This window comes from Eleutherodactylus coqui, chromosome 3 (assembly GCF_035609145.1).
Source record: "Eleutherodactylus coqui strain aEleCoq1 chromosome 3, aEleCoq1.hap1, whole genome shotgun sequence".
NCBI lineage: Eukaryota > Metazoa > Chordata > Amphibia > Anura > Eleutherodactylidae > Eleutherodactylus > Eleutherodactylus coqui.
In genome coordinates this window covers 17,914,156-17,986,072 of record NC_089839.1, presented here as the reverse complement: position 1 = coordinate 17,986,072, position 71,917 = coordinate 17,914,156, and the positions used below count along the sequence as shown (strand labels likewise).

General features: G+C 48.6%; 3 protein-coding genes across 6 annotated transcripts in view; 1 reads left to right on the top strand and 2 right to left on the bottom strand.

Moving 5' to 3' along the window:
- TMEM151B (transmembrane protein 151B) overlaps positions 1-20,540 on the top strand; it is a 23,809-nt gene extending 3,269 nt beyond the window's left edge. The window contains exon 2 of the mRNA XM_066594474.1: positions 18,213-20,540. Within this exon, the coding sequence (XP_066450571.1) occupies positions 18,213-19,646 (1,434 nt within the window). The 3' untranslated portion in view covers positions 19,647-20,540. The remainder of the gene's footprint in view (positions 1-18,212) is intronic.
- A 6,690-nt stretch (positions 20,541-27,230) lies between these two features.
- Positions 27,231-40,322, bottom strand: TCTE1 (t-complex-associated-testis-expressed 1). Of its 3 annotated transcripts, none has more exons than XM_066595212.1 (5): positions 40,020-40,322; positions 35,559-36,133; positions 32,221-32,670; positions 30,038-30,213; positions 27,231-28,112 (listed from the first exon to the last, which is right to left on the bottom strand). In XM_066595212.1, the coding sequence occupies exons 1-4, from the start codon at positions 40,201-40,203 to the stop codon at positions 30,049-30,051; spliced, it is 1,374 nt and encodes a 457-aa protein (XP_066451309.1). In that variant the 5' UTR covers positions 40,204-40,322; the 3' UTR covers positions 27,231-28,112; positions 30,038-30,048. The 3 variants fall into 3 exon arrangements, with proteins under 3 accessions (XP_066451309.1, XP_066451311.1, XP_066451308.1); XM_066595214.1 differs by lacking the exon at positions 27,231-28,112 and adding an exon at positions 28,209-28,420; XM_066595211.1 differs by lacking the exon at positions 27,231-28,112 and having other exon boundaries at positions 28,617-30,213.
- Positions 40,323-53,568: 13,246 nt separating this feature from the next.
- MAD2L1BP (MAD2L1 binding protein) lies at positions 53,569-67,555 on the bottom strand. 2 transcript variants are annotated; one of them, XM_066595209.1, is made up of 3 exons: positions 67,284-67,555; positions 54,565-54,800; positions 53,569-54,439 (listed from the first exon to the last, which is right to left on the bottom strand). In XM_066595209.1, the coding sequence occupies exons 2-3, from the start codon at positions 54,790-54,792 to the stop codon at positions 53,930-53,932; spliced, it is 738 nt and encodes a 245-aa protein (XP_066451306.1). In that variant the 5' UTR covers positions 54,793-54,800; positions 67,284-67,555; the 3' UTR covers positions 53,569-53,929. The 2 variants fall into 2 exon arrangements, with proteins under 2 accessions (XP_066451306.1, XP_066451307.1); XM_066595210.1 differs by lacking the exon at positions 67,284-67,555 and adding an exon at positions 56,433-56,924.
- Between the last annotated feature and the right edge of the window lie 4,362 nt (positions 67,556-71,917).

Genomic DNA, 71,917 nt, shown 5'->3' with positions numbered 1-71,917 from the left:
GCCTTTCTACAACACACTGCTGTCACCCAATTATAACTGACAGTCATCACTCCTCTACAATACACGGTTGTCACCTGCACATAACAGACGACTGTCACCCCTCTGTAATACACTGCTGTCACCCAATTATAACTGACAGTCATCACTCCTCTACAATACACGGTTGTCACCTGCACATAACAGACGACTGTCACCCCTCTGTAATGTAGAGAGAAGGAACTAGGCAGCATTCATTGAAGTCTTCTTTATTAAATAGCCATGAGAAAGCAAGCAGCCACGTATCGACCCTGTGCTCGGGTCTTTATCAAGCTTGATAAAGACCCGAGCACAGGGTCGATACGTGGCTGCTTGCTTTCTCATGGCTATTTAATAAAGAAGACTTCAATGAATGCTGCCTAGTTCCTTCTCTCTACATTGCTGATCAACAGTGGACCCAGGGAGTCGGGACCCTAACTGGGCTATTGCATTGTACCTTGCACCAGCGGTGTGGCTGAACCCTTGGAGTGCTGCTGTGTTTCTTTTTGTCACCCCTCTGTAATACACTGCTGTCACCCAATTATAACTGACAGTCATCACTCCTCTACAATACACTGTTGTCACCTGCACATAACAGACGACTGTCACCCCTCTACAATACACTGTTGTCACCCAATTATAACTGACAGTCATCACTCCTCTACAATACACTGTTGTCACCTGCACATAACAGACGACTGTCACCCCTCTATAATACACTGTTGTCACTCAGACATAATGCAGCCATCACACCTATACACAAGCTACAGCCATCCCTCTACATTGCACAGCCGTCACCCCACTACAACGCACAACATTCAGCTCACACCCGAATATAAAGCACAGCAGCCACCCCACATAACACATATAGGACACCCAACTACAACACACAGCTTTTGCTGGAAAATAGCTGTCTCACTCGTAAAAACGTGCAGCCACTACAATCAGCCACATGGTTTTGTGACTGAAATGACTGCTTCGTGGTAAAATCGTGGCCACTTAAAGGGGTTGTACCATGATTGAAGTTAACCCCTATTCACAGGATAGAGGACAGCTTTGTGATTGGTGGGGGTCCAACCGATGGTGTTCTAGCACGTCCTGAGGTGAAGGCAGTGGTGCACACACATGCACACTATCGCTCCATTCATTCCAATGGGACTGCCGAAGATAGTGGTTATGTGACTGCCACTGCTCTCACTTCAAGAGCCCTGATTTGGGGATTAATGGGGGTCTGAGCAGTGAGCCCTCCACCAATTTGAAAGTTTTCCTCTATCCAATGGAAAGGGCATAACTTTCAATCATGGCACAACTCCTTCAACAATCAATTCAAAAACCACAGTTGCCGTATGCCAATGCGTCCGACTCCGTGGCGCTCAGTACTATAATATAGCAAAAGGTTGTTACCCCGCTTCCCCCAAAATAAGGTGTGATCTTGATGTTAATAATTAATGTTTACATTCACTGAAAGCAAGTAGTGATCTTGAAAATGGTGAGGAATTGAACCACGTTAGTCTATTAAAAAGTAACAAAACCAGCACTTAGAGTTGCCACCTTCATTATTGAAAAATAATGGCCAAGGTAAAAGTGGACATGGCTTATCACAACTTATGTTTTTACCTTTGTTATTCCAGTAGCCCCAGTAGTAATAGTGGCCCCCTTTAATGTCGCTAGCAGTAATAGTGGCCCCAGAAGCAATAGTGTCACCATTTTGTTGCCCCAGAAGTAATTGCGGCCTTTTTTAGTGGCCCTATTAGTAACAGTGTCCCCCTCTAGTGGCCGAAACAGAAAACAAAAACCAGTAGTAAAAGTGGCCCACTTTAGTTGCCCCAGCAGTAATAGTGACCTCCTTTAGTTGCCCCAGCAGTAATAGTGCCATTCTTTAGTGGCCCTAGTAGTAACAGTGTCCCTCTTTAGTGGCCCCAGTAGTAATAATGTCCCCCTTTAGTGAAATGAAATAATAGCGTCACCCTTTTGTCGCTCCAGTAGTAATACTGATCCCAAAAGTAATACTGGCACCCTTTAGTGGCCCCAGCAGTAATAGTACCCCCCTTTCATGGCCACAATAGAAAAAGTGTGTCCATTAGTGGCCCCAGCAGTAATAATTGCCCCAGTAGTAGTATTGGCCGCCTTTAGTGGCGCCATAAGTAATAGTGTCACCTTTTTGTCGCTCCAGTAGTAATAGTGGCCCCAGCAGTATTAATGGCACCCTTTAGTGGACGCAGCAGTAATAGTGGCACCCTTTAGTGGCCCCAGTAGTAATATTGTCCTTTAGTGACCCCCGAAGTAATAGCGTCACCCTTTTGTCGCTCCAGTAGTAATACTGATCTCAGAAGTAATAGTGGCACCCTTTGGTGGCCCTAGCAGTAATAGTGCCCCCCTTTCATGGCCCCAATAGAAAAAGTGTGTCCATTAGTGGCCCCAGCAGTAATAGTTGCCCCAGTAGTAATAATAGTCGCCTTTAGTGGCCCCAGAAATAATAGCATCACCCTTTTGTCTCTCCAGTAGTAATAGTGGCCCAGGAAGTAATAGTGGCACACTTTAGTTGCCCCAGCAGTAATAGTGACCTCCTTTAGTTGCCCCAGCAGTAATAGTGCCATTCTTTAGTGGCCCTAGTAGTAACAGTGTCCCTCTTTAGTGGCCCCAGTAGTAATAATGTTCCCCTTTAGTGAAATGAAATAATAGCATCACCCTTTTGTCGCTACAGTAGTAATACTGATCCCAGAAGTAATACTGGCACCCTTTAGTGGCCCCAGCAGTAATAGTGCCCCCTTTCATGGCCACAATAGAAAAAGTGTGTCCATTAGTGGCCCCAGCAGTAATAGTGGCCCCAGTAGTAATAATGTCCCCCTTTCGTGACCCATGAAATAATAGCATTACCCTTTTGTTACTCCAGTAGTAATACTGACCCCAGAAGTAATAATGGCACCCTTTAGTGGCCCCAGCAGTAATAATTGCCCCAGTAGTAATAATGGCCACCTTTAGTAGCCCCAGAAGTAATAGTGTCACCTTTTTGTCGCTCCAGTAGTAATAATAGCCGCAGCAGTATTAATGGCACCCTTTAGTGGACGCAGCAGTAATAGTGGCCCCCTTTAGTGGCCCCAGTAGTAATATTGTCCTTTAGTGACTCCCGAAGTAATAGCTTCACCTTTTTGTTGCTTCAGTAGTAATACTGATCCCACAAGTAATAGTGGCACCCTTTGGTGGCCCTAGCAGTAATAGTGCCCCCCTTTCATGGCCCCAATAGAAAAAGTGTGTCCATTAGTGGCCCCAGCAGTCATAGTTGCCCTAGTAGTAATAATGGTCGCCTTTAGTGGCCCCAGAAGTAATAGCATCACCCTTTTGTCTCTCCAGTAGTAATAATGGCCCAGGAAGTAATAGTGGCACACTTTAGTGGCCCCATCAGTAATAGTGGCTCCCTTTTATGGCCCCAATAGAAAAAAGTGTGTCCATTAGTGGCCCCAGTAGTAATAATGACCGCCTTTAGTGGCCCAAAAAGTAATAGCATCACCCTTTTGTCGCTCCAGTAGTAAAACGGATCCCAGAAGTAATAGTGGCACGCTTTAGTGGCCCCAATAGAAAAAGTGTGCTCATTAGTGGCCCCAGCAGTAATAGTTGCCCTAGTAACAATAATAGCCGCCATTAGTGGCCCAAAAAGTAATAGCATCACCCTTTTGTCGCTCCAGTAGTAAAACTGATCCCAGAAGTAATAGTGGCACGCTTTAGTGGCCCCAGCAGTAATGGTGGCTCCCTTTTGTGGCCCAAATAAAAAAAAGTCTCTCCATTAGTGGCCCCAGCAGTAATAATTGCCCCAGTAGTAATAATGTCTGCCTTTAGTGGCCCCAGAAGTAACAGTGTCACCCTTCTGTCACTCCAGCAGTAATAGTGGCCCCCTTTCGTGGCCTCAATAGAAAAAGTGTTTCCATTAGTGGCCCCAGCAGTAATAGTTGCCCCAGTAATAATAATGGCCACCTTTTGTGGCCCCAGAAGTAATAGCATCACCGTTTTGTTGCTCCAGTAGTAAAACTGATCCCAGAAGTAATAGTGGCACCCTTTAGTGGCCCCAGCAGTAATAGTGGCTCCCTTTTGCAGCCCCAATAGAAAAAGTGTGTCCATTAGTGGCCCCAGCAGTAATAGTTGCCCCAGTAATAATAATGGCCGCCTTTAGTGGCCCCAGCAGTAATAGTGGCTCCCTTTTGTGGCCCCAATAAAAAAGTGTGTCCATTAGTGGCTCCAGCAGTAATAGTTGCCCCAGTAGTAATAATGGCCGTCTTTAGTGGCCCTGTAAGTAATAGTGTCACCTTTTTGTGGCTCCAGTAGTAATAGTGACCCCAGCAGTATTGGTGGCCTTTTTAGCGACCCTAGTAATAAGAGTGGACCCCCTTTTATGGCCCAATAGAAAAAGTGTTTTTATTAGTGGCCCCAGTAGTAATAATGGCCGCCTTTAGTGGCCCCAGAAGTGACAGTGTCACCCTTTTGTCACTCCAGTAGTAATAGTGGCCCAGCAGTATTAGTGGCCTCCTTTAGTGGCCCCAGCAGTAATAGTGGCCCCCTTTCGTGGCCCCAATAGAAAAAGTGTTTCTATTAGTGGCCCTAGCAGTAATAGTGGCCCCAGTAATAATAATGGCCGCCTTTAGTAGCCCCAAAAGTAATAGCATCACCCTTTTGTCGCTCCAGTAGTAAAACTGATCCTAGAAGTAATAATGGCACCCTTTAGTGGCCCCAACAGTAATAGTGGCTCCCTTTTGTGGCCCCAATAGAAAAAGAGTGTCCACTAGTGTCCCCAGCAGTAATACTTACCCCAGTAGTAATAATGGCCACCTTTAGTGGCCCTAGAAGTAACAGTGTCATCCTTTGTTCACTCCAGTAGTAATAGTGGCCCAGCAGTATTAGTGGCCCCCTTTAGTGGCTCCAGCAGTAATAGTTGCCCCAGTAATAATAATTGCCGCCTTTAGTGGCCCCAGAAGTAATAGCATTACCCTTTTGTCCAGTAGTAAAACTGATCCCAGAAGTAATAGTGGCACCCTTTAGTGGCCCCAGCAGTAATAGTGGCACCCTTTAGTGGTCCCAATAAAAAAGTGTGTCCATTAGTGGCCCCAGCAGTAATAGTTGCCCCAGTAGTAATAATGGCCGTCTTTAGTGGCCCCAAGAAGTAATAGTGTCACCTTTTTGTGGCTCCAGTAGTAATAGTGGCCCCAGCAGTATTACTGGCCTTTTTTAGTGACCCTAGTAATAATAGTGGACCCCCTTTCATGGCCCCAATAGAAAACGTGCTTTCATTAGTGACCCAAGTAGTAATAGGGCCCCCTCTAAGCACCCTCCTCACACCTTAACCACAGGCTGGGCAGCAACTACAGCAGTAAGCCTTATTACTCACTCTGAAGTTCCTGTTGGGATCCCGCTTCTGCGCTCAGATCTCACTCCTTCCCTGCGATCTGTGCTGCGTACTCATTCATATGGCCTGTATAAAATAAACACTAACACTGGCCTCTGGAGTACCGACCATGCTGGTGGCTTACTATCCGGGTGGCAACCTACCAGTAGTGTTTGTATAAGGGCTCATTCACATATTGTCACCACATGTTACACACACGCTTTTCCCATGCGTAACACGCAGTGAATGGAGGCAATGAAAGTCTATGGAATTTCACTCTTCCATGCACACCTCTCGGCAGAGCAAAAGGGCTGCAATGCGTACAACACCACGGGATACTCGCAGAGTGGTACACGTACGCCCGTGTGAACGAGCCCTAACACTTATTGGTCAGTAATATCACACCATGATTTTACGTACGGCGCCCGTTCCGTCTCAGATAGCCCCATAGAGATGGAAACCTAAATGGAGCCAGGTCGGAACCTTAGTGTTTAATGTGTGAGATGGAGACCTCTTTGGTCTCCGCTTCACATGGTTTTCTTCCTTGTTAGTCTCTGCCTCCACAGAAATGCGTTGTTCTTGTCAGGGGACCCGCAACCAATCAGAAATGTATGGCATTTTCTCTGGATGATACCTCTGTAATGAGGTCACCATATGTCCATCCTAAGGGCGGCTATAGATGAGCTCACAACTTCTATACTTCACAGGTATATCACACCCTCCCGAAAGCTGTGTACTACCCCCACACCGATAGAAACCTCTCAGTGTCCCAATTATCACCCCGATCACTGGAAGCAATAACACCCCTACATGGCCCTAAAAATTACTCAAAACCCCTCCACATCACCCCTAGTAAACACCTAGAATCCAAAATTCACCCCATATCGGCCAACTGTAAATACTGAATATCAGCCTAGTTGCTGGAATCACTTAATTTATCCCAATACAATCCGATTCCAGACAATGCACGATATTGACCAAAAACGCCCACATTTATGCTTTAACTCTTTCCGATCCACTGCCTGACATCTTCATACATTCTGATTGAAGGATGTACAGATCCAATGTCGGAAGACGTCCGGCAGGGTATTCTTACTGTATATTACTGGCCGCTCTGTTGTCGGGGGCTTCTCCAGCATGTCCCATACCATAGTACTGGCTCTAGCCAGCAGATGGCGCCATTCTATAATGGCAGAAAGAGAAAGCCCCATAGGAAAACCCTGAATCCAAAATTGGATTGCAAAGGGTTAAATCTGTTATCCCTGAAGAAACTTTTGAAAGACCACTTACACCTTTGGTCTTCATACTTATGAGTTGTCACCTACTCGTCTGAAGATTGCTGTAATTGGGAAGGGATTGGTCCTTTAAAGGGAATGTGTCATCAGAAAATAACTTCTTGTTTAAAAGGGAGGCGGGATTGGCCTGACAATCATTTTTGCAATAGGGTTTAAATCAAAATGTTACACCGTGTCTGCAGCTTCTACATATTACTGTATGTAGAGACCGCAGTCTCAATAGAAGATCCATCAGTGAGGCGGGACTGATGGCTTGATTTTCAGCTCTGATCTCTCCTCTCCTGCACCTTCTTCATCATCTTCTGCTCATGTGTTTTGAGGGTCCCGACTTGACGGTTCCTTCGATTTGTGATCACCAGTTCTTTGGTTTTCGGGTGAGGATGTGGTCATTGCTGTAGCAGATGATGTCTTCAGCCCTATGTTAGTAATGTCATATGGAAATCTAAAGATGAGCTGGACGTCCTTTAAAACCGCTGATCCATCTGTCGTCAGTGGTGGAAGGGAAAAGACTCCAGTGGTTTTTATGCTCTTGGCAAATAGTCCAGTCTACACTTTCTTGCAGATATCTGCTGGCCTTGCTAGTGAAAGCTGATGGTTAGTAGACTCATCTGCAATACTTGGGTTCTGCTGAGACCATATATAATCTGGTGTTCAGCCTGCAGTAGAGGCCATCCATATTGTTATCCTAGGATTCGGGCATTGCTATGAGGATTAACCCTTTGCAATCCAATTTTGGATTCAGGGTTTCCTAGGGTGTTTTCTCTTTCTGCTATTATGCAATGGCACCATCTGCTGGTCAGAGCCAGTACTGCAGTTTGGGACATGCTGGAGAGGCCCCTGACAACAGAGCAGCCAGTAATATAGAGTAAAAATACCCTGCCGGACGTCTTTCGACATCAGAGTTGTATAGCCCAATGTCCTTGGGTGGACCTGATTTGTGAAATCTGTTCAGATGATCCACAAATTAAGCTGCCCGTAGGGATACATGGGCGTCCGCAAATGAAATAAAGCATGCGGATTTGATTTGCTGACCTTTTGGCCAGTGCAGATCCCAAGTCAATGGATGCAGTCCGATCCGTGGCCTGTCCACAATTGAATTGAGGACGGCCCACGTATTTCGCGGGAAAGCAGGAGTTTTAAAAAAGGGCTGCGCATGCGCGCTGGCGGCGTTTCCGCATGCATACGCAAACCCAGAAATAGAAGACTCAGACAGCACACAGAAGACCCAGACAGGTACCCGCAGTGTCCTCGGTCCGGGCAGGGTTGGACTCCGCCGCGGGTTCCTGCATGCGGAATCCAATCAGCCCGTGGACATGAGGCCTTGGAGTCCCTCATCTACCGCTAGTAGCGCGTTGGACCTTCTTTGGCTTTCAGAACCTCAGCAATTCGTTGTGGTGTAGATTCCTCTAGGTGATAACATCGCTCTACAGGAATATCGGCCCCTGCGGACAGGAAGCTTATGTAGTTGTAGCAGACTATATGTAGGTGTTAATATGTTCTGATCAGCTGACAGGAAGGGGTCATCGATGCATGCTGCTTGTGCCAAATTCTGTCCTCCCATCAGCACGGTACAACAGAAATCTGGATTCACCTGATCAAGCACATGAAATCCCAGCCCCGACTAGTTAGCACTGATGATCGGGCTTCGTTGGGGGTCGCTCCGATCGCTGGATTTTCCCATCTAATGTGAATTCCCGACAAACTTAATACATGGAAAACTCCTCAAGTGACTTTATGCTGCTCTCCGGGGGCCCGGCTCTAATTTCCATACAGGGAAGCTACAATTGTGGAAGGGTCTGAGGTGCTATTAGAAGGGCCGTTCAGTGTATCTCTAATGTCATTGGGGTGTAAGCTGTTGGGGTGCAGGAATAAGCGCTCTGGGGGTGCATAAGTTAGTTCGAGTTCCTCTGGGCCCCTGAAAGAAAGGTAACCCCTTAAATGAATGTGTTCTTTTAGACAGCTCAGCAACAGCAAGGCCGCCCCCGAGAGAACCAAGGTGTATGGAGGCAAGTGACACGGATTGCCTCTTCTTTAATTTAGGGTGTTATTGTAGGTATGTAGTGCCAAAACGGTGGCCGACAGACGTGAGCCGCTCTGCCGAACCTATGGAGACAGAACTTTCTAGAGCTGTAAGAAAGTGCAGCATGTGAGCCTTTACAAGTCATTGTATGTATAACCCCACCTACATAATTCTATATAATCACACATGCATAATCCGATATACAGTATAAGCCTATATATATATGTGTGATCTTCACATGTATAACCCCACATATATATCTATATACATAATTCCATATGTATAACCAATATTGAGTATAGCACTAGCATGTATTTTTACCATATATGTATAACCCCATATACACCTACATATAGTCCCATATGTACAGTATATATCTCGCATGATTTGCTGCTGCAGTACACACTGACAGTGCTGCCATTCCCCCCAACCACCTCCGCTATCTATTCATGATTAACGATCCTATTCCATATTTATGAGTCCGGGTAATCAGTGAGGATTCTGTGATGGAAGTAACTAAGGAACAGGGATAATAATCTCAGCATTGTCCTCACCTCGTATGAGCTGCATACTATGTCACTGAATAGGGACCCAAGAGGTTATTATACCCCACCAATAATACCCCTGCCAAATTTTCGAGAAGTCATACATGCCGTTTCCTCATTTCTCTGACCACTTAAACCCTCCCTATATCCTGTCCAGACTACTGCAACACCCTCCCTATATCCCGTCCAGACCACTGCAACACCCTCCCTATATTTCGTCCAGACTACTGCAACACCCTCCCTATATCCCGTCCAGACTACTGCAACACCCTCCCTATATCCCGTTCAGACTATTGCAACACCCTCCCTATATCCCGTCCAGACTACTGCAACACCCTCCCTATATCTCGTCCAGACTACTGAACACCCTCCCTATATCCCATCCAGACTACTGCAACACCCTCCCTATATCCCGTCCAGACTACTGCAACACCCTCCCTATATCCCGTCCAGACTACTGCAACACCCTCCCTATATTCCGTCTAGACTACTGCAACACCCTCCCTATATTCCATCCAGACTACTGCAACACCCTCCCTATATTCCGTCCAGACTACTGCAACACCCTCCCTATATCCCGTTCAGACTACTGCAACACCCTCCCTATATCCCGTTCAGACTACTGCAACACCCTCCCTATATCCCGTCCAGACTACTGCAACACCCTCCCTATATCCCATCCAGACTACTGCAACGCCCTCCCTATATCCCGTCCAGACTACTGCAACACCCTCCCTATATCCCATCCAGACTACTGCAACACCCTCCCTATATCCCGTCCAGACTACTGCAACACCCTCCCTATATCTCGTCCAGACTACTGAACACCCTCCCTATATCCCATCCAGACTACTGCAACACCCTCCCTATATCCCGTCCAGACTACTGCAACACCCTCCCTATATCCCGTCCAGACTACTGCAACACCCTCCCTATATTCCGTCTAGACTACTGCAACACCCTCCCTATATTCCATCCAGACTACTGCAACACCCTCTCTATATTCCGTCCAGACTACTGCAACACCCTCCCTATATCCCGTCCATGCTACTGCAACACTCTTCCTATATCCTGTCCAGACTACTGCAACACCCTTCCTATATCCCGTCCAGACTACTGCAACACTATCCCTATATCCCATCCAGACTGCTGCAACACCCTTCCTTTATCCCATCCAGACTACTGCAACACCCACCCTAAACCCCATCTAGACTACTGCAATACCCTCCCTGAAGCCCATTCAGACTACTCCAACACCCTTCCTATATCCTGTCCAGACTACTGCAACACCCTCCTCGAAGCCTGTCCATACTAATGCAACACTATCCCTATATCCTATCCAGACTACTGCAACAACCTCCCTATATCTCATCCAGACTGCTGCAACACCTTTCCTATATCCCATCCAGACTACTGCAACACCCTTCCTATATCCTGTCCAGACTACTGCAACACCATTCCTATATCCCATTTAGACTACTGAAACACCCTTCCTATATCCTGTGCAGACTACTGCAACACCCTCTCTATATCCCGTCCAGACTACTGCAACACTCTCCCTATTATCCGTCCAGACTACTGCAACATCCTTCCTATATCCCGTCCAGACTACTGCAACACCCACCCTAAACCCCCGTCTGGACTACGGCAATACCTTCCCTGAAGCCCGTCCAGACTACTGCAACACCCTCCTTATATTCCGTCCAGACAACTTCAACACTCTCCCTATATCCCATCCAGACTACTGCAACACTCTCCCTATATCCTGTCCAGACTACTGCAACACTCTCCCTATATCCCGTCCAGATTACTGCAACACCCTCCCTATATCCCGTCCAGACTACTGCAACACTCTCCCTATATCCCTTCCAGACTACTGCAACACTCTCCTAATATCCCGCCCAGACTACTGCAACACCCTCCCAATATCCTGTTCAACCTACTGCAACACCCTCCTCCAAGTCTGTCCAGACTACTGCAACACCCTCCTTATATTCCGTCCAGACTACTTCAACACTCTCCCTATATCCCGTCCAGACTACTGCAACACTTTCCCTATATCCCATCCAGACTACTGCAACACCCTTCCTATATCTTGTCCAGACTACTGCAACACCATTCCTATATCCCATTTAGACTACTGAAACACCCTTCCTATATCCTGTGCAGACTACTGCAACACCCTCTCTATATCCCGTCCAGACTACTGCAACACTCTCCCTATTATCCGTCCAGACTACTGCAACATCCTTCCTATATCCCGTCCAGACTACTGCAACACCCACCCTAAACCCCCGTCTGAACTACGGCAATACCTTCCCTGAAGCCCGTCCAGACTACTGCAACACCCTCCTTATATTCCGTCCAGACAACTTCAACACTCTCCCTATATCCCATCCAGACTACTGCAACACTCTCCCTATATCCCGTCCAGATTACTGCAACACCCTCCCTATATCCCGTCCAGACTACTGCAACACTCTCCCTATATCCCTTCCAGACTACTGCAACACTCTCCTAATATCCCGCCCAGACTACTGCAACACCCTCCCAATATCCTGTTCAACCTACTGCAACACCCTCCTCCAAGTCTGTCCAGACTACTGCAACACCCTCCTTATATTCCGTCCAGACTACTTCAACACTCTCCCTATATCCCGTCCAGACTACTGCAACACTCTCCCTATATCCTGTCCAGACTACTGCAACACTCTCCCTATATCCTGTCCAGACTACTGCAACACTCTCCCTATATCCCGTCCAGACTACTGCAACACTCTCCCTATATCCCGTTCATACTACTGCAACACCCTCCCAGAAACCCGTCCAGACTACTGCAACACCCTCCCTATATCCTGTTCATACTACTGCAACACCCTCCCAGAAACCCGTCCAGACTACTGCAACACCCTCCCTATATCCTGTTCATACTACTGCAACACCCTCCCAGAAACCCGTCCAGACTACTGCAATACTCTACTTACAACCTGTCCAGACTACTGCAACATTCTCCCTATATCTCGTCCAAAATATTGCAACACTCTCCCTATATCCTGTCCAGGCTACTGCAACACCCTTCCTATATCCCGTCCAGACTACTGCAACACCCTCCCTGAAGCCCGTCCAGGCTACTGCAACACCCTTACTATATCCCGTCCAGACACTGCAACACCCTCCCTGAAGCCCGTCCAGACTACTGCAACACTCTCCTTATATCCCGTCCAGACTACTTCAACACTCTCCCTATATCCTGTCCAAACTACTGCAACACCCTTCCTATATCCCGTCCAGACTACTGCAACACTCACCCTATATCCCGTCCAGACTACTGCAACACCCTTCCTATATCCACTCCGAACTATTGCAACACCCTTCCTACATCTCGTTCAGACTACTGCAACTTCCTTCCTATATCCTGTCCGAACTACTGCAACACCCACCTTATATACCATCCAGACTACTGCAATACCCTCCCTATATGCCGTCCAGACTAGTACAACACGCTCCATGTAGCATATCCAGACTACTGCAACAGTCTCCTCATATCCCGTCCATGCTACTGCAACACCCTTCCTATATCCTGTCCAGACTACTGCAACACCCTTCCTATATCCTATCCAGACTACTGCAACACCCTTCCTATATCCCATCCAGACTACTGCAACACCCTCACTCCTCCACTATATACTATCCAGATTACTGCAACATCCTCCCTATATGCTGTCCAGACTACTGCAACACCCTCACTATATACCATGCAGACCAATGCAACATCCTCCCTGCATCCTGTCCAGACTACTGCAACATCTCCTTTGTGGTTACCAGAAGGACCCCTCCAATATGCCCTCGTTCCGCTGTTTCATAACATCTACTTCTCCTCTCTTACATGGGTGTAATCACATTTTGGCCACGTAAATAAATCATATATTTGCGTGAACACGCTTTTTCCTCTGTATTTCGATTTCCTCTGTATTTATTTGATTTACTGCTGATCACACAGAGAAGACCATTCATAATCACAGGAGGTTCTCTCCATCTGGACTCCTCCATTCATGACTTCACTGATGTCCAGATACCTCCCCAAGCACCAACCTCCCTCAGAACGTCAGACATAATATAGTGTAGCGGCAGGGGTGACCTAAGACTTTAAGCTGTCCGAGCCAAAGTGTGAAATGGTGCCCCCCAACCCCACCCTGGCAAAAAAAATCCACTCATTTTACACAAGATGCCCAACATTGCGACTTGTCTGAAGTACCTCCAGTAGTGGTCCCAATAGAAAGTGACCCCAGTAGTAATAGTAAACCCAGTAGTGGCCCCAGTTGTAATAGTGACCCCTATAGTGACCCCAGTAGTAATAGTGACCCCTATATTAGCCCCAGTAATAAAAGTGAACCCTATAGTGGCACCAGTAGTAATAGTGAACCTTATAGTGGCCCCAGTAGTAATAGTGACCTACATAGTGGCCCCAGTAGTAATAGTGAGAGCCATAGGGGCCCCAGTAGTAATAGTAACCCCTATATTAGCCCCAGTAATAAAAGTGAACCCTATAGTGGCACCAGTAGTAATAGTAAACCTTATAGTGGCCCCAGTAGTAATAGTGACCTACATAGTGGCCCCAGTATTAATAGTGAGAGCCATAGTGGCCCCAGTATTAATAGTAAGAACCATAGTGGCCCCAGTAGTAATAGTAACCCCCCGCCCCATAGTGGCCCCAGTAGTAAAAGTGACCACCATAATGGCTCCAGGAGTAATAGTTACTCCTGTAGTGAACTTCCAGCCAGGCAGGACCGCAGACACTGGGGGGAGAGGTCAGGAGTCAGCGGTCGGGGCATCAGACTGAGTGAAATGCTTGTTGGGTTGCTGTCGGCAGCCGGCTCAGGTCGCCTTCTGGCGGTGGCGCCCCTGAGTGCCAATGCCTTCATTTCATCACTAGTCCCCCTGTAAATACCCTAATATACCAAAACACCTTCCCCACTATCCCAGCACTGCCTGCTCACCATTACCCGCCTCCATCTCGAAATAATACACCAACTACCCCAACCCCACAGCTCCACCACCCCCCTAACCTAACGCTGTCACCCCCACTATCCCAGCACTGCAGCTCTCCCCATCTTGGCACTCCCACTTCATTATGGAGACACTACCACCCCCTCTACCCCATCATTTCCACTCCAATTCCAAGACCCCAAGACCTCTGCTATCCCAGTGACACAACTCCAACACCCCGGCACTATCCCACCAACCCGCCCCACTATTTTGGTAAGTGCGTAGCAGGCTGCCGTGATTGTGGGACTCCTGGAAGAGAGGTTGTATTGAGAAAAGCCACGGAGCGAGCCGCAGAGGCTGCTGGGTAATGGGCTGCGATGTTAGCGAGGAGATGCAGCCGCTCAATGCATTATTAAAGTGTTTATAAAGCAGCACTTAACCCCGTATGATCCAGGCACTGAGCGACGCTCCGTTCACCGTCATCGGCTGGGTGTCAAACGCAGCAGCTCACTTCACCAGTTAATCCTAAACCATTTGTGGGATTACATGTGGGATTACCGGCCGCCGTTAAGCAGAGCAATTAAGGAATTTAACGAGGATCAGTTGGGTATTTACCTCCTCTCTGGTTGGGCCGCAGCCTGATAGGTGGAGGACACAGAGGGTACTGGGCAAGAACGGGCAGAGTGGGCGCAGTGCCAACCCAACAACTCATTACTACAGTGACGTACTCTGAACTTTATTTTATGGAATTGCATTCTGAGCAATTCCCTTTTACATGTCAGGGATCACTTTAGATGATGGAACATCCTCCTCTCCGCTGCTACAAGCCGCTTAGATCCCAGTTCTGTTCATCCTGAGCTTCCTGATTGGATGCCAGAATTATCTTAAAGACTGACAGGCAGAGCAGTAGGAGGAAAGGGTCATGGGCAGACGGGTAATTTGTAGTTTATGGGCCCTAATGCAAAATCTATAACAGGCCCCATTGATAATCCAGTATGGGTCTCCTCATATGGGGAAGTGGGACCTTATAGACCCCTTTAAAGCAACCCTGTGGTTTAGGAACAAAAACCTGTCCTGGCACCGGCGGAGGGGGGTAGGTTACCTGCAGCTGTTCTTTTTTGCCATCCCTCCGACCCACCAGTTCCAGGTCCTGCTTTTGCCGTTCAAGATGGCTGACACAATCCTCCGACTAGCTAGTCCCCACAGTGCATTGGTAGTGGTAGACTACTAATGCATTGTACCTGCTCTCTGATTGGCCAGCACTGCTCATGTGATCAGCAATGGCCAATCAGAGAGCAGTTTACAATGTGCATTAGGTGGATTGCCAAAAAAAGGGACTGACTCTGGTAGATCGGAGGAGAAGAACAACTGCAAGTAATATTCCCCCCCCCCTCCCCCCGGGTGCTGGACCCCCTATAGTTACACCCCTGGTCAAGGGGGTTACATGCTGCCCTCCATGGCTGTTATCTGAGCATCTATTAACTGGGTCGGAGATGAGGATAAGTCAGATTTCAGCCAACTCATGAATGGATATTTCTAGACCTCGAGGCCCCGAGGGGTTTGATATAGAGGAGCGGTGTGAGCCGACAGAGAAGGACTAAATGTAGAGATTCCACTTTTAGTCGCCGGCCGTATGTAGGCTACGGTCACACGTGGCAGACTTGGTGCAGTCCTTTACAGTCTACATGTGAATGAGGCCGTTTCTGCAGGCGCTGCTGGGATTTTTGCAAGCCTCATTCAGATGAATGGGACAGTCGCAGAAATGTTGGCTGCGTGTCAATACGGTTCCCATATAAACTTCGCAGAAATATTTCAGGAACACTTAACCCTTTCCAATCCACTGTCTGATTGTAGCCTGTACAGCTTCTGATGTCGGAGCTTCTCCGGCATGTCACATACTGCAGTACTGGCTCTAGCCAGCAGATGGCGCCATTGTGTAATGGCAGAAAGAGAAAGCCCCCTAGGAAACCCTGAATTCAAAATTGAATTGCAAAGGGTTAAATGTTTAGTACCAGGATCACAAGTTATCCCCACGACAGGGGATAACTTGCTGATCGTGGGGGTCTTACTACTGAGACCCCTGCTGATCTTGAGAACGTGAATCGTGTGTCCCCCCTCTACCTGTCACTGTGGATCACTTAACCCCTCGTAGTGACATAAGCACTGGCTGAGCATGCGCTGCCACCACTCCATTCATTCCAATGCTATGACCAACCGCTTGCTGCTCAGATCTCAGCAGTCCCATCATCACACTTGTGCAACCAGCACTGCATTCAGTCTTCTGCTCACTGCAGGGAGTTGCAGTAAACCTGCAGTGAGGAAGACGAGGACATGGGAGACTGATCTCGGGATCGGTGTGGGTCTCAGCGGTGAGATCCTGTCCGGTCAGCAAGTTATCCTCTACCCTGTGGATATCCTGTGGATAGGGGATAACTTGCAATTCTGGTCCAACTCCTTTAAGCATCGCAGTATAACCCCAAGTCTCCTACACTTCAGGGATATCAGTCTGTCCACTTAGGAAGCAGAAGAGAAATGAATGTTACATCAGGGACGGGAGACTATTCCTCTCTCCTTCCTGGTTCCTCTCTAGGTCTGCTGGTGTCACTACTAGTACATGAGGAGTACCTGCAGGACGCTCAGCTTGTACAGGTAGTCCTGCTCCTCCAGGATGGCACATCCATACGTGCCGAAGAAAGGAGGTTTACTGCATCTCCCAGTAGGCTCAGGAGCATGGAGAAGATAGCACTGGCGTCATCATAGGGGATGCGGTTGCACTCGGGCCCAGGAGAATTAGGGGCCCCATACAGGGAGCCCAGTACTATGAATTAGACATTATAGTTGGGGGCCCTGTTACTGGTTTCCCATTGGGGCCTCTCTTCCCCATACAGGGAGCCCAGTACTATGAATAAGACATTATAGTTGGGGGCCCTGTTACAGGTTTTCCATTGGGGCCCAGGAGCTTCAAGTTACGCATCTGGATAGCAGGACATGGGCTGTTACATGAGGAGAGCTGGATGGGGCTGTAGAAGGGCATGAACCCGACATCTGGGCCGGAGGAACAGGAGGGCGCTGCCAGAGCCCTACACAATGACTACTAGCCAAACTGTTAGAAATGGACTCTATGAGGGTGGCATGAGGACCCAATGTCCTGTAGGGGGACCTGTGGTCCCACCACTGTGCAACTCGATTGCCATTCGCCAGAGGACACCAGAATTTGCAAGTCTGCCATTGGCACCCCTTTCTCCCCCCAGATGTGAGCAGGTTCACACTGAGCACGTAAGGCTACATTCACACGAGCGAGAGGGATGTGTTGTTTCTCATTGAGATCAATGGGAAACACTTGCCGATCGTCCAACGTGCGTGAAAAAACGCAATTTCCCAGAAGTGATGCGAGGAGTTTTTGCATGAAAAAACGTCTTGCATCGGTGGGTAAAACGCATGTTGACTAGCGTGATATCGGCCATGTTTCTTGGCCCAATATCGCACTCGCCCGTGTGAAGCTGTCAGACGTGAATGAGTGAAGTTAAATCTTTCATTCATCAAGATCTGATGTGTGATTTGAGTGTTCGCTTCTTGAGCGGTGTAGTTGAGTGGTGTAGTCGCAGGGCGGCTCTTCCGGAACGACCTTCCGTCCTTGATGATTTCCAGAGACAGGTCGGAAAAGGAATCTTATCCGGCTGCAGGCATATCTATTTCTTCCTAATGCAGGTCTTAATCAGGTCAGGGTCATACGATTTTTGGTGACTTCATAGTCGATGGGTCATTTAAGACTGCTTAATTAGGGTGATAGCCCCTTGGAGAACTTCCAGATGTCTATCAGACAACTCGCTTTTTCATACTGATCAGCTAAAAACGTACCCATTTCCCTTGTCATGGCCGCCTCTCCTCTAATGTTATGGGGCAACTTTCTGATACGTAATTCTGGTTGGTTGATGTATTTTACCCAAATACTTTAACTTTTCTTCTCTCCTAATTTGCAGCAAAGGCCAGTGAAGCAGTCCCTCAGCAAGTCCCTATGCCGTGAATCCCATTGGAAATGTCTCCTGCTGTCCCTCCTCATCTACGGCTGTATGGGTGCTATGACCTGGTGCCACGTTACCAAAGTCACTCGCTTGACCTTCGACAGCGCTTATAAAGGCAACTCCATGATGTACCACGACAGTCCTTGTTCCAACGGCTATGTCTACATCCCCTTGGCCTTCCTTGTAATGCTGTACGTGGTCTATCTGGTGGAATGCTGGCATTGTTACACGCGGAACGAGTTGCAATATAAAGTGGATGTTGAGAGCGTTCAGGAACGGGTGCAGAGGATGCAGCAAGCGACGCCATGCATCTGGTGGAAGGCTATCAGCTATCATTATGTCCGTAGGACTCGTCAGGTGACTCGGTATCGCAATGGAGATGCTTACACCACGACCCAAGTCTACCACGAGCGTGTCAATACTCACGTGGCAGAATCAGAGTTTGACTACAGCAACTGTGGAGTGAAAGACGTCTCCAAGGACCTGACTGACCTCGACAGCTATCCGGTCACTCGGCTGAGGTTTACGAAATGTTTCAGTTTTGCGAATGTGGAATCGGAAAACTCGTACTTGACGCAGAGGGCTCGGTTTTTCACGGAGAACGAGGGTCTGGATGACTACATGGAGGCTCGCGAAGGCATGCATCTAAAGAATGTGGACTTCAAAGAATACATGGTTGCTTTTTCTGATCCGGATAACCTTCCGTGGTACGTGTCCCATTATGTCTTCTGGGTGGCTGCTCTCCTAACGCTGTCCTGGCCGTTGAGGGTCCTCAATGAGTACCGCACTTCCTGCGTTCATTATCATGTAGAAAAGCTCTTCGGCTTCGACTTTACACCGGTGACGCCGGCCGACGATCGAACCATATGCCGGAGAATGCCACGTGTTAATACCATCGACAGCACAGAGTTGGAGTGGCACATACGGTCCAATCAGCAATTGGTGCCCAGCTACTCTGAAGCTGTTCTGATGGATCTAGTAGGCATTTCTTCAGGTTACACCGCCTGCCGGTACACCCGTGGTTATCGCCAGAACTGTGAGCGGTGCCACCGCACTATGAGCAGCTCCTCTATCTTTTCCCGTAGTGCCCTCAGCATCTGCAACGGCAGTCCGAGGATCCCCTTCAGCAGCAGTCGCTTCTCTCTGGGACGTTTATATGGATCCCGCCGGAGTTGTCTGTGGCAGAGTCGTAGCGAAAGCCTCAACGAGCAGAGCTGTCCCAACGAACAGACGCGGCTGTCCAGCCAGGTGACGGTGGAGGAGGAGGAACCTCCGCCGTACCAGGATGCCCTCTACTTCCCCATCCTCATTGTCCATCGTAACGAAGGCTGTACAAACCATGACCACCGACGTCTCCACCGTAACGGTTCTTGTGTAGAAACCTCACTGTGATAGACTATGTTCCAGGATCCAGGATATTTCTATGTCGTCACAACAGTTGATACGTTTAGTGTTGATGATCTTGGACTGCCCAGTACCATGCAAAAACACAACCCAGGTGGGAACCTCATAAATACTATCAGGTCTTTTGCATCCGTGAAGCACACGACGACGGTAGATGCCGAAGGATCCTTAGAGGAGGCTTCATTCTTCAAAGACTAAATACGTAGAAACGCAAGGACTATTGAGCACATTTTTACGTCAAGACCTAGATGTGGATTGAGCCATAGCGGCCCTGTACAATGTCCTAATGGGACTTCTGGGCAGCAAACACTAAGAGATGTGACCAAAACGCTGGAGAATCCAGTAACTGTTCGTCCTCATCTTTACTACAAGCCTGATCGGGATGTCAGAAGGTCAGGTGCCAAGTGGACCAGTACAGGACTAAGTATTTCATATTCAATAGCAATCAGTTCAGCATTCTCCATTCATCCGCAGATCATCTTCCATGGTGTTTCTCACTGGTCCATGGTGGAGATATCCCACCGCCGGGCTGCAAGGTCAAGGACTGTGTATATGCGAGGAAGAAGTGGACTTTACATACCACTATCTACTTAAGGGACTATGCAAGGCCGTGTGCAGGTGCGATGACGATGGACTCTTCACTCTCACTTCTCTCTTCTTTTCTCACTACCGCCAAACATAAAATGCATTGAATATTTATGTCCACGCAGTGTAAGGAGGACGCATCCGCTCTACGTATATTCAGCATGAAGGACTTCAGGTTGTATATACACAAGTATAGTTCTCATCTCTCTTAAATAAGCTTTTACTGCATGTCATGATGCTTCCGAGTTCTGGATGTAACACACGTTTGGGCACACATATGTAGTATGATCCCCGAGGCTGCAGTGTGCACTCACATATCATGCGTGCTGCCGGCCACGGGGGTCATCAGGGTTGTACACTCGTGTCTATGGGTGGCTTTAGTCCCCCTCATGTGATGATGGTCAGTGGATGAGATAGGAGACTAATGTGAATACTCTCATAATACCTCATAAGCTGCCGGACTCCTCCCTTCGGTCTTTAGGTTTGGGCAACATGAAAACTTCTGAGTCATTTGTGAGTCTCTGGGAAGTTGTGGTCCCAATTCAAGGGACTTCATGACTATTAAACAATTTTCATCAGGAAATCTGTGATATTCACAAAGTGTTGTGTGCAGCTGTTCCCTCATATGAAAAATAATTGACGTTCCAACTGTGGATTTTCCTGTGACTTTTGGTCATCATGTAGCCCGAGCCTAACTACTAAGTCTCATTTACAGAAATATCTGGGAGCTACTGAAATAGTGAAGTTGCAGACAGTTTCACGCTGTTACATTCAGTTACCGACGGTCCATATCGTTACGTTGTTACCGACAGTCCATATTGTTACATTCAGTGACCAATGGTCCATATCGTTACGTTGTTACCAACAGTCCATTATTGTTACATTCAGTTACTGATGGTTCATACTGTTACGTTGTTACCGACGGTCCATATCCTTACGTTGTTACCGACAGTCCATTATTGTTACATTCAGTTACTGATGGTTCATACTGTTACGTTGTTACCGACAGTCCATATTGTTACATTCAGTTACTGATGGTTCATACTGTTACGTTTAGGTACCAACGGTCTCATATTGTTACATTCAGTTACCAAGGGTCTATACTGTTACGGTCAATTACCGACGGTTCACATGGTTACGTTCGGTGACCGATGGTCCATATCATTATGTTCAGTGACCGACGATTACTGTTATGTTCAGTTATTGACAGTTTATACTATTACGCTCAGTTACCGACGGTTCCTTACTGTTATTTTTAGGTACCAACGGTTTATACTGTTACGTTCAGTTACTGACAGTCTCATATCGTTACGTTCAGTGACCGACAGTCCATACTGTTATGTTTAGGTACCAACAGTTCACACTGTTACGTTTAGTTACCGACGGTCCAGTTACTGACGGTCTATACTGTTACAGTCAATTACCGACGGTTCGCATCGTTACGTTCGGTGACCGACGGTCCATATCGTTACGTTCGGTGACCGATGGTCCATATCATTATGTTCAGTGACAGACGGTCCATTCTGTTACATTCAGTTATTGACAGTTCATACTATTACGCTCAGTTACCGCCGGTCCATACTGTTATGTTTAGGTACCAACAGTTCACACTGTTACGTTTAGTTACCGCCGGTCCATATTGTTACATTCAGTTACTTGCAGTCTCATTTTGTTAGATGTCTCAGGGATCGTTCACAGAAGTCCCGTTCTGAACCTCTGTGGGTGTAATAGTGCTGCATGTAGCGCTGTTTCATCCTGTGAAATCTGGTAAAATGCCGTCAGATGGCAGGAAACCGCCTGGACCGCACTGTAGTCAATGGTGTCTGCTCGTCATACGACAGTTCAGGCAAGCGGTGTGATGATCCTGCATCCTGAACGGAGCAGAAAAGCGAAAACCTCTAGCGCTGATATGAATGAGCAATTCTATTGTAACCACTCAACTACCGACAGTCCAAACTGTTCGATTCAGTTCCTGTCCGCCCCATATTGTTGCACTAACGGTCTCCTATTGCTATATCCGGTTACCAATGGTCATAGGGCGGTTTCACACCTGTGTTGGCACATCCGGTTGGAGAGATAGGGTCAAAAGGGTCCGTTTGGCGCTGTTCGGTTCCATCCCAAGATGGAGCTGTTCGGCTAGAGGGATTCCCCTTTCCTGCTCCCCGAATGCAGCAGGAACGCTGAACCCCCGACGCAGCTGTGAAACCTCCCTTATATTGTTACATTCAGTTAATTACAGTCTCATATTATCACATAAAGGGGCAGATTTATTCAACTGTCTTATTGCCCGAAGCAGCCAATCACAGCTCAGCTTTCATTCTGTATTGTGCTCTGATAAAATGAAAACTAAGCTGTGATTGGTTGCTAGGGGCAAGAAGATATTTCTTTAAGATAGTTGCTTAAATCTGTCCCATATTTCTTTATAGTCCCATATTGCATTCTGTTACCAGCAGTCTTGTATTGTTATATTCGGTTACCGACGGTCCATATTGTTACATTCTGTTACGGACGGTCCATATTGTTACATTCGGTTACTGTCAGTCCCATATTGTTACATTCGGTTACCGACGGTCCATATTGTTACATTCGGTTACTGTCGGTCCATATTGTTATATTCGGTTACCGTCGGTCCATATTGTTACATTCGGTTACTGTCGGTCCATATTGTTATATTCGGTTACCGTCGGTCCATATTGTTACATTCGGTTACTGTCAGTCCCATATTGTTACATTCGGTTACTGTCAGTCCCATATTGTTACATTCGGTTACCGTTGGTCCATATTGTTACATTCGGTTACTGTCAGTCCCATATTGTTACATTCGGTTACTGACAGTCCATATTGTTACATTCGGTTACTGACGGTCCATATTGTTACATTCGGTTACTGACGGTCCATATTGTTACATTCGGTTACTGACGGTCCCATATTGTTACATTTGGTTACTGACGGTCCATATTGTTACATTCGGTTATTGCCGGTCCATATTGTTACATTCGGTTACTGACGGTCCATATTGTTACATTCGGTTACTGACGGTCCATATTGTTACATTCGGTTACCGTCGGTTCATATTGTTACATTCGGTTACCGACGGTCCATATTGTTACATTCGGTTACTGTCAGTCCCATATTGTTACATTCGGTTACTGACAGTCCCATATTGTTACATTCGGTTACTGACGGTCCATATTGTTACATTCGGTTACTGACGGTCCATATTGTTACATTCGGTTACTGACGGTCCATATTGTTACATTCGGTTACTGACGGTCCATATTGTTACATTCGGTTACTGACAGTCCCATATTGTTACATTCAGTTACCGTCGGTCCATATTGTTACATTCGGTTACCGACGGTCCATATTGTTACATTCAGTCCATATTGTTACATTCGGTTACCATCGGTCCATATTGTTACATTCGGTTACCGACGGTCCATATTGTTACATTCGGTCCATATTGTTACATTCGGTTACTGACGGTCCATATTGTTACATTCGGTTACTGACGGTCCATATTGTTACATTCGGTTACTGACGGTCCATATTGTTACATTCGGTTACTGACAGTCCCATATTGTTACATTTGGTTACGGACGGTCCATATTGTTACATTCGGTTACTGTCAGTCCCATATTGTTACATTCGGTTACCGTCGGTCCATATTGTTACATTCGGTTACCGACGGTCCATATTGTTACATTCGGTCCATATTGTTACATTCGGTTACTGTCAGTCCCATATTATTAGGGTGCACTTACAAAGGCAATTTTCCCGCACAATTTATGTACATTATGAGATGCACAGAAATCGCACTGGAAAAGAACCCATTGTTTTTAATGGGGGCATTAACCTATGCGATTTTTCTCTTGCAGCCTGCCCTACTTTTGGGCAATTCTGTTGAAGAATGATCCGTTCTTCCCTACGGGAGCAGAAATAAAATCGTATGGCACTTGCATGTAGATGCGAGTTTCGTGTTCTGCAGTTTTGCTCCAACAGAAAATAATGGGTGATTTTCACGCACATGAAATTCACAAGTGCAGCGATGCAATCGTATCACCAAAGGCATCGCACTCGCATTAAAAAAAAAAAAAAAAAAAAATCGCAAGTTTGTAAGTGCGATATCAGTTTCTTGGACTGCTCTGCACTGGCCCGTGTAAATGCACCCTAAGGGCTCCTTCAGACAGGCGTATGTGCAAATGCACACGCTTCAGCGCAACATATTTGCGCTCTGGGTAAAGTTGATTTGCACTTATCTGTGTAAATCACCGCACCTTTTGCGCCCGCAGGGCATGTTCGTACGCACGGAACACACCCTCGCCCTTATTTAAATGGCCTTTAGCCTAAAGAGATCCAGATGTGTTCCCCTTTTCCACAAAATGCTGTGAAAAATAGAAATATGCGCAAAAAAAGGAAATATATACGAACCCATTGATATCAATACGTTCTATTTTCTGCGTATTGCCCGCAAATTTTGTGCGCAAAAATACACCCGTGTGACGGAGCCCTTCCACTCAATTACGTATTTCTCAGAGGGGTCATACACACAAATAAGCCCCCTACACATGAGACGCGAGGGTGTACAGGTAGGAGCGTCACCTCCAGGTGTCACATAAAGCCTGCATTCCGCATCTGTTCATCCCGCTGAGGGATAGATTACTGTGATGTTTTTTTCTGTAGTTGGGGGGGATTTGTATATAGACAGATGGCGATCGATGATCTGATGGGATCACACACCACCGGCACAATTTCTTCCTGTACGGAGGATAATGCCACATTTTTCAGGAATGATTGTAATTCCCGTGAAAGACCAACCTCATAATCCCAGATGGGGGAGAGATTCACCAACTGCAGGAACGGCTTTCCGTATGGTAAGCAATGCCCAAATAGGTGGCCCTGCGACTCATTAGCATATCACAAGGGGTTTCTGGGAATGATTTGCACTGCAATTAGTACGCCTGACGACAATGATACAAAGAGGACCGGCATCAAGAGCAGACGAGAAAATCTATCCTGTACTCCTTCAGATATCTAGGAAAAGCTGCATCCGAGAAATTACCTCCACGCGGTTATACATAATTACCGCGGCGGGAGCAGGAAACGGACACTTGTTCTTCCAACGCTTCAAGGTGTTGGCAAGATAAAATCCAGTAGAGGACATATGGCAGGTGATACATATGATGGGGAGTCATTGATCGCTGGTGCGCAAAAGCTGCTACCACAAAATGACTTTAAGAAGAAGGATGCGAGCCGGAGGCGAATACAAGTGAAGAGTAGGAGGCATCAGCGAATGCAGCCGGACAATAATAGGCTGGGGCTACTACAGGCAGACAGTGAGAGGTAGGAGCTGCTGTAGCTGGATATGGAGGAGCAGGCACTAATACAGGCAAATAGTAAGGGCGTATTCACACAAATGCATGTGCGCTGTGTATTACGTGCCCAGTGAATAGAACCCATTTATTTCAGTGGGTTCAGTCACATGTGCGTTTTTGCAAGCGCACTTCAGTCCCACAAATAAAAAAACACAGCATGCTCTATTTCCGAGCGTATTGGGCAGGAAAATAGCACATATTAAACTTACTTGACCATTGATATTAACGGGAGCATGCTTGCGTGTTTATTTGCACACAGGTCATGTGCGCAAAAAATAAAGCAAAAGACGCACAGAGGTGCGCAAAAACGTAACGCCGATTGCGCAAATACGCAGCACAAATGTGCTCATAAATATGTGTGTGCCCGTGTGAAGCCAGCCCAACAGGCAGAAAGTAGTACGGGTGTACGCAGAGAGCCAAAAGCTACCACAGGAGGACAATAAGCTGGAACTACTACAGACGGACATTGAGAGGCAGAAGCTAATAATGGTGAAGAGCAGAAGGCAGAAGCTAGTACAGGCGGAAAATCACAAGCTGGGGCCACTACAGGCAGACAGTGAAAGGTAGAAGCTACTACAGCAGGATATGGAGGATTAGGAGCTAATACAATCAGACAGTAAGAGGTAGATAGTTCTGCGGGTGTACATTGTGAAGTAGGAGCTACTACAGGTGGAAACAGACATAAACGCTACTACAGGCGGACACTGAGAAGCAGGAGCTGATACAGGTAGAAACTACTGTAGATGTACAATGAGAGGCGCAAGCTACTACAGGTGGACATAGAAGCTACTGCAGGTGGACACTGAAAATCAGGAGCTGATACAGGCAGAACTAGAAGATACTACAGGTGTACAATGAGAGGTAGGAGCTACTACAGGTGGACATAGAAGCTACTACAGACACTGAGAAGCAGGAGCTAATACAACCGACAGTAAGAGGTAGAAAGTACTGCGGGTGTACATTGTGAGGTAGGAGCTACTACAGGCGGACATTGAGAAGCAGGAGCTGATACAGGCAGAAACTACTACAGGTGTACAATGAGAGGTGCAAGCTACTACAGACGGGCTTAGACACTACTACAGCTGGATATGGAGGATCGGGAGCCAATACAATCAGACAGTAAAAGGTAGATAGTACTGTGAGGTAGAAGCTACTACAGGTGAACACTGAGAAGCAGGAGCTGATACAGGCAGACAGAGCTAGAAGCTAATACAGGTGTACAATGAGAGATAGGAGCTACTACAGGCGGACACTGAGACATAGCTACTACAGGCGGACACTGAGACATAGCTACTACAGGCGAACACTGAGAAGCAGGAGCTGCTACAGGTAGAAACTACTGTAGGTGTACAATGAGAGGCGCAAGCTACTACAGGCGGACATAGAAGCTACAGGAGCTGATACAGGCAGACAGTAAAAGACAATCTACTGCAGGTGTATAATGTGAGGTAGGAGCTACTACAGGCAGACAGTAAGATGTAGAAGCTACTACAGTCAGACAACGACTTGTAGGAGACAATACAGGCGGACAGTAAGAGGCAGAAACTAGCAGGAGTTATTACAGACAGACTAAGTCCTTTATATCATAGGGAGTCAGACGGTGTTACACTTGTATAGTGAGAAGCAAAAGGTGTTACAGGAGTAGATGGTATCTGTGAAGGTGGTATATTGGGATTAGATATTACAGGCGGACACTTAGTACAAAAATTTATAGGAAGTGGGGACTGCTGAATGTAGAGCAGGTACAGGCAGACAGGTGGTAGACAACCCCGTAATCTACAGACACAGGGAGGGGTACTCCGTACCACATATGCCATGTAGTCCTTCCCTCTGGCCGGCTACAGTCATACGCAGACCATTACATAGGCTTTAGCTGTGTGTTTAAGGTTCTCCTTCGATGCTCAGAAATACTTAGCGAGGATGAAGCAGCGTCAGACATTCTGTGTAGTGATGACACTTTGTTCTAGTCAGACCAGAAGTGTTTCCACGTTGACTTGCCAGCGTGCGCCTGAACCGCACGACCTGACGGCATCCCTGGCCTTTATGGCAATAATCTCATTATCACTCACCCCTACCACCCTCAGTACCACGTATCCCCCCCACCCGGCGCGGCGGCGGCAGGCTGCCAGGGTCACCACTCCAGTATCTGCACTGCACATCCACTTTTACAATCTGTTTTGTGAAGATTTTTTATGTCTTTTGTTACGTATCTGATATTATGAGGTATATATATGTATATAGCTTTTACCACAATGTTGCCTTTTGGCTGCAATATTGATGATTGTAAATGACATCTGTGTAATAAAGTCGCAGACGGATCACGGACAATTTCATGTCGGCTTCGGGTGGCTTCAGTAACTCTCCTGTCTGTTGGTGTGAACCGTACGCCCTTCCTTCCAGGCTCGTCTTCTGCGCCGCCTCCAATGACCGAGGCTTGAAGAAACTCTGCAGACGTCACAACGCATCGTACCCCCCTGGGGTGAAACCATCAGGGCTGGAAAGTGTAGAATGAGTATATACACTGAATGGCCACTTTATTAACCCCTTAACAACATGGCCCTTCCCCCCCCCCCCCCCATTTTCGTTTTTTCCTCCCCCCTTTTAAAAAATCGTAACTCTTTCATTTCCCCATCGACGTCGCTGTCTGAGGGCTGGTTGGTTTTTGCGGGACGAGTTGTATTTTCTTAATGGTGCTATTTAATGTACTGAAAAACTTTTAAAAAATTCTAAGTGGAGCGAAATGGAAGAAAAAAAACTAACTTCCGCCATCTTTGGGTGCGTCTTGTTTCTACGCCGCACACACTGCAACAAGAATGACATGATAGGTTTAGTCTATGGGTTTGTACGAGTAACCCAATACCCAATTTGTAGGTTTTTTTTCTGTACTGCTTCTAACTTTGCCGTAACTTTCTTATTTTTGGGTCAACATAGTTGTGTGGGGGCTCATTTTTTTGCAGGGCGTCCTGTAGTTCCTATTGGTACCATTTTGGAGTACATATGACTTTTTGATCGCTTTTTATTACATTTTGCCTTGGAAACGTGGCAAAAAGCGCAATTCTGACAATCAACGATCTCATCGCGGGGCCCCATATGGGACCCTCAAACATTGGTCGGGACATTTAAATGCTGTTTTCGAAATTGACGGCAGCATTTAAAGGGTTAACAGCTAGGATGAGCGGTGTGGCTTATCAGAGCTGTTGCGTGAGGGTGTCGGCTGTTAGAATACCGCATTGTATGTAGTGGAATCGACCCACGATCCCCATCCATACATACCCTGAAGCTGCAGGACATAACTGTATGTCCTGTCTTGTTAAGGGGTTAAAGACCCCAATCTAGTAGCACGTTGAACCTCCGCTTGCCTTCAGAACCACAGCAACTCTTTGTGGCATAGATGCTACTAGGTGTTAAGATCATTTTGCAGGAATATCGGCCCCTGTGGACAGGAAGCTGCTTGTAGTTGCTGCAGATTAGATGGCGGTGCTGACATGTTCTGACCAGCTGACAGGAAGGGATCATCGATTCAGGCTGCTTGCACCAAATTCTGACCTCCCATCAGCACGGGGCAACAGGAATCTGGACCCATCTGACCAGGAGATGTTTTTCCGCTTCTCAGTGATACAAGTTTTGTGCTCTTTTGCCCGCTGGAGTCTCGTATTTCTATTTCTCTCAGATACAATGGAGCTGGAACTGGTCGTCTGCTGTTACAGGTCATGCGTGTTAAATAATAGTGAGTTGTGTGGACACGTTAGTTGGAGCACCAGTATTGCATTCGGCTACTCTTGATTGTGCAGCACCTGTTAGTCAGAACGATTCCTGACATCCTCCTCTGACCCCTTTTAGTGGCGAATTGTTTCCGTTCACAGGATCCCGTTTCGCGGGACGTTTTTCTTTGATCACGTCATTCTTGGTAGACTTTTCACACCATTACATGAGTGAAGCCCACAAGGCTGGCAGTGACATCCCGGCCCTGACTAGTCCCGCACCGATGACCCGGCCTCGTTGGAAGTCGCTCCGATCGCTGGATTTTCCCATCTAATGTGGATTCACACTGAAACTGATCCGCGGAAAACTTGTCACGTGATTTTACTCTGCAGTCCGCGGTCACGGCTCCAATGCCACACAGGAACGCGCTAATCATGAGAGGGCCGGCTGTCTAATAAAGTGACCGGTCAGTGTAGGAAGCACACTGCAGCAATGATTGGGAATGACGTAACACTGACGGATAATGGAGTGGATTATTCTTCCTCTATTACCGTCCTCGTCAGTCTTCCCGCTCTCTTCCCTGTGTTCCCGGTCTCTGCTCCCTGCTATGACTGGATCACGCCGTCAGTGAACAATGTAAGAATATAGTGTTTATTATAGTGATGGAGGAGACGGGGGGAGGAAGGGGGTCAGCATCCGAAATGATCTCCGGCTTACCGATCCAGCCCTCATGTGGACAACTGCTTCTGCTGGACCCGGGCGCTCTCCTGATTACCACGTAGAACCTGATTTATGTAGAACTCGCTCTCCTGCCCCACGTCTGTCAGACGGAGATCCAACTCCAGCATCGTCTTGTTCTCCGTCATTCCTTCCAGAAGCTGCTTTCCTCCATCCTGTGGGCAAGATATGCAAATAAGAAGACATGGCAGGTGGATGATCACATGACGGATAGGAGCACATGACTTGACAGGGCAAAGATCACATGACAGCACACAGGACTCAAGAGGGTGCAGATCACATGACAAGCAGGCAGCAAATCACATCATATATTAGGCATGACTTAAAGAAGGCAGATCACATGACTTGTGAGGTCACATGACACAAAATAAATGCATGACCAGGGAGGGGAGAGATCACATGGCAAATAAGAACACATGACCAAGAGGGAGGCAAATCAAATGACAAATAACATATGACCTGAGAAGATATAGATAATATGATGAGTAAGCACACCATACTGGGAAGGAGGCAGATCACATGACAAGGAAGGAGGCAGATCACATGACAAGGACGGAGGCAGATCACATGACAAGAAAGGAGGCAGATCACATGACAAGAAAGGAGGCAGATCACATGACAAGGAAGGAGGCAGATCACATGACTAGGAAGGAGGCAGATCACATGACTAGGAAGGAGGCAGATCACATGACAAGGACGGAGGCAGATCACATGACAAGAAAGGAGGCAGATCACATGACAAGGAAGGAGGCAGATCACATGACTAGGAAGGAGGCAGATCACATGACAAGAAAGTAGGCAGATCACATGACTAGGAAGGAGGCAGATCACATGACAAGAAAGGAGGCAGATCACATGACAAATAACAAATTACCAGGCAAGAGGTTGATCACATGACAAATATGACATGAAAGAACATAAATTACATGAAAAATAAGAACACATGGTCAGGTAGTAGACATGCCAAATTACAGTTATTCTAAGGTGCTCAGATTTTCCCTGGGTCAAGGTGGGACAGAGGGGTGTGGTCAGGGGGCGGGGCTTATCACAACGTAAGATTTTGCCTCCATCAATAAAAAAGTAATGGGCCACTTCAAAAAAGACAGGGAGCAAATACTGCGGCATTTCTGCATCCACAAAACTGTCAAAATCCACAGTATTGGTGGGGATTTTGACTGGAAATCAGCCGCATATCCGCAGCTGATTTCATACTATGTGGCGCTCTCTCCCCACCTCCTCCGAAGGCTTCCTGCTGTCAGCGCTCCCCGGCTTCCATTCGCAGCAGCATATAGTGGCCTCACTTGACCAGCGGTGCTGCACCTGAAGAGGCCGCTGGGGAGCGCTGATAGTGGGAAGCCTTCGGAGGAGGTGAGGGGGAGCGCCGCATAGTATGAAATCACCTGTGGATATGCGGCTGATTTCTAGTCAAAATCTGCACCATGCAAAAATGCTGCGGAATTTGCCACAGAAATTTCCACTGCAGACATTCCACAGCATTTCTGCCACAAGTAAACATACCCTAAGTTGGCTTGAGGTACGCTGCCAATGCACAGTGGTCTCAATATCGGCCCAGTAATACTGTCCCTTATATCGACCCCAGTAGTAATAGTGTTGCCCCCACAGTAAACTCAGTAGTAATAGTGATGCCCCACAGTGGCCCCACTAGTAATAGTGACCCCCACAGTGGCCCCAGTAGTAATAGAGCCTCCTTTGCAACTGATATACTTACCTTCTCCTGGTCTTCAGAGCGCTGCTGTTCTTCTGCTCGGCGCTGCTGTGGGCAGAGGTGTTGCATACAGACTTCTACTCCCTTCTCCTTTCCTCTAGCGGAACCAAGGAGGAGAGATCAGTGAAGGAGGATCCCGGGTGCCCACATTGCCATCAGTGTATGCATCCAGCAGCAGCGCTCCAGATTGATTACCAGCTGGGGAGCCCCGGCATCTGGGCTGGTAATCACCTTCATGAGGACCCCGTGTTCCAAAAGCAGGGCAGACGTTCCGAAAGCGGGACAAATGGCTATTCCGCTTGAGACCCTGGGGAAAGTGGGACACAGGGTCCCAAAGCAGGACTGTCCCGCCTAAATTGGGACGTCTGGTCACCGTAGTTATTCAGTGTTATATGGGGATTTATCCTATGAGGTGCGAGATACATCAGTAACATACCAGGCCAATTCGGTTGCAGGAGATGTTGACACTCCTTAAGGACGTATTTTGAGAGAGGACTTGTGCGAGGACAGTCGCAGTGGGTTCAGACAACTCGTTGCTCCCAATGTGGATCTTCTGCAGGCTGGTGTTCTGCTGCAGAGCATTGCACAGCGCCTGTCCTCCCTCATCCCCTATGTGGTTAAGGCGCAGATTCAGGATCTGGAGGGTGCTGTTTTTGGTGAGGGCATGAGCGATAGCCTGCGCCCCGTGTGGGCGGACGTTGTTGTTGCAGAGGTTCAGGACCTGCAGCTGGCTTTGGTTGAGCAGCTTCCCAACGGCGCGGGCGCCTCTGTCGGAGATCTGGTTGTGCGAGAGGTCCAGATGAACGAAGGACGGCCGGTCCAGGAGACTTCTGATCAGAACACGAACTTTGTCGTCATCAACCTTACTCCGGTGGAGCCTGAAGACCTACGGAGAGAGGACATGTCGGATCAACGCTCGCTAGTAACTTCTACGTGACCTGACGGTCTACCAGCGCTGCTTCTCTCACAGCTGAGGGTTTGTTACTAGTGTAGATAATCCTCAGTGATGTAAACCGCCTGAACCAATTGAAATGGCCTATTAGTCTTAATGAGTTTGACCTGTGTTCTTTTTCCTGTGCCATTACGCAGTGTTTCAGGCATGTCCTTGCATATTGTGCGCACCTTTGCGCACCTCCCATTGACTCCTACGAGGACCTTTGGTGCACAAATATGCAGAAAAATAAAGCGTTCGATTTTTTTTTTTTGCACGACCGAACTGTGAACTAACCCATTGAAATTGATGGATTCTATTCACTGTGTGCGCAAATTTGCCCCTGTGAAGCCGGACTCCGGCTGCATTCCCGCCTCTACCACGTGGCTACACTCATTGTTCACCTTTTCTATTCTGTTGCGTGAATAGAAAAGCTGAAAACAACATTAGGGCTTATTTAGACGACCGTATATCGGGTCGGTTTTCACGCCGAGCCGATATATGGTGTCCTTGTCTGCAGGGGGGGGGGGGGGATGGAAGAGCCAGGAGCAGGAACTGAGCTCCCACCCCCTCTCCACTATTTGCAATGGGAGGGTGGGACAGGGCGGAGCTAAGCGCCAGGACTTAGCTCCTCCCCCGTCTTGCCCCCTCCTATTGCAAATAGTGGCGAGGGGCGGAGAGGGGGCGGGAGCTCAGTTCCTGCTCCTAACTCCCCCCCCCCCTCCTGCAGACAAGGGATTATTCTGATTTCTCCCCCTTAAATCCTTAAGGACCAAGCGCAGTAAATATATGGCACTTAGTCGTGGGCTTAAGGCCTCCTTCACACGGGTGACATGGCATTGCCACGACAAAAGCGCAGCGATATCGCATCACTGGTCCATGCGATATCGCTGCGTCTTTTCTGGCGGCGATATCGCGATTTTGTAGTGCTACAAACTTGCATGTGGTGCTACAAAGTCGCGCAAATTTGTAGCATCACATGCAAGGATTTTTGGGGGAGGGGGGCTTAAAATATAATCCCTACCCTGAAATTAAGCTGTAGCTAAAGAAAAAAATAAGTATACATCACCTCTCCTGCGCTGTCCAGGGTCCCGGTACTGTCTCTCTGCATCATCTTCTGGCCGGGGATTGAAAAATCCCCGCCTCCTGGAAGTGCTGGCTGTGATTGGCTGACGCTTAGCCAATCACAGCCAGCATGCGATGTCAAAGTTGCATCGCACTGCACGAAAATCACGTTTTCGTGCGATGTGATGCAACAGAGAGGAAGGCTCTATAGAGAAACATGGGCTACAAAACCTTGCGAGTCACAGTCATATCGCCGGACCTGCAACGTTTTGTGTCGGGTTGTAGCATGCTACAAAACATGTGTGAAGTAACCCATAGAAAAGTATGGGCTTCACATACCTGCGATTTGTAGCAACGCGACAAAATCGTGTGACTTTGTCGCCCGTGTGAAGGAGGCCCTAATCCCGGTCAATAGTAGAAGTATGGGCTGCGATTAAAGCCTCTACTCTTGCAATCAAGCAGGAGCAGGTCGTTAGAGAAGGGAGACGCTGTTTTTAATTGCTTCTGCCTTCTCCTTTCCAGGCTACATAGCGCTCAATGAGTTCTAGGTACTAAAGAGTGAAAGCGGAAGTGTTTGTGCTGCTATGCCACCTGGTTGATCACCATGATCAGCATGACCGCCAGGAGCCCCCTGTTTCAGCAGAGCTGCAGGGTCCTAGCAAACCTAGATCAGCTCTGCCAGTGACTATTGTCCCTACAGAGGGATACTTTTCGCTGTAACTGGGGCTTCTATGGAAGTGTGAAATAATTTTTTTTTTAAAGGCAATGTGAATGACCCCCACAGGTCTTATATGATGTCATTGGGGACACAGTCGTTAAATAAAATACTTACAAAAATAGGTTAAAAAAAATTTACAGAAAAAAATAAAAATATATACATAGAAATGAAAATGACCCTCTGATGCCGCCAACTAAAACCATCGCTGTATGCGCCCTCTAATCCTAAACTATCGGATTATATATCAAAACGTCCAAAACAACATGAGGATCCCGTTCCTGTACTTTATTTTAGCGTAACTATACTTAATTTAATTTAAAAAATAAACCCCCTAATAAAACAAAAAAAAAGGAAAAAAAAGTCAGTGAAAAAAAATACAAAAAAATGGCCCAATATGTCACAGGAAAAAAAAACACAACAAAAATAAATTTGGTAGCTGGGAAAAAAAAGGGCCATAAAACCACCACATGGGTAAAATCCCTAAAAAGTGTCTGGCCATTTAGGACCAAAATAGTCTGGTCCTTGAGGGGTTAAATGAGGAAAATTGTTTTTTTGCTTGCCTTTCTCTGGATCAAGATTGGGGGGGGGGGGGGGGGTAATAGACTGAACTGGACGGACATAAACATACTGTTACCGGCACTGATACATTGTAACAAACTATCAGGCAGGACAGAGAGAGCCACGCTGCTGTTGTATTTCGCTTGCAGAGATTGGTCTGCACTGATACATTGTAACAAACCTTAAAGTTATGTTTGGATGGTAGAATCAGTGGCAGATTTTTTTGTACATGTTCTACCTCAAAATACGTGGCAAAACCACGGATTTCTGCCACCGATTTGCGCTTCAGACTACGGCAGATTTCGCCCTTTTCATGTGGAGCTCCTGTTGTGGACTCTGTGTGAAGTGATTTTTGCTTTTCCTTCTCCCTCCCCCTAGAGGGCGCTCCTAACATTAGGGCCTTATTGACACGACCGTATGAGTTTGTAAGTTGGTCGTGTGAATGAGGCCTAAGAGTAATGGTTTTTGTGGCCAAGGCGCGGGCTGTTCCCCGATCGGATACCTTCAGGCTCTTGAGTGTCTTGAGAGCCTTGGCGAGCAGCATACAATCCTGATCGGTGAACCTGAACAGGTTCCACTCAAAGTTCATGCCGCAACCTCTGACCCCGTAGACAAGGTGCAGCTCCTCCAGATCACACAGGGAATCGGCAATAAGGCTCAGATCGAAGTGGTCCAAGGATGGCAAGTCCCCAGCGGCATCGCTGCCGGAATCAGAGACGTCATCAGCCTCGTCCTCCTTCCTCATCTCCACCTTGACTGGTGGAAACAGCTGCTGGATCTCCAGTCTTCTGATGTAGTTCTTGCTGAGTTCCGCGGTGTCCCTTATGGATCCCGGGTCCGTCAGGTCCGGGATGAAGTTCTCAATGAGGTTCTGCAGGTGCCTCTCGAAGAACAACCTCTTCCAGCTGAAGCCGTAGTGAGAGATGTCACAGGTTGGCCACCGCTTGGTGCAGCAGCGCCTCCAGTAATCCTCATGGCTGATCAGGGTGGCAGTCACTGGCAGCGGCAACGAGGTGGGCAGTCTGTCCAGGACCGTGGATCGGTGCTCGGGAGGCAGCTCTTCCAGAATGGGATTATCTGCAGTCATAAGAGTCAATGTTAGAAAAAGGAAAATTTATGTTTTCGACAAATTGTATTTTTGGACAAATTATCCTGTGGCTATTAGTGGCTATGAGTAACATTCCTAATCTACAGTGAGGACTGACACAGGCGATGTGCAAGAGAATAGATTTACATGTCATTTCCAGATCTGTGAAAGGCTGGGTGATCAACCCCATTGGCACCAGCCTCCCTCCTCTTGGATGCTTCCACCTGCAATGACCATGTTCCTCCTCTAGGTGACATCCTGGCTAAGCATCTAACTGGGCTATAGTCATAGGAATGGAGGACAAAACTCGTGGCATCTGAATGAAACTTGGCCTGAGTTGGGAGATGCCTAACCCTTTCCAATCCGCTGTCTGACATCTGAAGACATTATGATTTAAGGCTGTACAGCTCCGATGTTGGAAGACGCCCGTTGGGGTGTGTCATCCAATGTGTCATCTCATGCAGTACTGGCTTTAGCCAGCAGATAGCGCCGTTGTATAACGGCAGAAAGAGTAAGCCCCCTAGGAAAACCAGGATACAAATTGGATTGGAAAGGGTTAATTCTGCATAGATGGAAGGTGGGCCCAAGTAACCAGTCCAACACTGACCGCATGTATATGTACCGTATGTATGTGCATTGAATGGCCAATTTATCACATACTGCCATCTAGTGGTGTCCTGGATCTTCTGCGGCCTTCAGCAATTTGTCGTGCCGTAGACTCCACTAGGTGTGGACATTGTCCTGCAGGAATATCGGCCCCTGCGGACAGGAAGCTCCGTGTAGTTGCTGCAGATTAGATAAAGGTGCTGACATGTTCTGCTGCTTGCGCCAAATTTTGACCTCCCACCGGCTAGTCCCGCACCGATGACCGGCCTCGTTGGGAGTCGCTCCAATCGCTGGATCTAATGTGGATTCACACTAAAACTGATCCACGGAAAACTTGTCATGTAATGTTCTGCTCTGTAACCCTATCACTGCCAGAGCCGGCCGAACCCCGTAACCCTATCACTGCCAGAGCCGGCCGAACCCCGTAACCCTATCACTGCCGGAGCCAGCCGAACCCCGTAACCCTATCACTGCCGGAGCCGGCCTGAACCCCGTAACCCTATCACTGCCGGAGCCGGCCGAACCCCGTAACCCTATCACTGCCAGAGCCGGCCGAACCCCGTAACCCTATCACTGCCAGAGCCGGCCGAACCCCGTAACCCTATCACTGCCGGAGCCAGCCGAACCCCGTAACCCTATCACTGCCGGAGCCGGCCTGAACCCCGTAACCCTATCACTGCCGGAGCCAGCCGAACCCCGTAACCCTATCACTGCCGGAGCCGGCCTGAACCCCGTAACCCTATCACTGCCGGAGCCGGCCGAACCCCGTAACCCTATCACTGCCAGAGCCGGCCGAACCCCGTAACCCTATCACTGCCAGAGCCGGCCGAACCCCGTAACCCTATCACTGCCGGAGCCAGCCGAACCCCGTAACCCTATCACTGCCGGAGCCGGCCTGAACCCCGTAACCCTATCACTGCCGGAGCCGGCCGAACCCCGTAACCCTATCACTGCCAGAGCCGGCCTGAACCCCGTAACCCTATCACTGCCGGAGCCGGCCGAACCCCGTAACCCTATCACTGCCGGAGCCGGCCGAACCCCGTAACCCTATCACTGCCGGAGCCGGCCGAACCCCGAGTAACCCTATCACTGCCAGAGCCGGCCTGAACCCCGTAACCCTATCACTGCCGGAGCCGGCCGAACCCCGTAACCCTATCACTGCCGGAGCCGGCCGAACCCCGTAACCCTATCACTGCCGGAGCCGGCCGAACCCCGTAACCCTATCACTGCCGGAGCCGGCCGAACCCCGTAACCCTATCACTGCCGGAGCCGGCCGAACCCCGTAACCCTATCACTGCCGGAGCCGGCCGAACCCCGTAACCCTATCACTGCCGGAGCCGGCCGAACCCCGAGTAACCCTATCACTGCCAGAGCCGGCCTGAACCCCGTAACCCTATCACTGCCAGAGCCGGCCGAACCCCGTAACCCTATCACTGCCGGAGCCGGCCGAACCCCGTAACCCTATCACTGCCGGAGCCGGCCGAACCCCGAGTAACCCTATCACTGCCAGAGCCGGCCTGAACCCCGTAACCCTATCACTGCCGGAGCCGGCCGAACCCCGTAACCCTATCACTGCCGGAGCCGGCCGAACCCCGTAACCCTATCACTGCCGGAGCCGGCCGAACCCCGTAACCCTATCACTGCCGGAGCCGGCCTGAACCCCGTAACCCTATCACTGCCGGAGCCGGCCGAACCCCGTAACCCTATCACTGCCGGAGCTGGCCGAACCTCGAGTAACCCTATCACTGCCAGAGCCGGCCTGAACCCCGTAACCCTATCACTGCCGGAGCCGGCCGAACACCATAACCCTATCACTGCCGGAGCCGGCCGAACCCCGTAACCCTATCACTGCCGGAGCCGGCCGAACCCCGAGTAACCCTATCACTGCCAGAGCCGGCCTGAACCCCGTAACCCTATCACTGCCGGAGCCGGCCGAACCCCGTAACCCTATCACTGCCGAAGCCGGCCGAACCCCGAGTAACCCTATCACTGCCGGAGCCGGCCGAACCCCGAGTAACCCTATCACTGCCGGAGCCGGCCGAACTCCGAGTAACCCTATCACTGCCGGAGCCGGCCGAACCCCGTAACCCTATCACTGCCGGAGCCGGCCGAACCCCGTAACCCTATCACTGAAGGAGCCGGCCGAACCCCGAGTAACCCTATCACTGCCGGAGCCGGCCGAACCCCGTAACCCTATCACTGCCGGAGCCGGCCGAACCCCGTAACCCTATCACTGCCGGAGCCGGCCGAACCCCGTAACCCTATCACTGCCGGAGCCGGCCGAACCCCGTAACCCTATCACTGCCGGAGCCGGCCGAACCCCGTAACCCTATCACTGCCGGAGCCGGCCGAACCCCCGTAACCCTATCACTGCCGGAGCCGGCCGAACCCCGTAACCCTATCACTGCCGGAGCCGGCCGAACCCCGTAACCCTATCACTGCCGGAGCCGGCCGAACCCCGTAACCCTATCACTGCCGGAGCCGGCCGAACCCCGTAACCCTATCACTGCCGGAGCCGGCCGAACCCCGTAACCCTATCACTGCCGGAGCCGGCCGAACCCCGTAACCCTATCACTGCTGGAGCCGTCTGAACCCCGAGTAACCCTATCACTGCCAGAGCCGGCCGAACCCCGAGTAACCCTATCACTGCCGGAGCCGCCCGAACCCCGAGTAACCCTATCACTGCCAGAGCCGGCCGAACCCCGTAATCCTATCACTGCTGGAGCCGGCCGAACCCCGTAACCCTATCACTGCTGGAGCCGGCCGAACCCCGAGTAACCCTATCACTGCCAGAGCCGGCCGAACCCCGAGTAACCCTATCACTGCCGGAGCCGCCCGAACCCCGAGTAACCCTATCACTGCTGGAGCCGGCCGAACCCCGTAATCCTATCACTGCTGGAGCCGGCCGAACCCCGTAATCCTATCACTGCTGGAGCCGGCCGAACCCCGTAACCCTATCACTGCCAGAGCCGGCCGAACCCCGAGTAACCCTATCACTGCCGGAGCCGACTGGACTCCGAGTAACCCTATCACTGCCGGAGCCGGCCGAACCCCGAGTAACCCTATCACTGCCGGAGCCGGCCGAACCCCGTAACCCTATCACTGCCGGAGCCGACTGGACTCCGAGTAACCCTATAACTGCCGGGTGACCTACAGACGGCAGCGACACCACAACACGCGTGACCCACAGACGGCAGCGACACCACAACACATGTGATCTACAGACGGCAGCGACACCACAACACGCGTGACCTACAGACGGTAACTTACGCTCAAAGTTGTGGACAATGTGCTGGAGACAGAGGTCGGTAAGTGGGGCAATGATGGCCAAGGACCAGCTGTAATCCTCGGTGATAATCCGCCGCATCTTCCTCGGGTCGCTGGCGGCATTCCTCTGCTGAGGGGGTAATGGCGCAGGGATGGAGATGTTCCCAAGCACTTGTGAGTCTGGCATCCTGAGGACTGGAGACGATGGGGTTAATGACACATCCCTAGTAAACACTGTGGGGCTATTTCAGGGATTCCTCTGTACAAGTGCTGCATGTAAGCTGACGGGTTCCACCTTGTTTACGGTCTCCCTGACAGCCGGTTACCATGGATACAAGGCAGCCGCGCTGGTGTCACGCGCGCCCCGCCCTCCTCTTCCCGCCTTTACCTGCCGCGCGGTCACGTGATGAGGCGATGGCCGCAGCGGCTGCAGTGTGTGAGAAGCCGGCGGCCCGTCTCCATGGGGGGCGGGGGCTCCTGTCCGGGGGTCCCACGTAGAGTTGTACGTTCTATATGGACGACAACATACAGGTTTGTGGGACCTGTCTGGATGGTCCTGTGTAGCTGTGGGGGGTCAAGATGGTCCCATATACGGTCATAGGTTCTGTCTGGATAGTCCCATATAGGGCTGTGATTTGTCTGGATGGTATGATAGAAGGTTTTGGAGGTGAGTCTGGATGGTCCCGTATAGGGTCGTGGGAGTCGACTCTGGATGGTCCCGTATAGGGTCGTGGGAGTCGACTCTGGATGGTCCCGTATAGGGTCGTGGGGGCGACTCTGGATGGTCCCGTATAGGGTCGTGGGGGCGACTCTGGATGGTCCCGTATAGGGTCGTGGGAGTCGACTCTGGATGGTCCCGTATAGGGTCGTGGGGGCGACTCTGGATGGTCCCGTATAGGGTCGTGGGGGCGACTCTGGATGGTCCCGTATAGGGTCGTGGGGGCGACTCTGGATGGTCCCGTATAGGGTCGTGGGAGTCGACTCTGGATGGTCCCGTATAGGGTCGTGGGAGTCGACTCTGGATGGTCCCGTATAGGGTCGTGGGAGTCGACTCTGGATGGTCCCGTATAGGGTCGTGGGGGCGACTCTGGATGGTCCCGTATAGGGTCGTGGGGGCGACTCTGGATGGTCCCGTATAGGGTCGTGGGGGCGACTCTGGATGGTCCCGTATAGGGTCGTGGGGGCGACTCTGGATGGTCCCGTATAGGGTCGTGGGGGCGACTCTGGATGGTCCCGTATAGGGTCGTGGGGGCGACTCTGGATGGTCCCGTATAGGGTCGTGGGGGCGACTCTGGGTGGTCCCGTATAGGGTCGTGGGGGCGACTCTGGGTGGTCCCGTGTAGGGTCGTGGGGGCGACTCTGGATGGTCCCGTGTAGGGTCGTGGGGACGACTCTGGATGGTCCCGTATAGGGTCGTGGGGGCGACTCTGGATGGTCCCGTATAGGGTCGTGGGGGCGACTCTGGATGGTCCCGTATAGGGTCGTGGGGGCGACTCTGGATGGTCCCGTATAGGGTCGTGGGGGCGACTCTGGATGGTCCCGTATAGGGTCGTGGGGGCGACTCTGGATGGTCCCGTATAGGGTCGTGGGGGCGACTCTGGATGGTCCCGTATAGGGTCGTGGGGGCGACTCTGGATGGTCCCGTATAGGGTCGTGGGGGCGACTCTGGATGGTCCCGTATAGGGTCGTGGGGGCGACTCTGGATGGTCCCGTATAGGGTCGTGGGGGCGACTCTGGATGGTCCCGTATAGGGTCGTGGGGGCGACTCTGGATGGTCCCGTGTAGGGTCGTGGGGGCGACTCTGGATGGTCCCGTGTAGGGTCGTGGGGGCGACTCTGGATGGTCCCGTGTAGGGTCGTGGGGGCGACTCTGGATGGTCCCGTGTAGGGTCGTGGGGGCGACTCTGGATGGTCCCGTGTAGGGTCGTGGGGGCGACTCTGGATGGTCCCGTGTAGGGTCGTGGGGGCGACTCTGGATGGTCCCGTGTAGGGTCGTGGGGGCGACTCTGGATGGTCCCGTGTAGGGTCGTGGGGGCGACTCTGGATGGTCCCGTGTAGGGCTGTGTGTTGTCTGCATGGTCCCGTGTAGGGCTGTGTGTTGTCTGGATGGTCCCGTGTAGGGCTGTGTGTTGTCTGGATGGTCCCGTGTAGGGCTGTGTGTTGTCTGGATGGTCCCGTGTAGGGCTGTGTGTTGTCTGGATGGTCCCGTGTAGGGCTGTGTGTTGTCTGCATGGTCCCGTGTAGGGCTGTGTGTTGTCTGCATGGTCCCGTGTAGGGCTGTGTGTTGTCTGCATGGTCCCGTGTAGGGCTGTGTGTTGTCTGCATGGTCCCGTGTAGGGCTGTGTGTTGTCTGCATGGTCCCGTGTAGGGCTGTGTGTTGTCTGCATGGTCCCGTGTAGGGCTGTGTGTTGTCTGCATGGTCCCGTGTAGGGCTGTGTGTTGTCTGCATGGTCCCGTGTAGGGCTGTGTGTTGTCTGCATGGTCCCGTGTAGGGCTGTGTGTTGTCTGCATGGTCCCGTGTAGGGCTGTGTGTTGTCTGCATGGTCCCGTGTAGGGCTGTGTGTTGTCTGCATGGTCCCGTGTAGGGCTGTGTGTTGTCTGCATGGTCCCGTGTAGGGCTGTGTGTTGTCTGCATGGTCCCGTGTAGGGCTGTGTGTTGTCTGCATGGTCCCGTGTAGGGCTGTGTGTTGTCTGCATGGTCCCGTGTAGGGCTGTGTGTTGTCTGCATGGTTCCGATATAGAGTTTTGGGAGTGACTCGAGGGGATCCCATATAGGGCTGTAGATTGTGTCTGGATGGAGCTAGATAAGGTTCTTAGAGTGAAATATAGTAAATCTCATGGGCCATGTGAAGCTCCTCCCCATTTTACTAAGCCCATCCCACTTTTATAAAAGTGCTGAGCAGGGTGCAAAAAGCGGAAAACCTTTGTTCAAGTACAACTTTGGGGTTATGTCGGGCGCCTTTGGCGCTGTATGATGGATCCGGCGTGCTTTTAGCTTTTTATTCCTCTGATGGACATGTAAGCAGCGCCCCCACTGGCTGCACACTTGGCTTGGAGCCGCGGTGGTAGGAGGTCCGGACGTGTGGACGCTGTGCGCCATTTTCTGCTCTCGCAGTGCTGAAGGTCAGCCGCAGCTCAGGGCCGGTTATGTGAGCTGTGATATTACTTGGCGCTTATAGAAGCCATTAACAGCTGCTAATTATACAATTAAGGCCCGTTTCAGGCTGATGTATTGTGATACGGATCCTTAACCCCTTGGTGACTGGCCTGGTTTATGCCTTAAGGACCAGGCGATTTTCATTGATGCATTGCCAGAGCCGTAGGAAGGCTTCTTTTTCGGGTACGAGTTGTACTTTTTAATGGTCGCCCCCAGGGGTGTGTATAATGTGTTGCGGAACTTTTAGTAAAACTTTTTTAAGAGAAATGGGAAAAAAAAAAGTTGAAAAATTCTGCTGCTGTTTTGGGGTTTTGTTTTTACAGCGTTCACCATTTGGTAAAAATAAGATGATGATTTTGTTATCTGGATCGGCACGATCCCTGCGATAACGGGTTTATATAATTAAAAACAAAATATATATATATCTAATTATGCTATTTATGTACTACCCGTGTTTCCCCGAAAACAAGACAGTGTCTTATATTAATTTTTGTTCAAAAAGGTTTAACTTTTTTTACATGTATAGCTGCCTGGACACTATTTAAATTGGCTTTTTAAATTACCTGTTAGCAGGGCTTAATTTCGGAGTAGGGCTTATATTTCAAGCATCCTCGAAAAGCCTGAAAAATCATTTTGCATCCTCAAAAATTCTGGAAAATCATGCTTATTTTTAGGGTAGGTCTTATTTTCAGGGAAACGGTATCATAAAGAAAAACCATTGAACCTGCATCACCGCATTCTAAGGTACGTAACGTTTTTTTTTTCTGTGAGGTCTTGTTTTCTGCAGGAAGATGCATATTTTTTGCTGGTCCAATCTCAGGGCATTTATCACTTGAATGGCTTTTTATGAAGATTTTTTTAGGACGCAAACAAAAGAAGAATAGCGGTTCTGGTGTTACATTTCAAAACTTTCATGCCGTTCACCGGGTGAGATAAAGAACAACATATTTTTATAGTCTGGCTCGTTATGAATGCGGTAATACTTTTTACTTGTTGCTTTTTAGAAATTTCTTTGGTATTTTATGGGAAAAAATGTGTTTTGTTTTTTTTTGAGCTTTAAGAAACTTTTTTTTTTTACACTCATTTTTAGTTCCTCAATGAGACTTGAAGATGCAACTGTTTGATTGTTATATAGTACACTGCATTACTAATGTACTGCATTCTACTACCCAAGTCTGGCCCATGGAAGCCTCACCATAGTTGTTTTACAGGACTTAATGGATTTGCCGGACATTTTCAGGATTCTTGTGGGGTCCATGCCTTCCTGGGTCAGAGCCGTTTGGTGGCACGAGACGGACCTGCGCAGTATTGGGTGGCTCAAGTGCTAAGGCTGGTCAGCATATACCCGAAGGGCGGATTTAGCTGGGCAACAACCACGGGCTCTACACCCCCGCCAGCACTTTGCTGGCCCGCTGCACTGGAACGGGGCTTTTATCTAATTCCTATGCTCTTATTTGTGGAAACTGAATGGGGGTGCAGCGAAAGTAACCATATCGGAGCGGCAGGGGTCACAACGCGTCCCCCGTCTATAAGTACTCAGAACATGCTGTAACATTAAACGTGAGCAGAGGCGGACCGACTAAACTGAACCCCGAGCTCTAAGCTGGTGTGTTATCTGTAGAATTCCCAAGTGGATTTGGGAGACATCAAGCTGAACCTTCTACTTCAGGCAAAAGTGACCGGAATGAAGACCTTATCGTATTCTGAAGATATTACGACAGGCTTATTGGAGAAACAAAAAGTATGGCAGAAGCAGAGGATGAACAACAAGATGAAGATGATTACAAATGGTCACAGGAATCGTAAGACGTTTAGAAAGCTAAAGACTTCATATGTACAGGGTGGGCCACAGAAAAGTAGCCCCCCCCCCCCCCCGCCCCTGACAGTGCTACGACAGGAAGAATGAGCAAGTGATTGGGTTTTCCAAAGTTTTGATTTGCTCGCATATTACAACAGATGTTGGAAGGGGTTCCTGTTTGACTCTATGCACCTGTGGACATGTCGCAACATGTTGGCTGATACTGCCTGCAGCTCTTCAACGGTGATGTTTTCCTTGAGTTCATCCAGGATATGTAGAATGTAGGTTTATACGTTCTGCTTTAAATTTCCCGACAAATGAAAATTGCACGTGGACAAGTCCGGGGGAACGTGGTGGCCGCATCCACTTGCTCACAGTTCGCTATTCCATAAGCAGTTCATGAACCAGAGTCGTGGCATGTTGCCTGTTAGAAAGAGCAGTGCGTTTTTTCTTCTGCTGTTAGTAAAACTGCTCGAATGTGTCCAGATAAACAGCGGCATTCGCAGTTGATTTGGAGAAGATTGGGCGCACTATTCAGGTTCCTGACGCTGTGAACCAAACACTAATTTTCTGGTTTTGCTTTGGTGTCTTGTGAGTCCGGTGGAGTTTTCAGTAGACCGATACCTCGTAGTCTGTGAATTCACGTGTCCTGATGAATGAGACCGCGCTGCGTCCGTCATAAAGGTGCAGCCATGGGTCCAAAAGGCATCTAGCAATTAAAGCAACCGTGTACAGTAATTACGGGTTTGGCCTTGTTGAACTCCTTTCAGTTCCTGCAAATGTTGTTTGGTAAGGTTTGAAGTTCAGAGATTTCGGCACTCGCTGCCATGTTGTTCGTGTCGCACCACCTTGCTGGGACCGTATCCCAAGTGGGTTTTTGAGAGCTACTTGTAATTCGCAGCTGAATCTTATGAATGACTTCGGACGTCCAGGCTGATGGCGGTATCGGTTTCTTCATAATTGTGACAGACCCAGTTTGGCGCCATTTTTCGGAAACAGGCTCTGAATACAATGTTTAGCAGGTGGTTTTGTACCTGGGTACTTGTCGTCGAAGACCTTTTGCGTTTCCTTAATTGATCCGCTTCACACACAGCCTTCCACAGTAACTACTCGCTGCTGCAGGAAGAACACCATAGGGTAGATTTATGAAAACCTGTCTACAAGAAAATCTTTCAAAAAGAAAATCCGTCTTTCTCACAGCAACCAATCACAACGCAGATTTAATTTCGTATACTGCTAAGGCAAACTGAAAGGGCTACAGCCTCCTCTAAACAGTTTGGTGCCCGGAGGCAGACTACTTTTTCGTGATCCACTCACTATTACGGCCAGCAGGAATTCTGCTGTTTCGTCATCTTCTGTGTTCTACTTTGTTGTTGGGGCAGTTGCTATTTAACTGTCCCATAGCTGATTGTTTAGAGAGGGCAGGCTGACTACATTACTGCAGTTCCTGATTAGTTAGCCTCTCTTTAAATATTCCTGGCTTCTGCAGTGTTTTGCTGGTTTTGGTGTAAGCTATGTGTATCATTGTCCAGTATTTTTTTTGTTTACTTTTTGTTCAGTCTAGCTTTGTTTTTGTGTTTTTTCCTAGTTCAGTCCTTACTTAAGGCCCTTTTACATGGGCCAACAATCATTCGAATTCCCGCGATCCAGCGAGAATCTGAACAATTATCATTAAGTATAAATGCATGCCCCGAGTGAACGATGAACGGGAATTCTTGCTTTTCCCTGTTTATTTGCCCTGTCTTGCTTCTTAGATTAGTTCTGCTCAGGTTGAGTCTCTTGTTTCCAGGTTTTGGTGTCCTCTTATTGTTTGTGTCGGTGTTTAGGATAGGGTTTCCATTACAGATATCTGAGGGACAGTAGCGTCTGGTTTTAGGGTCAGTGTCGGGTATAGGTTAGGGGGAAACTGTAGGTAAAGCTAAAGTTAAGATTATTGTCAGTTTATTATCGGCTCGGCATCACTATCTGCTCCATTATCTGACTACCCTTCTGTTCCTGTCATCGGTTGGCGAGTTCCTCTTCTTGCACATTTGCTACCTACCTTAATACACTGCTTCATATTATTGCTCATTTGAGTGTCTGGTTGTTATATAATTCAACCCTACTATAAAGTCCTGGGGGGATCTGAGAGACCTCAGTATCTAAAAAAAAGTCAACTGCTATAGGTGAAGTAAAGTTCTGCTATCTTGGACCGAGCCGGCGTCATTACAAGAGGACAGCCTGGAGCAACTAGGGCCATATACAGGTGCTGATGACACTTGCTAGTTGCAGTCAATGCCCTGGAAACAGAACCATGCTTCCATATCAATGCCAACCACATGTACATCATGATGAGGCACCGCTCCATTAATTTCAATGGGGCTTATTACAGACGCTCTGCTATCTCCGGCAGTGCCACTGAAGATAAATGGAGCAGCACCGGACATTCGCGACCGTTGCTGCATTCAATATCCCTTTTCACTGCTTGGGGTGCAGTGAGCCCGCAGTGGGGAGGACAGGGGGACACAGGACCCCCATTCTCGGGAGCAGTGGGGGTTTCAGCACTTATACTGTGGATAGGTGATAAGTCAATCTTGGTACAGCCCCTTTACACAGTCTGATTAATCAAAGAGCGTTTGTTCGCCCAATCGATGATGCAGGAAAGTGCTGGCAATCGCCCAACTTATAGGCAAAAGCTTGTTCATCAGATGATCAAATCTTTCATGCAGGGCCAAAAATCACCATTGGCAGCACACCTCCCCATGTGAACGGGGGGGGGGGGGGTGCCGCCGACAATGAAACCGTATGGGAAATGAACATCTATACGATCGTTCAATCGTCCCCCAGACAGTCTGAATCGGCCAATCTCGTTGATCGTCACTGTGTTAAAGTCCTAGAATGCCGGGGGTAGAAATGAAGAAACCCGTGTGGTCCTGACAGCCAACCTGCCGGTCTGGGTACACTGGGGTTGCTACAATGAGCCACATTGATGTAAGTGGACGATTTTCCCCGTCAGCCGCTCTCTGCAGCACCCGGAGAGGAGATCAGACTTTACACGACGTGGCGAGGATGAGAGTTGGCAGAAGCTGATTAATAATTGATGAGGATTTCTCCAGAAATAGCATCACAGGAGAACAGCGCTGGCAGCGTTTCCTCACATAAGGCAGATCAGAAGTCGGGAGGATGCTGGGATCTTTAGTATGCGAGGGAGGAGAACACACGGGGATAAGGATGGAGGAGAAAGTTAAGAGATTGAAAACAACGGATGACGGCGTGCGGTGGAATGTGAATGGACTGAATGCAGAATTACATGTAGGAAGGGTTCTGTGCGTTCATTCTCTCTGCAACGGGATTTCAGGCAGTGCTTACCGGAGAGCTGCAATCCTTGCCTATGTGACCTTGGTCGCAGCTAAAGCTGCAGGTTAGCCCTTGCCTAAAGTATAAAAAAAAAACTAACCTCACTGGAAACGGCTCATCAGAGGCAATTGTTTTCTGAGAGATCCCGAACCTTGGTTTGTAGCATCCTTCACTTATCTAGGTCATACATCAGTTGATCTAGGTAGAAGACCTGATTAATCGGTGATCAAGGGGGTCAATCTGAGATTAGTTGGGGGCGGGGGATCAAAAACAATGTCAGAAAATATTACTGAAAAAGTAGTAGATGCTTTGAACAAACTTCCAGCAGATGTGGCTAAAAAAAAAATCAAGAGTTAAAGGCGTTTTCCAGGGAGAATACTACTGATGATGGGTCCTCAGAAGAGGTCATCAATAGCTGATTGGCTGGGGTCCACTGCTTGAGACCCCAACTGATCAGCTGAGTGGGCGCATGCCGTCAGCGCAGCAAATGCAGAGAGGTCGGAGTGGAAGCGATAGAGGTTGGAGCGCCGACCTGTGTAGTGGCCGGTGCTTGTAACTGATTTCAGTGAGAGCCGTGCTTGCAGTTATAAGCGCAGCCACTGCACAGAGGTTGGCGCAGAGACTTCTGCTCTGACCTCTATGTATTTGCAGCGCTCAGTTGATGGGTCGGGGGTCCTTGAGGATAGATTATCAGTAGTAGTCTCTCTGGAAAACCCCTTTTAAGGTCTACTTTACATAGAACGAGTATCACTCAGTGAATGAAGGTGAAGTCAGTTGGGAATAATTCCAGCTACCCGCCTCCATTCACAGTAAACAGGCAGTTGTTCATAAGTGAGTGACTGCCTGTTTACACGGGCTGATCTGTCGTTCAGTTCTCCGCATGTGGAATTTGAACGATGAATGAGAAGTTAACAAATGGTGGTTCATTCGGGCAATGCATTTACACTCAACGATTTATCGACCCATGTAAAAGGGCCTTTAGTGAATTCAAGCCTGGAGTGAGTATACAGGGTGAGGCAAAAGTCTGGACACACCCATTTAACTGGTGCAATAATAAGAAAATGGACTTCCAATGTGTGAAAGTATTAATTGGGAGGAAAGCTATATATTTTTGGTGACCATTTCGAATTCTGTCATATTGAATTTAGCTGTTTTTTTTTTTTTTTTACTGGGGGGGGGGGGTGTAATGAGATCAATATGGGCTAAAATTTCCTCAAACACACTGGATATTTCCGGTTTGTCCTATTTTTAATTGTTTAGAAGTAAGGTGAGGGCAAAGTTTCCCAAAGTGCTTTACATGATAGGTTTGATGTGTTCACCATTCTGCTGGATGCACATGGTTAATCCAGTCTACAGGCTGGAGAACTGCAGGTTATATTTCTTCACAGCGCTGTTGGATTTGCGGTTTCAGGTTAACCATATTGCATATTTTTTCCGGGACTTGAGCACTTTAACGCCACAGGACGTACGTTTACGCCATGGCTGCAGGGTACTTAACGCACCAGGACATAAACTTACGTCTTGTGGATGGCGTGGGATCAGGAGCTGACCAGCGGGAGCCATTCTGCAGTTTGGTATAAAGTGCTATAGTTTCCTAATAATTACTAGTGTCTTTACTATTTAGTAGAGCGCCTCTCGCTGTCATGACCTGCTGCAAATGTGATGCAAGGTGTGCAAACAAGGAAAAGTATAGCAAAGACGCTGCATGTTGTTGGAGATTCGGGTGGAATCAATTCAGTTAGAAATGGTGGCTGCACTACCTGGACGTGGCCAAAAGTGGAAGCTCTTACCAGCTGGCACCAGATACCCGAGGCAACAGGTGGCCAAAAACCCTCGAGTCGCTGCAAAAGACCGGCAACAAGACTTGCTGGCAGCAGGCGCTGAGGTTTCCATTTGCACATATTAAACGCTGAAGATCTTCATGCCTGAACTTCAAGACGTCCACCTCTACAGATTAAAAAAAAAGCGCAAGAAATATTGCCTCCACTATGTTTAGAGCCACATAAAGAAGCCACAGAAATTTGGGGATTCTGTTCTGTGGAGCAATTAAACAAAACTGGAACTTTTTGGACCTCTGGATCAGCAGCGTGTCTGGAGGAGAACATCCTAGGAGAAAACATCATGCTTTCTGTGAGGGAGCTGAACCTTGGGCATCATTGGACCTTCCAACAGGACAAGATCCCAAACACAGCTCCCAGTCCACCAAGGGTTGGTGTCCAAAGAAGTCCTGGAAGATTCTGGAGGAGCCGTCAGTCGTCTGAGTGGAATCTCATAGAAAATCTTTGGTGGGATGTGAAGGAGGTTGCAGCACACAAAACCAGGACTAATCGTGACCTGGAGGCCATTGTCCATGAGGAACGGGGTAAGAATCCTCAGGAACGCTGTCAGTTGACTCTACCTGATGTGTTCAGTGCCGTGAGAAGTCGTTTACAAGTCTCTCCACTGCTCATGTACAAGAGGACCCTGGTAGTAGGTCCAAGCATGTGAGACCCCCGGTCCAGAACACAGGTGTATGTTCTGAAGGAGAATACCCCCATAAATGCCAGTCATCCAAAGCGTCCTCAGCATGGTTCTGTCACACTAGCCCTTGGCTTGACATCCACTGCCATCCTGAAGTAACTTGAGGCCAAACCTGTACAAAGCTAAGGTTACTCTAACCCCGATTTACCACAGTGGAAAATTAACCCCTTAAGGAGAAAAGTTTTATTCTTTTTCGGTTTCACTTTTTCCTCCTTATTTTTCCGTCGACAGTTGCGCGAGGGCTCGTTTTTTACAAGACGTCCGGTAGTTTCTCCTGGTACCGTTTTGGAATACGTAGGACTTTTGGGCTACTTATTTTTTTTTTCTTGGAGACTGGATGACCAAAAAAAGCGCATTTTTTATTTCTGACAATTCTCGCTACACGGGACAAATAATGTGGTACTTCGATAGATCTGACTTTTACAGACGCAGCGATTCAAAACAGTAAACAAGTTGTCCAATGTTTACACTCATTAAGAGCTGCAGTAATTAATGAAGTGGAAATTGACACTTTACCTTATTTTTAGTATATCTGGCCATGTAACTGATGTATCTGCTCAGTCCGCTCGCCGCTGGACTTTACACGACTGTAATGTTGTAATTCCTGATTGATATATTCTGGAACATCATAAAACCAATAAATATTTTGTTAAACAAAACAGTAAACAAGCATTTGGGTTTTTTTTTATATTTATGGCAAGTTGTAATCTTTCTTTTATTTTCTAATAAAAGCTTTTATTTAATCATTTTTACATGTTTTTAGTCCTCATTGGGGGCCGGAACTTGCTGATCGCTCATGCAGCATCATGCTATTCTATCATACCGCCATCTGACAGGCATTCTATCAAGTCACGTTACAGGTATGGTTTGATGCAATTCGGCAGCACGCGTGGCCTTCAGAAGTACCCAGGCTGCCATGGCAACTGAACAGCATCTTGCACTGCCATCGCGGGTGGATGTTCGAGACCCCGAACTACATCAGGGGATTTAAATGATCTCAGAACTGATCGCAGTTATCAGAAACAGCTGACACCCGCATTGTATAGATCATTGGCTCCCGATCCCCCTCCATATAAACCCCGAACACTCAGCATGTAACTACATACTGTCATGAAGGGTTAAAGTACTTGTACTCTGCTATCTTGATGGTGCCATTGAAGTAAATTAAGCAGAAGTGTGCTTTGGCTGCCCCATCCCTCAAGACCCACAGGGGCTGCATTCCAGATAAGGGCTTTGGTGCGATGACCCCCTTAACCCTTTTCATTGAGCTCCCATGTTGGGCGAGGTCCAACACGTTTCTAACACTATGCAGAAGAGAGCTCTGATTTCTTGGGTTAGCGTTAACTGTAATAAGACCCATCTCTTGGCTGATGACCCAACGGTGGCTTTGCTCCCGCTGCCTGCTCTGTTGGATTGGGTGGTGGAGACCTCTTACTTGGGTATACGGCTAGCTAGTCAGGTCTCCACGTTTCAGGGTGCAAGTCTCCCCCCCCCCCTTGGATTGTAGCTGGGAGTTGGCTACCTGCTAAGCCTTCATTCCTCTTTGGAGGGCCAAATAAGTTTATTGCAAATGAATCTATTACCCAAGTTTATGTATCTTAGTTTCCAAGAAATTCTAACGTCGCCTCCATCAAATAGTACTTCTCGCACTAGGATCAAGCTTAGAAACTCACGGCCTTCCACTAAACTGGTGTGTGTGTGTGTCTAGGCAGACTCATCCAATTGTATGCAGTGGTCAGCTTGGAACGCAGAATTGTGGGACCTGCTAAGAGTTTGCGGGGGGCTAGTACTAAATGGTCCTACGTCCCTGGGGATCACTGTGCCGGTACCTATGCTGGCAACCCTTAAATTATCCATGAGGGGACGGCTACATGGTCTCAGAATGCTCCCCTGTTTACCCCATCTGCAGTGCTTCACCGAATCTACCTTTCGGCGGCGCTGTGGGATAACCCTCCTTTTTTATATAGTTAAGGACAGCTACTGTTAGAGATCCTACTTTGCACAGTTCACTTGGCCCTACTGTTGGGCGCACATTTCAGGTGAAGGACTCGAATACAGACCAGATTTCATTTAATGAGCAGATTACATCCATGATCTAAAAAAATATATATATAGAAAAGCACAAAATCTGGGAACGCGAATGCACCACGATCCCCGGTAACGGACCGCACCGCTCACTGTTATCAAACACAGAAAGTTACAAACCGCTTTACGCGAGTCAAATAAATAATGTATAAGAGTCCTATAAAAAGAGGCGACGGCGCTGCTACGTCACTTCCCGATCCCTTGTGTTCCGGAGTAAACATGATGGATAACGGAGGTGAAGGGCGGGTCCAAGAACATTTTAATGACTCGCGTGATCCCACAGCGAGTGAGGGGTGTTCCGAGTCCCCCACCGAGGAGTTAGGAGAAGCATGGAAAAATAACGTCAGACCCTTCCAGGAGCCCCAAGACGTCAGCCGTTCATCACCAACTGCAGATGAGGAGAGGGAAGAGCTCCGCACCAGTCACAGCTGCATAAATATGGCAACAGGCACCTTCCGTCACTACAGCATGGGATGATTGAGGTATAAATGGCTATTAGGGGTGAGTGTACAGATACCAGGACTGAGCCTTCCATTTGAAGGGGATGTTGGCAGTCAGAGCACCACAGTAAATAAGCAGCTACATCCCTTGTCACCAACGACTGGAGCCTCATGTACATCACCATCAGTCACGTGCGGGGGGGGGGGGGGGGGAGAGGCACGTGGCACCTGCATGAGGTACATCCATGGGCGCCGCAGCAGCAGAGATCAGCACATCCATGGGCGCCGCAGCAGCAGAGATCAGCACATCCACGGGGGCCGCAGCGGCAGAGATCGGCGCATTCAGTAAAGCGGCGGAAATTTACGATACATTCAGGACATCGTGAACTCAAGCCGCAGGTGACAAGTGACCGTACCGCCAGGTGTATCACAAAGTGCATCTGTTTGCCCCCTTGTAGAGCCGTCCATTATAAGGAGGGAGGGGGCGATACGTGGGCTGAACAAGGGTCACACCTGAGTGAATACAATTAAGACCCTTCTTCTCATTTATTTGGCAACGCAGTGAAAAGTCCGTGTTCTCAGTTCTGAAACCCTTTCAGTGTAATTGGAGCCTGAAACCAGATATATTCGTCGCTGTCGTACGTGGCAGCTTCCGCCTCGCTGCTGGACAGTTTGATGCTCAGCGTGCGGCTCCTGGAAGGCACCTTGAAGCTGAGCTTGGGTCGGAACCAGTCGGCGGCGCAGTCTCGATGTCCCTGAACCATCAGCACCAGACTCATGAGGCCAGATGACCGCAGGTCACTGAAAGGGTCCGCTAAAAAGAGCGCCCTGAAGAGCTGACGGAGACATGGGCGCGTACTCAGGCTCTGCTCACCATTCCCCACCTGGATGCCCTCCATGTCTATCACATACATCTCCTTAGGGTTTATGGGGGAGCCTCCCAGCAGCAGTAAGACACGGGGCACAGCGGTCAGCGTGAAGAAGACGTCCAGCTGAGTCATTAACTCTGACAAGTCCGAGAGCGCCCGCTGACACTGGCGGGAATCCAACGCCTCTTTTATCGGCCGTCTCACAACTTCACCGCCATCCTGGAGAGAGAAAAGAACACAAGATGAGGACAAGAGGGTTCAGGGCTGGGGGGAGAGGGGGGTGGTTTGGGAAGAAACGGCCGAGGGTTCAGGGAGCGGACGAGAATCGAGGGCCGGGCACCTACCTGCTGCCCCCTACAGAAGTGCAGCAGCTGCTCGTAGGGCAGGGGCAGCTGGTGCCTCTGGTGCAGGATGTGCTTCAGGAGCTCACAGGTGAAGCGGCAGCAGCTCTCCCTCGTCACCAGTCCTGGGAACTCCACACATACGTCAGGGTTGTCCCTGGAGCCGCGACGGGCGAGGGGGTTACCCCGAGGTCTGCTGTGGGGTGGCTGCTCGGGCTCCGGCTTCTCCATTCTGTGTGCTAGGGAACATAAAGAAATCATGTGAGATAATCTGGGGGTGCAAGGGACAAACATAGTGTCTATGGGGGATGCCAGCTGGTATACACCCCACTACAAACATTGCAGTACTGCTACAGACCCCAATATACCACTCTACACCGCAGTACTGATATAGTCCTCCGCTCCCCCTACTATGCTGCAGTACTACTACAGACCCCGCTACACCACTCTACACCACGGTACTGATAGTCATCCTCTCCCCGCACAATGCTGCAGTACTGCTACAGACCCCACTATACACCGCAGTACTGATATAGTCCTACGCTCCCCCTACTATGCTGCAGTACTGCAACAGACCCCGCTATACTACAGTACTGATATAGTTCTACGCTCCCCCTACTATGCTTCAGTACTGCTACAGACCCTGCTATACCCCTCCCCACCACTATGCTGCAGCACTGCTACAGACCCCGCTAGACCACTCCACACCGCAGTACTGATATAGTCCTCTGCTCCCCCTACTATGCTGCAGTACTTCAGTTTCAGAACTTCTTTCAAGTGCCCACCTCTGGAGCATTCTAGTCACATTAGCCCCTCTCTCCTGTCCTCACCTATGCACAGCTTGCATGCACTCTTCAGCTTCTTGCTTAGCCTCAAACCCCCTAATGCCACTAACAAACATAACAGTCTTCCTCATAAATCTCCTAACCATCTGCTAACCCTCCCTATTCTGCTGCTACTCGCTGCTGGGGATATCTCTCCCAATCCTGGCCCACCCTCCACTGCTCCTAGCTATCACCCCCTACCTGACTCACTAATAAAATCCCCAAGCCCAACTGCTAGCCCATGCATACCCTCCCCTGACTCCTTTAAGTGTGCGCTCTGGAACTGATAGTCAGACTCTTTTACTGCTAAATCTTTAAAGGGGTTGTCCCGCGATAGCAAGTGGGGTTCAGCACTTCTGTATGGCCATATTAATGCACTTTGTAATGTACATCGTGCATTAATTATAAGGCATACAGAAGTTATTCACTTACCTGTTCCGTTGCTGGCGTCCTTGTCTCCATGGAGCCGTCTAATTTCAGCGTCTAATCACCCGATTAGACGCGCTTGCGCAGTCCGGTCTTCTCCCTTCTGAATGGGGCCGCTCGTGCCGGAGAGCTGCTCCTTGTAGCTCCGCCCCGTCACGTGTGCCGATTCCAGCCAATCAGGAGGCTGGAATCGGCAATGGAACGCACAGAGCCCACAGTGCACCATGGGAGAAGACCTGCGGTCCACCGTGGGTGAAGATCCCGGCGGCCATCTTCGCAAGGTAAGTAAGAAGTCACCGGAGCGCGGGGATTCGGGTAAGTACTATCCGTTTTTTTTTTTTAAACCCCTGCATCGGGTTTGTCTCGCGCCGAACGGGGGGGGGGGGGGGGGGGGTATTGAAAAAAAAACAAAACGTTTCGGCGCGGGAAAACCCCTTTAAGTCTGCTCGCTCTCACAGAAACGTGGATACAGCCGTCTGACACGGCCTCCCCTGCTGCACTGTCTTACAATGCCCTGCAGTTCTCCCATACCCCGAGACCAGATGACAGGCGTGGCGGAGGAGTAGGTGCTCTTCTCTCCCCAAATTGTACCTACCAGGTCATCCCCCCTGTACCACTCACTTTTCCATCATTTGAAGTACATACGCTATGGCTTTTCCGTCCGCTGTCCATGCGAGTAGCAGTCATCTATCGCCCCCCAGGTGCTCCTCGCCGGTTTTTGGACCACTTTGCTGCCTGGCTCCCCACTTCCTATCCTGCGAAATCCCAACCCTCATCTTAGGTGATTTTAACATCCCCACTAATGACCCCATCTCCCCATCTGCCTCTCAGCTTCTATCGCTCACCTCCTCCCTTGGTCTCTCTCAACTCACAGCCTCTCCCACTCACAGGGATGGCAACACTCTGGATCTGGTCTTCTTCCGTCTCTGCTCTGTTTCCAACTTCACTAACTCCCCTCTCCCGCTCGCAGATCATAACCTCCTCTCTTTCTCTGTCACGCTCCCTAACATCTCTCCAGACCCACCTACCTACCGTACCTACAGGAACCTTCAGGCCGTTCACACCCAGGACTTTGCTGAGTCCCTACAGTCCTCTCTGTCCCCCATCTCTCTCCTCTCCTGCCCCAACCTGGCTGCCGCTCACTACAACACCGCTCTCAAACATGCCCTGGATGAAGCGGCTCCCCCCAGAATCCGAGCCATTCGATGTAGAACGCAGCAACCCTGGCTCACACCTCAAACACGCTTCATCCGGCGGTGCTCTAGAAGTGCTGAACGGCTGTGGAGGAAATCGCAAACGTCCGCAGACTTCCTCCACTACAAATTCATGCTCAGAACCTACAACCTCGCCCTCCACCATGCCAAACAAGTCTATTTCACCTCTCTAGTCTCCTCACTATCCCACAACCCTAAACCACAGCCCCCGGTGACGGATCTCAGTGCCGAAGAGCTGGCTGCTTACTTCAAAAAGAAAATTGATGACATCCGTCAGGAAATAACTTCCCAACCCCAGACTAGCCCTGACCCTAGTCTTGCAAGCATGAGCTAGATGCAGTGCTGACTGTCTGTACTCAGACCAACGAGGAAGAAGTCTTCAAATTGCTCTTCTCTGCTCGCCCCACCACCTGCGCTAGCGACCCGCCTCCCCTCACACCTCCTCCGTTCCCTCTCCCCTCACACCTCCTCCGATCCCTCTCCCCAGTGGTCATCTCCCATCTCACCACTATATTCAACCTCTCTCTGACCTCTGGCATCTTTCCCTCTTTTTTCAAACACTCCATCATATCCCCACTGCTAAAGAAGCCAACTCTGGACGCAACTGATGCTGCCAACTACCGACCCATCTCAAACCTCCCCTTCATCTCCAAACTACTAGAACGCCTAGTTTACTCCCGCCTTGTAAGCTACCTATCAGAGCACTCTCTCCTAGACCCCCTACAGTCTGGCTTTCGACCTCAACACTCGACAGAAACTGCCCTTACAAGGGTATCCAATGACCTACTGACAGCCAAATCGAGGGGTGATTACTCCCTACTGATCCTCCTCCACCTCTCCGCAGCATTTGACACTGTTGACCACAAACTCCTCCTCAGTATGCTACGCTCCATTGGCCTAAAGGACACTGCCCTCTCCTGGTTCTCCTCCTACCTATCTAACCGCTCTTTCAGTGTCTCCTTTGCTGGCTCTACCTCCCCTCCTCTTCCCCTTGCTGTTGGGGTCCCCCAGGGCTCTGTCCTCGGCCCCCTTCTTTTCTCCATCTACACAGCCCCTATTGGACAAGCCATCAGAAGATTTGGCCTCCAATACCACCTGTATGCTGACGACACCCAGCTATACACCTCTGCCCGTGACATCTCCGCACCTTTCCTCCAAAACATCACCGACTGTCTGTCTGCTGTCTCTAACACCATGTCCTCTCTCTCTACCTAAAACTAAACCTGACCTGCTGGTATTTCCACCCTCCACTAACCGCCCTCATCCTGACATCTCCATCTCAGTGTGTGGCGCCACCATAACTCCTAGACAACACGCCCGCTGCCTTGGGGTCATATTTGACTGATCATTTACCCCCTACATCCAATCTCTGGCCCGAACATGTCAGCTGCACCTCAAGAATATCGCAACAATCCGCTCTTTTCTCACTGTAGACGCACTAAAAGCGCTCACCGCTCCCCTCATCCACTCCCGGCTCGATTATTGCAACTCGTTGCTGATCGGCCTCCTCTGCACCAGACTCTACCCTCTCCAATCCATCCTGAATGCGGCAGCCAGGCTCATCTTCCTGTCCAGCCGCTACTCGGACGCCTCTGCCCTGTGCCAGTCACTGCACTGGCTGCCCGTTAAATACAGAATTCAATTTAAACTCGCTACCTTCATCCACAAAGCCCTCCACAGTGCAGTGCCCCTCTATATCGCCTCCCTCATCTCAATCCATCACCCAGCCCGGGCTCTCCGCTCTGCTAACGAAACCAGACTGAGCGCCCCTTTAATTTGAACTTCTCATTCCCGCCTCCAAGACTTCTCCAGAGCAGCACCGGTCCTCTGGACTGCACTACCAAAGGCTATCTGGGCAACCCAGGACTCGCAGAACTTCAGGCGTGCTCTAAAAACGCACCTCTTCAGGGAGGCATACCGCATTCCCTAAACAAACCTCTCTGTACTCCACCTGATAACATGCTCCCTGACCTACTGACTGCAATCCCTGCCAGCTGTCATAAACCGCTCCTGCAGTCATACTGTTTCTGCCGTCACACGGCTAAATGTCTGACCATTGTCTATGTGTAGATCACCCCTCACTCTCCACCCCGCCATACCGTGCACACCGCCAGCCCCTTTAATGTTTGACCATTCTTTATGTGTATAGCATCCCTCACTCTCCACCCCGCCATACCGTGAACATCTCCAGCCCCTTTACCTTCTGTATCCCCCCATTACTTGTAGTATGTAAGCTCGTTGGAGCAGGACCCTCACCCCTATTGTTTCCATCAGCTGATTACTATGTAACCGTGGTTCTGTAATGTTTGTATTTTGTCTTTCTGTATTCCCCCTGTCTATGTCAGCGCTGCGGAATATGATGGCGCTATACAAATAAAGATTATTATTATTACTGCTACAGACCCCGCTATACCTCTTGATAGGGGTCAATCATTATTAATCAATAACCTAACATAAGAAAGATAAGGAAACAGTGTAATGAATGTGACATTAGTTATTTGGTTATATAATGTTATGTATTATATGTAAAACATTCCGGAAGTTGCTAGTAGAATTTGGATATAGAATCATATGTAAAAAGGTATATTCAAGCGTTTATTTGAATATTGATTTTAAAATACTAAATGTATGACTAATTAGATTTTATTCAGTTATCTTACTGAATACCAACTTACCAACTTTGTGCTGACTTCCGAGTAGGTGGCTGAACCAGTTTTGTCTATGTGAAAATTAGAAACAATGTCCCCTCTTTTGATGTGCAAATTGCTGATGAACTTTGAAGATTACAGTTCTTCCCAAACAAGAAATGTAATTAACAAAACCTGTATTATCACACTGTAACTGTTTCCATGTCTACTTCAAACAGTTTTGTTGATACCTTTTGTTTAGAAAAGCTTGTTGATTTACAGTTGCCAAAAGTACTTTGTAACCAGGCATCAGGTAACATTTGGAAACGCCTTCTTTACAACTTGCATATAAACTAGCAATGTACAACAATAAACAGAATTCATTCTGATCACTAGACGGTCTTATGTGTAGTGGTTATTATGGTTCTCTATGAGTACTCTATATAATATTTCCTCTTAATTTGGATACAGGCAACATTCGCATTACGGTCTGCGTTCCAGACCCCCCACAGTTTATTTGGCGCCCGACAAGTGGGGCAGAAGCTAACTCCTTACCTGCAGCCGATACCTGACGACACTACCTGCCGACCAGCCGGACGAGAGGCCACGGGACCCCAGATCTACAAAACACCGGTATACGGTAAGCTCTTGACTTACCACTCAAGCTCTGGGCTCTCCTGACTTCAAGTCTCGTGTCGACAGGGGGTGAGTTGCTGTATGTTATATAGGACGCTTCTGCCTGTTATTTACGGTGTTCTTAGTGACCGTGCTAGACGGAAGAACCCTTGTGTGTATATTGTCATGTTGCCTGTAGTAATTGTTGAAATCTGTACGTTGATAGTCTGTGTCGTGTTAGCCATAATTTGCTTTTACTGAGTCTGTTATAATATCACCAGAAGTTCCCTTAGAAGAGAGGTCTGGTCTCCCCTAAACCCCCCCCCTTAAGGAGTCCGTAAAACTATTCCAGGACCAGGGGTCCTTAGTGTACTGTGTGACAAATAAAAGCCTGTGTGAAATAGAAGCCTGTGTGAAATAAAAGCCTCTGTGAAATAGAAGCCTGTGTGAAATAAAAGCCTCTGTGAAATAGAAGCCTGTGTGAAATAAAAGCCTCTGTGAAATAGAAGCCTGTGTGAAATAAAAGCCTCTGTGAAATAGAAGCCTGTGTGAAATAAAAGCCTCTGTGAAATAGAAGCCTGTGTGAAATAAAAGCCTCTGTGAAATAGAAGCCTGTGTGAAATAAAAGCCTGTGTGAAATAAAAGCCTGTGTGAAATAAAAACCTGTGTGACAAATAGAAGCTTGTGTGACAAATAGAAGCCTGTGTGACAAATAAGGTTCTGTGTGCCATAAGCTGTGTGAGAAAGGGAAGGGGGAGACGATTGCAGACAAGTGTATAAAATATAGAAAGATAGGACTTAGAAAAGCAGGAACCTTTAACTATGAGTTCTGGCAATAGTACGGGAAAAAGCATGAAAGATATCAGAAACGCCGGTCTAGAAAAAGGAGTAGAGGCCATAATAAGATATAGCAAAAACGTAAATGTAGAACAATGGGATTGTGCACCGAAGGATGACGGCATACTTGTGTACTCATCCCCGGTGCCAAACCCGGCTAGGATGTACCCGGTCCTACCAACCGCGGACAGCTCCGACATTCTTCTTGACTGTCAGGATTGTCCCAGGTGCGGACAACAAAACCCTTTACGAAGACAAATGGCTTTAACTATGTGTAGACGGGAAAAGAATAAAACTATTGAATGTTATTTTGGTAGGCTGGGAACGAAGGCTAGGGACATTGGTTTCACCCTCTGTGCAGATGAAGTGTACTACCCAATGATGTGTGAGGTGTTCATGCAAGGCATCGGCCCATCATTGGCAGATAAAGTAAAGGCATGTACCCCCGGCTGGCGACAAGCCAAGCCCATGGACTTGTATAAAAAGGCAGTAGGGTTTGCTATGGATGAGAAGCGCCCTGTAGCGGCGGTTAAATACTATAGCAACCAAGGGGGAAAGGTGCAGTTCCAGGACAGACCCAACAGAGGAATACGTAAGTGTTATAATTGCCGCAAGAATGGCCACCTGGCCAAGAATTGCCCTTGTCCCAAGAACCGTCATGATCAGGAGACAGATCAGGGCACCACTCCCAGCGGCGACAACGCACCGCATCGCCCGAATCTGTCCCAATGAAAACCACTATCGTTTGTCTTGTAAGTCTTGTTGTTATGTAAACTAATCTTTGTTGTACGTCTTAGTGTTCTTGTAATGTCTAATTTCTAAGTGTAAGAAAGTTATACCCCACTCACATCTGTGGGGGTTCAAAAGAACAATGAAGTATATATATATACTAGGTGGTTTTTTGTTTTTTTTTTTTGTTTTTTTTTCCTGAGTGTAAAGAAGGTATGAGCTATGGGGGGTTGTATTGTCTCTGTAGTAAGGAATGGTGTAAGCAGACTGTGCAGGTTAATAGGGAACAAAGAAAGTGTAGTATAACTTGTTAAAAGAAAGAAAAAAAGAAAAAAAAGCAAGTCAATGAGTTAAGGAAAGGTAGAAGGTTTAACAATGCACGGTAATAATAGTTGCTATCTGGAGTGGTGAATATAAGTATGTAGGTGGATATGGGCATAAGTTGTATTATGTTTGTCATTGGATAGCCTATTCTGAGCAAATTGTGTAAAAACCGCGGTACTAAGAGTTTTTCTTATCTATACATAATTCGCTCATTATTGGAAGTCTGGTGTACAGTAAATACAATCCCAATTTCTACTTCACATATTATCAGTCCGTATAGGAATGAATAAAACCCCCCTTAGTGAGTGTGAATTTGCAGTTTAGAAGATGTTTACAGGCAGTGGAACCAGTTATACAGCTATTTGTCTGGAGAAGTTTCTGTGTTCTATAGAAGATAAGATACATTTCAAAGGGTGAGGAGCTTGGGCAGTTAGGAAGTTTTTTTTTCCCTTCTCAAATTTGATGAGACATTGCAGGCAGGATCAGATTAATAATGAATTTGCTTAAAGAATATCATATTCCAATATGAATACATGTTTGTGGATTATTCTGCCTTGTTGTAATTCATGTCTGTTATTTGTACTAATATCTTACAAGCCTTATCTGCATCCATCAAATTTTCACCGGATGGATCGGTACGGGTTGAGACCTCAAGTGACAGTTCAGAGGAGGTTTGTAAACTAACTGCTCTCTTGGTAGATCCGGCTCATGTATTTGTCTTGATAGCCACTGCAGAAACTCAGCTTTCCGCAGGTCCTGACAAATAGTAAGTCACCTCCAAGACAAACTCCAATTCCTGAGTCATTGCTTAGCCCAAGGAACTGGATATCTGACATAGGTGATCCAGGTATTGCAGGTCAGCAATTTCTAAATTTTTAATTTTTAATTTTTTTTTGCTACAAGGTTCTGATCTATTTTAAATAGAATACCAGCCTGATTGTCTAGCAGTAATTGGTGCAAGGGGTTTCAGGAGTGCCGATTCAGCTGGCAGAAACTGAACCACTAGAGGTAATGTTTAAAGGGTCACGATGCCTCATGCGCTTCCTTGTGCTGGAAAGTCCTGAAAGCATATTGGGAACCGAAATGATGGGATCCTTGGGATCTTGTATCGAACTTTACCCGTCCGGTGAGGCTCGTATACACCCCAGGTCTGAAAGTCACCCGACCTTCGGTCGGATGGCAGCAGACCTAGCGACACCTCTCCCTGTCTTCACTCTTACGCACGCAGAGAAACAAGTTCTTAGTGTCGTTCCTTCGAGCCTTTGGGCTACCAGTCAGACGGACCTCGACAGACTGTCTGTATTTGTTTGTATTTAATTTCAGAGGAAAGCAGTACTGTTGGATAGTGCTGCCACAAGGGGCACAGTATAGCCCAATACCAGTTCACCAGATTCATGAAACTGGTATTAGACGCCTGGCCAATTCCCAAGGGCACCGCCCTCTTGTAATATGTTGATGATTTGTTTTTAATTTACTTTTATGTACTGCTGACACAAATAGTTACCTCAATGCATCACTAAGCCTTTTGTGTTTCCTCCATCAGAGTAGAATGGCTGCAAAGCCAGCAAAGAGAAACTTCTTAGATCACACCATGGTGATCTACACCCCACATGACATACATGGTATCCTGACACAGGTAAGCCGTAGACATCTGTCTCTTGCTAGACGGATCAAAATGGAACTTGCAGTACACTCTTCATCCAATGTCTCATTTCAACGTTGCACCACTTTGAATCCGGCCACCTTATTACCATTAGGTGACACTGATTCAAATGGGGGAGTAAGTACAGAGGACCAGCTCTTTGCAAATTCTCTGACTGATGATGAAGAGGAGGCCTTTGACGCAGAACACCAGCATGATTGAGACAGCTGGGTTCGCACATGTCACTGACAAACACCTCCTAAACCCCCACCTTGAAATGTTTGTGGATGGATCTAGATACCTGAATGACGAAGGAAGGTTTGTAACAGGTTTTGAAGTAGTCACACTGAATGAGATGCTTGTACAAAAACCACTGCCGCCACACATGTCAGCGCAGGAACTGAGGCCTGTACGATTGAAAAATATACCACTACTAATATCTACACTGATTCCAGGTACGCCTTTGGTACTGCACACGATTATGGACCCATCTGGCGGTCCAGGAGCTTTCTCACGGCACAAGGCAAGCCCATTAAGCTATCATGTTGCCAGGACAGGTGGCCATAATAAAGGTTAAAGCACACACGCAGGGGCAGTCACCAGAGAACAGGGGGATAGGGCAGCCAAGGCTGCAGCTCTCCCAGGACAGGACGCAAGACCCCTTGTGCTGTAAGTTGGATCTTGGTCCCACCACTCTTGTTGATTTGGGATTTGGCGTCCTACGGGACGTAGATGATGTACCAGCGGCTGCCTACCCCCACCTCGCCGTCCTAGCTCACGGGAAAGTGCATGCCTCTCGGAATGCCATGGTTTCTGTTATGGACAAGGTATGGTATGCTCCAGGGTTGGACAGGTTGGCGAAGGCATATGTGAAGGCATGTGAAGTGACCACTGTATCCTATTCAGAGATTACAAATCGATTACATCCAGCTTCCCAAATCAGGCAGGTATGAGTATGTCCTTGTGTGCGTGGACCTGTTCAAAGCCACCGCACAATGTACAGTGGCTAAACTTGTGTCAGAACTTGTATGTAGATTTGGGGTACTAGAGACAATTGAGAGTGACAGAGGTACACAATTTACAGGTTAAGTGATGCGAAAGGTTATGTCAGCCTTGGGGTGGAACAAGCGTTTTACACTCCATACCACCCGCAGAGTTTAGACAAAGTTGAAAGAAATGAAATGATATGCTTAAGTTAAAAGAAGTGTTGTTTGGCTCTATGCCAAGATTAGGCCTGTACCATCCACAGGCCCTACAGCGGGGGTGTGATAAGGTTATTGAATATGTACAAGAACTATGTCGTAAACTGAAAATAACACCCGATCTAGTATTTTCCCCAATTCCAGACCCTGACAACCTAGAGGGGACTCATTTCTTGCCACCTGGAGATTGGGTGGTCGCAAAAAGACACGTAGTAAAGGCCTTGGACCCAAGGTTTGACGACCATACCAAGTTCTGTTGTCAACGCCTACTTCTGTAAAAGTGGATACATGCCTCCCACTGCAAGAAAGTTCCCGAGCCAGAGGAAAAGTGATGGGTGGGATCCCGGCGTTGTTTGGGTGGGGGAGGTAATGGACATTTTGACTTTGACATCTACATTTTGTCTTATTGGACTGTCTTCTTATTGGGAAACACCACTACGAACGATCCACATGGACAAGCGATGGACTGAATGGGCAAATATTTCCCACACGTGTATGCCCAACCTCAGGAGTGGAGAGGACGTTTTGCGGACTTTTCTATTATCTGTCCCCACTCCTGTAGAGACTCTTCGAGACATACCCAAAAATACACCCCTTTAAGTGTCTAATATGACAATGACGATATTGATGTTGATAAATCTAAGATTACTGTATTGTAAACTTGATTGACTTGCAATATTTGATATTATGTCTTCATATCTTGATGGACATAGAGTGCACCATTCCTACCTGGGAACCCGGCACCTATGGGTGACAGAACCAGGAGATAATGGTGGCTCTGATGTCCAAATGGGGGAATGATAGGGGTCAATCATTATTAATCAATAACCTAACATAAGAAAGATAAGGAAACAGTGTAATGAATGTGACATTAGTTATTTGGTTATATAATGTTATGTATTATATGTAAAACATTCCGGAAGTTGCTAGTAGAATTTGGATATAGAATCATATGTAAAAAGGTATATTCAAGCGTTTATTTAAATATTGATTTTAAAATACTAAATGTATGACTAATTAGATTTTATTCAGTTATCTTACTGAATACCAACTTTGTGCTGACTTCCGAGTAGGTGGCTGAACCAGTTTTGTCTATGTGAAAATTAGAAACAATGTCCCCTCTTTTGATGTGCAAATTGCTGATGAACTTTGAAGATTACAGTTCTTCCCAAACAAGAAATGTAATTAACAAAACCTGTATTATCACACTGTAACTGTTTCCATGTCTACTTCAAACAGTTTTGTTGATACCTTTTGTTTAGAAAAGCTTGTTGATTTACAGTTGCCAAAAGTACTTTGTAACCAGGCATCAGGTAACATTTGGAAACGCCTTCTTTACAACTTGCATATAAACTAGCAATGTACAACAATAAACAGAATTCATTCTGATCACTAGACGGTCTTATGTGTAGTGGTTATTATGGTTCTCTATGAGTACTCTATATAATATTTCCTCTTAATTTGGATACAGGCAACATTCGCATTACGGTCTGCGTTCCAGACCCCCCACACTCTCTACACCGCAGTACTGATATACCCCCTTCACCCACAGAACAGATGATCCTCCGCTCCCCCTACTATGCTGCAGTACTACTACAGACCCCGCTATACCACTCTGCACTGCAGTACTGATCTACCCGCTTCCCCCACAGTACAGATATAGTCCTCCTCTCCCCGCACAATGCTGCAGTACTGCTACAGACCCCGCAGTACTGATATAGTCCTCCGCTCCTCCTACTATGCTGCAGTACTGCTACAGACCCTGCTATACCACTCTACACCGCAATACTGATATACCCCCCTTTCTCCACAGTACAGATATAGTCCTCCGCTCCCCCTATTATGCTGCAGTACTGCTACAGACCCAACTATACCACTCTACACCGCAGTACTGATATAGTCCTTCGCTCCCCCCACAATGCTGCAGTACTACTACATACCCCGCTATACCACTCTACACCGCAGTACTGATATAGTCCTTCGCTCCCCCTACTATGCTGCAGTACTACTACATACCCCGCTATACCACTCTACACCGCAGTACTGATATACCCCCACCACATTACAGTATATAGTCCTCCACTAACCTACCCCCCCCCCCCCTCCTATACTGCAGTACTGCTAGTCTCCTGCAGCACCACTCTACACCGCATTACTGATATACCCCATCCCATTACAGCATATAGTCCTCCACTAACCTCCCCCCTCACTGCACTGCTGTAGCTCCCGCTGTACCCTCCACATTACAGCACTGATACCCCTGATCTCTCCTCCGCACTCACCGGCACTCCCGGGACTTTATTGAAACTCCCGCCGTCACTTCCTGTTTCTTGCTCCTGACGTCACAGCGGACGTGTCTCGCGGACTTCCCCCGGGAACTTCCTGTTCAGCTGATGTCGCCTGACTGGTGGCCGCCATTTTATTGAAGTCTTTCGTTGATCAGCGGCAGACGAGCGCCCCCTGCAGCTTTTCTAAATATACACATCTGTAAGGGGAGCTGTCACACAGAGGCGGCGGGGCATGCTGGGACTGAGAAGAGCTGTCACTGAGGCTGCACTACTGAGGCACAATCTACAGAGCTGTGCCCCCACGTGACCCGTCCCGATGCCTCAGTAGTGCAGCCTCAGTAGTGCAGCCTCAGAGCAAGCTGTCAGAGCTCTGCGGACGGACGGCGCTTCTGCCTCTTTACAGGCGATTTCAGACGTACCGGAATGTTCCGCAAGACGCTGCTATCACAATCCGCGAGTCTAATGGCACTTTGTTGTGAGCGTAATAACGCAGCGTATTACACGGGAATAAAGCGCGTCTGCCGTGTGGAAAAAAGCAGCGCGTCACGTCGGTGCGAATTACAAAATAGTCCACAAATCAGTAAGAATCGGCGCAGTTCAGTCCACGAATATGCTGCGTACTCACAGACCGAAATACGCAATACGCCATGTAAAAGAGCGCTTAGGGCGGTCGCACGTAAAAATACTCGCAACGTATACGTGCATGGAAGGAGTGTTTTTTGCGTCCATGCCAGCGCAAATCCTGAGCGCAATTGCGCAGGCACAGCTTATTCACACGGAAAATCGTCTTCGCCCTGATATAAAAGGCTCATTATTATCACGAGGTTCCGGTGTTCGCGATTTGCGCAGTGTTTTGCACTCACCCACGCCGTTTGGTGCGCAAATACGCACAAAAATAGAGCAATGCGCAAAAAAGAACCGTGAGACTGAGCCCATTAAATGGCTTCTGTTCGCTGTTTATTGCGTGCGCAGAAGTCTCCCTCCGTAAACGCACCCACTGCAGAATCGCCACCAGAATAAGGCTGGCTTCACCCAGGCGTACGTATATTTGCGCGTTTTTGGTGTAAGACGCGCTGATTGAAATGGCTAATTAGTCCTAATGAGTTCTTCCAGCAGAATCAGGCCGAGTGAGATGTAAGCCTTGCGAGACGCACGAATCTCGCGCGAACATGAACCCGCATTCTTTTGAACGGAGTCACATATGTGAGCAGTGCGGGAAAAAAATGGCTGCCTGTCCTACTATTCGCGCTCCTCGGAACGCATCGTCTATTGTTCTCAGTAAAGCTCATCGCTCGGCGGGCCGCGTGCACGCGAGTGCGATGTGAGACCCCCCACTGAAAGCCGCGCTGGAGGATCGCAACATCACAGAAGTGATGGATGGCGTTATTGCCAAATAAATGCCTCGCAACGGCGTGAAAACAAACGCTGGTGGGCGCAATTTTGTGCTGAGTTTCTCAGTCCAGGATCGCGCTCGCCCGTGTAGGTAGGTTGGATTTTACGCATGTGGAAAAAGTTGTATCTGTACGTGGAGACGCAGCAAAAATCGCGGATTTTTGCCGCTGTTGTAGAATTGAAGTCGGCGCTGGAAGTTTTACGGTGGATTCCGCTGGGCGAAACAAAAATCTTCCTCAGACTCCGCGAGGCTCATCATGTTCTCCGGCGGAGCGATGGCGTCACTGCGCTGAACAGACAGGAACATGGCGGCAGCGCTAAAGAAATACGACAAAGTCTGGGGTCAAAAAGGCCCTGAACGTGAATTGTCTAATGAAATTGTGAAATTAGATTGTCAGCTCCTGGGGACAGCACTGCCCAATATGTAAACAACAGGAAATAAGCCACGCCCCCTTGTACCAAGCGAATAATAAATGATGTGAGGCAGGGCAGAGTGTGCTATATATAATCTATAGAATGGGCGTGGCTTACGGGTCTTGTGGTGCGAATACCACAGGCCTATCATCACGGTGTCACATAGCAGAAATAGTTGTCAGTGATTAAAGTAAGTGCCCCCGTGTGCATATTTACATACGGCGATGACCGCAGTGTAATAACATGATAATCTCCGCAGCTGGCACGACTCGTTCTGTGTTTACAGCTCTTCTACCTGCCCATCCCAATACATGACCTCCTAGGCTGGGGCGATCCCCTCGCTGGTCACATGATGTCTTGTATGACTAACGGAGCTTGCTGCTCCTTACATCAGCCGGCGCTGGTCATGTGACAGAATCTGATGAAAGCCCCGTGTAATCGGGGGTCATGTAAGTTCTGTAAGGCAATGTTCGCGGACATCAGAGTCTCCGGGGCGAATCCGTCCCCAAATCCTGGACCAAATAACACTATTTTGTCCCAGAAAAAGCCGAAGAGCGTGACGGTCATTATTTGGCGCTGTTTGGTCATTGGACGGATCTGTTCCTGTCCGGGATTCCGTTTTTCTGATCCCATAACGGAACAGGAGAATGCCAACCCGGGACGCAGATAAACGCGGGGCCTCATTTTAAGATCACGTGACCAAAAATATAGCGCAGTGGGAAGTGTCGTTACTCTGGAAAAATATGAGATGCTTGACAGGTAGATGATGGACGTAATATGTGGGGGGACAAGTTGGTGACAGGTAGGTGATGGACGTAATATGTGGGGGGACAAGTTGGTGACAGGTAGGTGATGGAGTAATATGTAGGGTGGAGAGTTGGCGACAGGTAGGTGATGGAATAGTATGTGGGGAGACAAGTTGGTGACAGGTAGGTGATGGAGTACTATGTGGGGACGATAAGTTGATGACAGGTAGGTGATGGAGTACTATGTGGGGACGATAAGTTGATGACAGGTAGGTGATGGAGTACTATGTGGGGGGACAAGTTGGTGACAGGTAGGTGATGGAGTAATATGTGGGGAGGACAAGTTGGTGACAGGTAGATGATGGAGTTATATGTGGGGTGGACATTTGGAGACAGTGGGTGATGGAATAGTATGTGGGGGGACAAGTTGGTGACGGGTAGGTGATGGAGTAATATGTGGGGGGACAAGTTGGTGACGGGTAGGTGATGGAGTAATATGTGGGGGGACAAGTTGGTGACAGGGAGGTGATGGAGTAATATGTGGGGTGGACAGTTGGCGACAGGTAGGTGATGGCGTAATATGTGAAGGGACAAGTTGGTGACAGGTAGGTGATGGAGTAATATGTGGGATGGACAGGTTGGTGACAGGTAGGTGATGGAGTAATATGTGGGTAGGACACGTTGGTGACGGGTAGGTGATGACATAATATGTGGGGGGACAAGTTGGTGACATGTAGGTGATGACATAATATGTGGGGGGGACAGGTTGGTGATGGGTAGGTGATGGAGTAATATGTGGAGGGACAAGTTGGTGATAGGTAGGTGATGACGTTATATGTGGGCAGGACATGTTGGTGATAGGTAGGTAATGGAGTAATATGTGGGGTGGACAGTTGGTGACAGGTAGGTGATGGAGTACTATGTGGGGAGAACATGTTGGTGACAGGTAGGTGATGGAGTAATATGTGGGGGACAAGTTGGTGACATGTAGGTTCTGAAGTAATATGTGGGGGGACAACTTGGTGACAGGTAGATTCTGAAGTAATATGTGGGGGGGTCAACTTGGTGACATGTAGGTTCTGAAGTAATATGTGGGGGGGACAGGTTGGTGACAGGTAGGTTCTGAAGTATTATGTGGGGGGGACAACTTGGTGACAGGTAGGTGACAGAGTGATAAGTGGGGGGGGGGACAAGTTGGTGACAGGTAGGTGATGGAGTAATATGTGGGGGGACAAGTTGGTGACAGGTAGGTTCTGAAGTAATATGTGGGGGGGGTCAACTTGGTGACATGTAGGTTCTGAAGTAATATGTGGGGTGGACAACTTGGTGACAGGTAGGTGATAGAGTGATATGTGGGGGGGGGACAAGTTGGTGACAGGTAGGTGATGGAGTAATATGTGGGGAGACAAGTTGGTGACAGGTAGGTTCTGAAGTAATATGTGGGGGGGACAACTTGGTGACAAGTAGGTTCTGAAGTAATATGTGGGGGGTCAACTTGGTGACATGTAGGTTCTGAAGTAATATGTGGGGTGGACAACTTGGTGACAGGTAGGTGATAGAGTGATATGTGGGGGGGGGACAAGTTGGTGACAGGTAGGTGATGGAGTGATATGTGGGGGGGACAGGTTGGTGACAGGTAGGTGATGGAGTAATATGTGGGGAGACAAGTTGGTGACAGGTAGGTTCTGAAGTAATATGTGGGGTGGACAACTTGGTGACAAGTAGGTTCTGAAGTAATATGTGGGGGGACAACTTGGTGACAGGTAGGTTCTGAAGTAATATGTGGGGGGGACAACTTGGTGACAGGTAGGTGATAGAGTAATATGTGGGGGGGACAAGTTGGTGATAGGTAGGTGATGACGTTATATGTGGGCAGGACATGTTGGTGATAGGTAGCTAATGGAATAATATGTGGGGTGGACAGTTGGTGACAGGTAGGTGATGGAGTACTATGTGGGGAGAACATGTTGGTGACAGGTAGGTGATGGAGTACTATGTGGGGGACAAGTTGGTGACAGGTAGGTTCTGAAGTAATATGTGGGGTGGACAACTTGGTGACAAGTAGGTTCTGAAGTA

Excerpts from the sequence above, each read along its gene's own strand:
- TCTE1 (XM_066595212.1), bottom strand. The coding sequence starts at position 40,203 with ATGCCAGACTCACAAGTGCTTGGGAACATCTCCATCCCTGCGCCATTA. Across the intron at positions 36,134-40,019 it reads CATTGTCCACAACTTTGAGC|ATAATCCCATTCTGGAAGAG; the intron begins GTAAGTTACCGT and ends TTATGACTGCAG. Across the intron at positions 30,214-32,220 it reads CCTGCAACCGAATTGGCCTG|GATGGAGGAAAGCAGCTTCT; the intron begins GTATGTTACTGA and ends TCTTGCCCACAG.
- MAD2L1BP (XM_066595209.1), bottom strand. The coding sequence starts at position 54,792 with ATGGAGAAGCCGGAGCCCGAGCAGCCACCCCACAGCAGACCTCGGGGT. Across the intron at positions 54,440-54,564 it reads ACTTCTGTAGGGGGCAGCAG|GATGGCGGTGAAGTTGTGAG; the intron begins GTAGGTGCCCGG and ends TTCTCTCTCCAG.